Below are 58,139 nucleotides of genomic sequence, written 5' to 3' on the forward strand. Positions count from 1 at the left end.
TAAGACCTCAAGGCTGGATGTTTTCACCTGCTTTCGGTCTTAATGCTCCTAATCGTCTGCTGTCTCTAACTTCACATTTAACATACAGGCATGGCTGATTATGAGACAATAGGACCCGGGGCCCAGACTTGCAGAAGGCCCCACAACAGTGCCTACGTAGGAGCAAGACACACACTTTATAGTTGTTTAGCGTCTTTTTGTTTTTCTTACACATCTCTCTACAGTGTCTTTTTGTAGTTGCTTTGTGTCTTTTTGTGGTCCTCTGGAGTCTTTTTGCATTCATTTTGAGTGTCCTTGTAGTCATCTCTTGTCCCTTTGCAGTCATTATGTGTTTCCTAGTAGACATTTTGTGTCTCTTTGCAGTTGCTTTGCATCTCTTTGTGGTAATTTTGAGTCTCTTTGAAGTCATTTTCCAGCAATTTATTGTCTCTTTGTGGTTATTTTGAGTCTCCTTGCAGTCATTTTAGTCTCTTTGTGTTTATTTTGAGTGTCATTGTAAATATTTTGTGTCTCTTTGCAGTCAGTTTGAGTCTTTTTGGAGTTGCTGTGTGCTATCGTATTTATTTCAAGTCTCTTGTGCATCATTTTGTGTTTCTTTTTGTTCATTTTGAGTCTCTTTGTGTCAATTTGCAGCTGTTTTACATCTTTTTGAATGGTTTTGTGTCTCTTTGTGGTCAATTGGAGTCTCTTTGTTGTTGCTTTACATCTCTGTTGTCATTCTGTGTCTCTTTGTAGTCATTTTGTGTCTCTGTGGTTGCCTGGCATCTTTACAGACATTTGGTGTCTCTTTGCTGAAATTTCTGTCTTTTATTGTTGTCCTTTTTGTCTCTTTGTGGTCATTATGAGTTTCTTTGTAGTTGCTTTGTGTCTTTTTAGTCATTTTGCACCTCATTTTTGTTTTGTCCCTTTCTGTAGTCATTGTAAATCTCTCTGTGACTCTTTGCAGCTGTTTTGCATCTCTTTGTATTGTTTTGTGTCTTTTTATGTCATTTAGTCATTTTCTTGTTGTCCCCGTAGAGCCCCTTTGAAAAGTCACAAGATAAAGCTGAAGGGTTGTGACATAATTAATTGAAGAGAAAGAGGAAAAACAGATGTGAACTCTGCAGCACAAATTTGCATTAATTTTAATTTTATGGCTCCTTCTCTAATCTTTGTCCGTTTTTTTTGTTTTTTTTAATTAAATACGGGGTAATTTGACCTTGTGTGGCCTTAAGCAGTTACAGAAAAGAAACCACATCAGAAGTTTAGAAGGAAAATGTCTCGGAAGACCGGAAGACATGAAATGTGATAAGGGATGACTGCTTTTTCTGCCCCAAGCCAAATGTTGGTAAGCAATGGAAAAGTAAGTAGTGACTGTAGCTGTGAAATAAATGTAGTGCAGTGAAAAGTGCAATGCATCCCCCATAAAATGGAAATGGAAATGCTCAGGTATCTTAAAATTGTGCTTAAAAAAAGAATATTTAAGTACAGTATCTAACCCGTTGAAACCTGTATCAACATCATTTTTGTGGCGCAGCATTCAGATGCCTTCACAACTATTTAAACCTTCAAATCCTGGACAAATTGCTTAAAATTTGCTTTAAAAAAAAAAGAAGGGAAAAAGTCAATGAACAACTTGGCAAGAGGTGCTCAAAAAATTTAAGCCAGGGAAAATGTCAAAAAACCTATAATCAGTATTATCATATCAGAATTATATATTTAAATCTTTTTTACAGAATTATTATAATTTAAGGAACTCTTTAACTTTTGGGGTTTTTTTTACTTTTTTTTTTGGTTAATTTCTTCTTAAGTTACAAACTCTGTTATTCTCATATTTTGGAAAGAAAAAAAGCTAATTTGGTCTTGTTTCAAAGGGTTAAACCAATGTCTTAGTTACCTTCCAGCATTAAATTGTGAAACTATTCTCTTAGTGTCCTCACGGCTTATTATAGAAACAAAAGAAATAAAATTCAGTTGAGTGGTGTATAAAAGATTTTTATTTCCCTGCTTATAGCCTTTGGAAAGATACCAAATTATTGGTATTTTATGACAGCGTCTCCAAATGATGTTGCAACCTGAATTCAACCTATGACTCTGTTTGAGAAAGTTGTCAGGTCTTGCACAAAGTCCAAAACTCCAGACAGATGCCACCACTGGGAGATGGTGAGGAAACTTGTGTTGCTGGTGTTCTGCAGTGATTTCCCACACAGAAGTCTGAGTGAACAGCCTCAGGTCTCAGTAATGGATGAGTATCTCTATTCTGGTTCCTTTTCTTTCATGGAGTAATTGAATCGTCCCTTATATAAACAGATACAGAAGTGTGTCTTATTACAGAACCAACAACAGTTTATTTATCTTTAATCAACAGGCTGGTTGCAGAGCAAAGTCACGTTTCTGATGCAATTGAAACAAATATCTGAGCCTGGCGAGCTTTACAAATAAATATGCATTCAAACCGACAGCGTTATCAGTCCAGTTCAGACAAAGTTCAGGTGTGTGTCTTTATCCACGCCGTAGTTGCCTTTGTGCTCCTCAAACAGATTGCTGAGTTCATCCATGTACCGCTGGTGCAGGGCATCGAGTTCCTCGGCCGTTGGCTTCTGATTCCTCTCGACCCTAATCGGCCGTCCAACTGTAGAGAGGCGACAAGGTGAGGTCAGTGTACTTTACAGTTTACAATATGCCCAGTTTGATGCTATTTGAGGGCTGCTTATCTAAAACGTGATAGGCAGCATTTACATTACATGCCTTTGCCAAAATCAACTGCTGGTTGGGAAATACATTCGTATAGATGATATAGATCAGAGGTTTTTTCTGTCATACAAGTCTAATGCACTCCATCATTCATTTACAACCCAGTCACCAGAAAAACTGTTGGCACTGTACATTTCAGGCAGTGATTTGAGTCTCACCAAATGTTGTTTTTTTTTTTTTAAAATGTTTTGTTTTGGGAAATGTTAAATTTTTGAAATGTTATTTTGTTTTCTGAAATGTTGTAGTGTTTTGACCCTCGGGCCACTGTATATTTTGGCTCAAAACACCCACATTTGGTGTCACAAAAGCACGAAAAAAGCAGGCCGGGTCAGTGAAAACAAAAAAACGGTGGCTCAAATGCCAATATGAAATGCCAAAAAGGGTCGCCAAAAATGAACTGTTGTTGTTGTTTATTTGCACCTGAGCAGTGGTCTGCAGCTTGGCATCATACCGAGGTGGCGCACTATTCACATTTCTGTCCATACGCTGATGTCAAAATATGAAACATGAAAATTAAGTGTATCTGTGGACTGCAGAGACGTACGATGCAAACACAATATTGTCTAGTGGCTACAATGAAAAGATCATGTTTTGGCTTGAAATAACCACACATGGTGGCACAGAAGCACAGGCTGGAGAAAAACACCCAAAATTAAATGGCTCAGACTCCAATGGGAAAAGGCATGATGTACCTCAAAGACCATCCAGATTCAGTGCAACAAACATTTGATATAAACACAGCAAAGAGTCGCCAAAAGCAACCGGTGTTGTTGTTAATTGTTCTCAAACAGTGGTCTTCAGTTTGGCAGCCGTCTCACCTAGTTGTCCCCCATCCCCTCCCCGTCACGATGAAAAGTTAGCTTAAAGAAACCCTTCAGAGAAAAACTTTAACGACTTTTATTTTGGAAAATAATCACATTTCGTCTGATCCACTACCGATCAAACACATTCCTACACAATAAAGCACAGTCAAAAACTTTTATCAATCTGCATCTAAGTAGACTTCTTGTCGTCTTCCAGCACGACGTCATCCTTTGCCCTTTTGTCGTTCGTAAGCTGCTTTTCAGCACAATGGCTGTGGTACATAACTCAGCCTGCATTCTAACAGAATTAATATAAGTAATGCATATATATATATATATATATATATATATATATATATAACTGAAGTTTAGTCTATTGTTACACACCACTCAAAATATACAGAAACTGTAAAAACTTGAACATCAAAACCTATATTTTTCATGACATTAACATTTTTCCCAAGTACACATTATGTGATTAAGTGGCTCTTACACTGATAGATGAGAAAAATACTCACCAACTGTATTGATTGGTTTTCTGTAAGGCATGAGACCAAAGGAGTACTGGAAAACACCACGGGCATGAAACAGGCAGGGAGATACCCATGACGCTTTGGAGCCTCTCCTGTGTCCAGCGAAGCCAGGTTCCTCTTTGATTTTCCACTTGATCAAACACTTCATTTTCTCCAAAGGAGAAGACCGGCACCAGATGGGCACTAAAAAAAAGATTTCAGTGAAAATATTGTTTAATTGATTATTATTTGTCTGCATTTGAAATCCTCGTGTTTTATGTCTCATCCGAAATTGATCTCATAATGTGCTTTCCCTGGGATATTCCATGAATAAGTCTCTGTTTCAAAAGGCCACAGTCAAGCTCAAATAAACCTAAAATGAATAGATGGACACAATCCTTTTGCAAGCCACGAGACCTTGGAAAATTAGAGGTATTTAACAGAAAACTCCTCTCATTCCCCCGGGGCTCCCTGCTCTTACCCGTGCTCCAGCGCAATTTTGATGAAGCCTTTCTTCTGAGCCAGTAGCACATTGTAGGTACCGGGGTGGGCATCGAGGGCCTCTGGGGCCCCTCCAACTGCAATAACCACACAGCGTTACCGCCACCTTTTTTGGAGAGTACGTAGGTGGCGCTCTCTTTGTCGGAAGGAATTAGACCTGTAGTGTTGTAACACAAAATAAATACGTCAGATAAAACCTTTGATGGCATTAAATACAGCATATTTTGGCTGGTTTGTACCTGCACACATGATGTAGTCTCTGAAAAATGGGGCTCTGAACCAAAGGGGCAACATGAGCAGGTAGCTGGTGAGGCGGGAAACAGCTCTCTGAAGCCTGTAGCGTAGGTACAGAAGTTGGTAAAGGCTCCTGCCACCAGCACGCCATGAGGATGGAAGCCGAGGACGTAATTGTGCCTGGGATCGAGGTCAGCTGTCTTCACCAACTGGGAGACGAAAACAAAAGAATCTTTTGTATATTTATTTAATTTTGTATATATATTAATATTTTTATTTAATTTTAGATTTTAATTTAATATTTATATTTTTTCTATTTAATTATTATTATTATTATTACATTTTAAACAGTAATTAATTCATCGTATTGTTTTTTATTTATTTACACTTTGATAAATGTGCCTTAAAGTGACCTTATACACACTGTATATATATACATATTTATATATATATATATATATATATATATATATATATATATATATATATATATTCATGACATGATATATAGTATCTATTCTGTGCAGGTGAACTAATGTGGGGACGGGATCACAGGGATACTATATGCCATGTCATGAATGTATCTTGTCTGTTAATCCAGTCAATTTTTTACTTTTACTTTCTTGTTTATGAAAAATTGGTTCTTCAATATACTTTCACTATCTTGTAAAAAAATCTGTACATTTATTTAAAATCATGTAGGGTAACCTTGCTGAATATTACATTTATGCTGGGTCATCTGATTCTTCCTTAAACACTTGACGGTGCACTGTGTTGACTTATCTGGCTGCAACCCAAACATGTGCTTCTGCATCCCAGTGTCGACGCTCTACACCATCTCTCATCCCTCCTGCCTGCGTGCCAAAATGTAGCGAAGTACATCTACTCGAGCACTGCTTTTATAAGCAATTTTTAGGAACTTGGACATTTACTCATGTATTTCCATTTTCAGCGTCAAATACTGCCGCTTGGTCAGTGATTTCTGCTTTACACATGGACGAAAAAAACCATCCTTTTACAGCAGTAACGCCGTCGGAGTCCACAAAGGGCAGGAGGAAGGGGTGTTCGATGGGCCCGACAAACCCTGGACCTTCATGCGGGAGGTCGGTGTATGCTTCCCATATGAATGTTAAACCGAACAATGAAGTTTTTATCTAAACCTAACCATGTGCCTTTTGCTGCACAGGAAAATAAAGGTAAATACAAGCTGTTTTAGTGACGTTGTGCATTTATTTTGAAAAAGACTGTATGCATCTCATGAGCAGAATCTGTACATTTCCTGTGAAAACTGAAGTGCATTAAAAAAACACAGTGCATGTTAACAGGCATAAAATGAGAATAACAACTAAAGTTTTTTAAAACCTAATTACCAGCATTTTGTTGCTTAAACCCAACCATGTGCTTTTGCTGACATCCTGGTGTTGGTTGTGGCATCAGTAGACACAGGAGGATACCAAAACAAAGCAGCAATATGTGACGATTTGAGCTGCTAACCTACAGCATGCAAAACACTGACGATGGAGAAGTACCTTACAACCCCACTTCAGGATATCTGAGCTGTCTCTATGGTTGTTCTGTAGTATTCTGAGTGTTGATTGGACAGTTATTTGTTAACTTGTGGAGCTGATTAGACTCTGGGGCAGCTCTTCAAATCAATCTAAAAGTCAAAATCTGCTGACTCACGAATGCCTTGGAAAAGTGCCATTCTCGGGTTGTTTGTCAGAGGCAGAAAGTTCACAGAGATGCTTAAATGTTTACATTTAACTCGAGGATTTCTCTATTTGGCAGGCAGTGTTGGACAAGCTTTGAGTGTGTAATCAATCCTTGGAAATTGAGTGATATTTCTCTAAATTGTCAGAAATAATGGTTCTTCATTAACTGTAAACGACCAGATAAGATATCTCACCTGCAGAGTGTTTACGTGCCTCCACTATGGTCCAGAGCAGATGGGAGCAGATAGTGGGAGGCACCGAAGGTCACTGTCAAAAGTCGCTTGTCATGTGTTGTGGTTTGTTTTGCGGCACATGGCCAGCATTGTCCTCAAAACAAACCTGCTCTCCTCACTGTTTGTATTCGTGTGTGCAATTAGCATTTAAAGGCCCCACTCTTCTTACGGTAACATTTGAGCCATTATTTGGGAGCTCCGTTATCTTCTCTGGGACAAACAGGCAGATTTTATTTGTACTTTTTTCTTGATTTTTTTGTCCCTCTTTTCTGTTATCTACAGCAGTGGAAAGTCACTAAGTACATCTACTCAGGTATTTAATTTATGCATGAGTTTGAGGTACTTAGAGTATTTTCTTTTCATGCTAGTTTCAGGTGTTGTTTTCTATTTTTTAGGAAAGTTTAAGTTTTTGAGGGTTTTTTCTGGTTAGGGTTGGGGTTAGGGTTTGGGGGTGGTTTTTTTTCCATTTTTTAAATAAAGTTTTCATGTTTTTATTCTTTTATCTAAGGAAGTTTGAGTTTGGGGGTGTTTTTTTCTATCATTTGAAATAATTTGTTTTTGTTAGGTGGTGTTTTTTCTTTTTTCAAAAAGTAATTTTACATTTGTAGCTTGTGCTGTTTTTTGTTTTGTTTTTAAAATAACATTCTTCTACATTGCCTACTTTTACTTTTAATACAGTAAGTATTTTTTTTCCTGATTATACTTGCTTCACAGGATGGTAGTAGTACTTTAAGTAAATGTTCTGACTACTTCATCCACCTCTGACTATCTAATAAAAATACACATTTCCCCCAGCACTGATTCAGTACGAAGTGCTTTGGTCAAACATTTTCCTGTAGCCATTCGCTAAAAGACTAAACAGGTTTGTAGTGAAGTACTCGACAGCAGATCTTCACAAAGGTGGCGTGTTGTTTTGTTTCCACTCTGTTTGTATTGCAGGTAGCTGCTGCCGATGGCCCCGCGCTCACAAGGTTAATCATTATGGCCGCAGCTGTTTATAAACAAAAGAACTGTCAAAGTGACCAATCACAGAGCACATTAGACCAGATTACTGTCATGCACTTTTTGCTGGACTGAGAGTGGTCCAGCAGGGGTTAAATATAGTCGAGCTCACTCAGGAAGAAAGTATCAACTTTTTATTTTGTGTCATTGTTTGAATTGTACAGTTTTATTTATCTCTTTTTAAATATATATATATTTATGTCTACTCTCTGTCACAGAGAGTTGAGAGTAACGTAATTCCAATCCTCTGTTTGTCTTGTACATACTGCAGAATTGACAATAAAGCTGACTTTGACTTTGACTTTGACTTTGACTTTGACTCAACTAAAACCAAAAGGTTTAAATATTTCACTCCTATTTCAAGATTCCTTTAATGGTTCCCACTAAAACAGACAATTTATTTTAGAGCTCCTTCCTGCTTCGCTGACATGCTCACCGAGGACACATATTTTTTTCCCCAAGCATTTAGTTTACAGTGTGTGGTTAATGGATATTTTTAATACATTATATGCTCTCATTAAATGTGCTTTTGCCTATTTGTTTTTTTCTTTTTTAAGCACGTTGAGTCTACGCCTCTCATGTGAAATATGCTCTAAAATGAACCTGACTTGGCAAACATACTCCGTTTATCCTCATGTTGATGAGTACATTTTGTTTAAATCTGTTGTGTCATTCTCCAAAAGCAAGCGAGCGCACATCAGCTGCTGAGCTTTTGGTCTGAGCTGATGATGGTGTTATTAGAAACGGTGGGTAAAGACACACCAATGAGACTAATTAGGCTCTCTGCAGGACACTGCTCTTCTCTTCGCCCTCACATTGACTCCTTGTTTCAGGCTTAATGTGGCATACAGTCAGATGATGCTGGAGATGATTCACTTTGAGATGGATATGTGAGATCCGGGCAAAGTGGGGCATTTTATGAGTTCTTGGGAATTACTTAAAAGGTTAAGACAGCTTTCTTTTGTCTGATATACGTTTACACAAGATGTCAAATCAGAGACGGATTCAGTAGCCAATAACTTTCACTTTAGCTGCTATTATTATACAGACTCCGATTAATGACTTTATTTACTGCGTCATAAATCATGGGACTCTTTGCAAGTCACCCCTCTCGAAACGTGTTCTGTCAGCTGTCTAAATGAAGCAAAAATTATAAAAGCTCAGAATGATATTTTTTTTTGCAAAACTAATTTTAATTTAAGAGAAATATATAGGGAATGCATTTTATTTATTAGGAGTGGGATGTCAACAAATTATTATTATTTATTTTATGTTATCTTATTTAATTTTATGTTTTTTAACTTAATTCTTTTTTAAGTGAAACTACTAAAAACCAAATTAAAAGTAACCTATTAAAAATAATAATAATAAAACTAAACCAAAACAAATAAACTCACTCTGGAAACTAAACTGAATTGAGAACCACAATTAAAAACAAAAATAAAAAAATAATTAAAAAAATACAAAACTATTAACACTGGTCTGTATTATCTCTTAAATCATTTTTAAAAGACTTAATATTATATTGAATTATGTTTTAAGGCAGAATTAGGCTATCATTATTAATTTCGCACAGTTTATTGTTCCTGTTATTATAGGATTATCACTTCTGTACCTGTCTTCTCCTGACTTTTATTACTATATGGTGCTGTGTTTACAGTTCTCACTACTGTTATCACCTTATCATCCCTTGTCTTGGCTTTTATTATTCTGCTTTTATTTTTTGTTGTTGCTCATATACTGTATATTCCCTTTGTTGTCTTTTTTCCCCAATATTTTTCAAAATTTTTTAGAACTGTTTTTTTTTTTTTTTTTTTAAATCAGCAAGGTGTGTCTTTTAAGGTCTTTTTCTAAAATGTACTCTCTCCCATAGATGAACAGGATCTGTCTAGTTCACATAGTTCAACTTGACAGAACATTATGGATTACTGTGTGTTATTATTTATGGCTGCGAAGGCTGAACTGTGCAAACATAAAAGCGACCCAGTTAAAACTTGGAAATACAAAAAAAAGTTTGAATAAAATATGCAGTTGAACTTGTATTGATGTTGTTGTTGAGCTCTTGTCTTATCAGCACAGTCCAAAGTATAGTGTAAGTCACGGCTCAGGGCACGATGCAGACCTCTGCAAGGTGGTGGACGCTGTCAACACGGGTTCTGTTTTCAGTGAATTTCACAGAGGAGGTCATTATATTTCATGGTTAAAAAAATGAACACCCAACATCAAACACTGCAGTCAAAACTCATATTAGACTGAATGATCAAAAGTAGGAATGTACCTCATATCATGTGTATGCAGTGCTTGTGTGTGACCACAGGAGGGACACAACAGGCTGCAGGAAAGGACGGTGGTCAGGTCTCGGTGGAGTCAGGGTGACTTGAGAGTGTTTGTCATGTCACACAGTGTCTGACGCGGAGGTTTAATGTCTGTGGAGCCAGTAGTGACCAGCCTCCTTTCATGTTCATGTCATTTATGTGATTTATTTTCATTTTTCAGACAGTTTCAAGGCACGGCTGTTAGAGACTGGTCATCATTTTTGCAGAGTAATAACGGCCTTTTGTATTTAAACTATCAGCGCCTGTGAACACTGAAATGTCTTCGGTTTGCAGTAACGTCTGGTGAAGAAATATGTGAAAAATCATTAGAGGGGCACTTATTACGTAAAGTAATAGTTTGAATGAGTAGTTTGACATTTTGAGCGGAAAGCTAGATAATAATCTTACAGTTTAATTGATGTGTTTATTGTGCACATTTCTTAATTATTTATATTAATTATTTAAGCTCATAAAGTTATTAAAAACAGATTAAAAATTAAATAAATAAGGTACAGGTATTTTACCCTTTAAAAATCTAAGCAAATTGGCTTGATTTCTTTCACAAACCACAGACGGTGACAAGAAATGTAATAAGAAATTCCCCAAAAATTGACAAAAAAATTACAAAAAAATATACAGAAGATTAGAACCTTTTCTTTGTTCTTTAATGTAATTTTAAATATACTGTATGATTAAAAGATTTATAAATATAGTTTTTAAAGATACTTTTTTCCTCATTTTTTTTGTTAATTTAATTTTTGGTCAATGGTAAAAAAAAAAAATTCTATAAATTCACGTGTGAAATATGTGTAAAATGGTGTTAATGTTAACTGCTGTAGAGTGACTTAGATTAAATAGTTTCCGTGTTTTTCCCACTTTACAACCTAAAAGCACATGAACACAACAAAGTCGGAGGAACGACTTCCCAACTGGGAAACGATGACAGACTCATTACTGGGGAGCTCTAATGTCCTTCAGTATAGTATTTTACTACTCTAAAATTGGTCCAGTATTGACAGTGAAATTTCTCTCTAACTCTCGTCAAACACACATGCCCTGCAGTACACTCTGTGTTTAATCAGACCACAAAAAGGCTGACTTTTTTGGGTTTGTGTACATATACTGTACATGTCTGTAGGGGACCGGTGGGCCTCATCCATCAGCGGTTTATTTGCTGCCAAGGACGAAGATAACGGCGGCTGTTCGTATGTAGCTGAAGATCATTGATTAGATAAACTGAAGTGACAGAGCGAGATGTTCTGATGTCCTTTTCTCTGACCTGCTAAACGCCGCCACACCTCACAGGGACCGTCTGCTTAATGCTGTGCACATACAGTTTACACAGTGGCTGACATGTAGGCCTCGTACACAGTGGTGAAATGTGTCTGTACTTAAGTATGAGTTTGAGGTACTTATTCTTTGCTTGAGTATTTTTTCTTCATGTCACTTTATACTTTTTCTCCACTAAATACTGTACTTTTACTTCCCTACATTTATCTGACAGTTTTGGTTACTTTACAAATTAAGATATCTGCATAAAAACATAAGAATTTATAATAAAAAAAATGATGTTTTGTTATAAATTAAATTACCAAAGAGTTTATATAAGTACTGCTGCAACAATTTGATTAATCAGTTGATTTAGTTAAAATTTTTCTGATAAAAATTTAAGCATTTTTCTATTTTTTTTTTTTAATGATTTTGATTTTGATTTTGATTTTTTCTTCTCCTTTTTGTCATAACTTTGAGTTTGTTTTTTTTTTCTTTTTTGTAATTTTGAGTTTTGGGGTGGTTTTTTTTATTTTTTTTATAGATATATTTATTTATGAAGATTTGTTTTTTTCTATTTTAGATCATTTTGACTTTTTTTTTTGTTTAAATAATTTTGAGTGTTTTTTCAAATTCTGAGGGTTTTTTTATGTGTTCTATTTTTTGTTTTGCGTTTTTTTATTTTTCTGCATTGGTCACTGTAAGTTCATTTTCCTGATTTTACTTAAGTAACATTTTCAGTGCAGGACTTTTTCCTTGTAACAGTGTATTTACACAGAGTGGAAACAGTACTTTTACTGCTCATTTAACAACTATCTAAAAGCTTTCTCTCACCTTGATGGGGAAGTAATCCCGCATATAATCCCAAAGTTTGAGGCCACACAAAAAAGGCACCCTGCGGCCTCCACGTGCCGGCGTGTCATAGTCAAAGAACCACCAGACGGCGTACAGCACGCTGATGAGCCAGAAGCGAGTGAACAGCAGGTAGAAGAAGAGGAAGATGCACGTGGGCGCTGAGGAGAGAAGAGAGGAGAGTCATGAGTTTTTTAGCAACAAGAACAAACAGTGCAGTAAACAAGTGTATGAAATGTTCTGCTGATCTGTCATGACGCATAAACATACTGTGTGTTTACTAGGAGATCATGTGTTTGGCTCAATTAGACATTTTGTAAAAACCATCAGTTCTGCATCATCAGTATTGAGTTCACTCAGAGTGCATGCTGGAGGTTTGGTGGTCGTAGCAGATCCATGCTGTCGCATAATGTGCTCATATAATGTCAGTACACTTTAATATGATGTCATAGTTGTCATTTTTATTTTGGGTGTCACTAATTTTCCGGGTGCACACAGTCATCAGTGTTCAGTTGCTAAACTTTCTCTCAGAAACAACACCACACCTTTTTATTTAACCCTTTGAAACAAAGTGGCTTGGTTTATTTCAGAAACGTGAAAAGAAGACTTAAGAAATGACCCCAAATAAGAAAGAAACTGACAAAACAAACATCAGAATAATACCAAAGAAAATGCTTTATTCTGTGTTTTTTTTAACCAGTTTAAATCACTGAGTCCATTTGTTCTGGACAGGAACAAACCTCTGCAGATAATTCAGTTTCCATTAAAACCTCCTGACCAATAAACACTAAGGGGATTCTTACCTGGAAAAGTTTCAGCTGGTTGCAATCTACAGTCCTCGCTACTAAATATCCTTTAAATAACAGTTAAATATTATGAAGACAAATACTTGTGAAAATTTTTTTTAAGTATCTTTATTGTCACAACAATCAATAAACTACCAGCTATGACTAGCTGACAGCACAGGACACACCTCCCACTGCCTGGAGTCAATCGCAGCACCTGAACATCATCTGCTTGATCACTCCAAAAACCCCATTATCCACTTTTATATAGCTAATAAAGAGTGGCACGTTGGCACAGTGGTTAGCTCTGTCATCTCCCAGCAAAATGACTCCAGGTTCAAACCTGCAGGCCAGCTCAGGCCAGTCTGTGTGGAGTTTTTTTTAGGTTAATTGGGGACTCTAAATTTGCTGTAGGTGTAGATGTGTGTCTCTATGTGTCAACCCTTCAATAGTCTTACGACCTGTCCGGGGTCCACCCAAAAATCTCACCCAGTGTCATGTGGGAAAGGCTCCAGCCCCCCTGTGACCCTCAAGAGGATAATGGGTTTCTTATAATGAAAAAACAAAAGAAAGAATATAATTAATAATGTAAATTAGCAACAAGCTAAGAAGAACTTGCTTTGTTTTGTCACTGCTTTAAAAATAATAATTACCTAACTGTATAAGTTGGAAACTGAAATAAATAAACTGATAACATTCAGTTTTTGATCATTTTGCAACATGACAGGGCTGTAGAGATCTGTCAGACAAAAGAAACTGTCAATATGTGAGAGCTGTCTTCCAGAGCTAAACAAATCCAGGACACATGGATGGATTATGAGTCAATGGGCCCCAGGGCACAGATATGCAAAAGGCCCCACCATCTCTACTGAACAGGAGTAAGACACTTTGTGGTGTTTTTGCATCTCTGTGTAGTCCTTATGCATCTTTTCGTGGGTTTTGTGTCTCCTTGTGGTCATTTTTCGTCAATTTGACATCTGACGTTTTGCATTGAGGCCAGGAGCCCCAACAACAAGTATTAAGCAGACAAATAAAACTTTTAAAGATATATATACAGCTTAACTTGAGTCTGTTGAGAGGGCAACCTTGTGTGCAGACTGCACTCTGCTCATGTCATGAACTGCTTTTGGCTCCCTCATGTGGCCGTCCAACAGTTCATGTCTATTTTTACAGAAGTTTTCACTGACACTTCGCCTACAAGCTGTCAGGCCGACATGTTTGAACGCCTCCTGTTTAAAATCAAACTGTAGATTTGTGCTTCGTGAGGTGGTCTGCCATCCTATCGGCACATGGCATAAAAATTTAGAGCATGAGTATTTGTTCCCTCAATGAAAACATTGGAATAGTAGAGGACTTTTATTTTGACAGTCAGTAGTTGCAGTCTGCCATAAAATGAAAAAAAGATGAAGCAACTTACAGCAGGAAGTAGGCTGCATTTTCACATGAACTGATGCAGAAAATACCTAAACTTATGCATCAAAAATCAAAATAATGCAGAAAAATGATGTGTTTGGCACTCAAAATTTCCTTGGAAACCACTTTCTTATAATATGTCCCCCCCAAAATGCATAAAAATACCCTACTGCCTTGCCCATCAGTATCATTTTCAAATGTTTCCAGTAAACTCACACATGTGCACACTCACCCAGGCCGAGGAAGGAGTAGACCCACTGCAGCACCGTGGCCGTCTGCAGCCTCCGGTGCAGGGGAGTCTCCAACGGGGCAAACTCGATCTTCATGCTGTCCACTGAAGAAGAGAGACGAACCGAGGCGCTGCAGCCGGTGGCAAAGAAGAGGAGCGAGTGAAGTGGGTCCAAAGTTCTCGCCTCTCCACCATCACCTCACCTTATCTCGCAGACTCAATGAGGGGTTTGATTTGTCAATCACACATCTGACTTTTGACCCCGTGAGGAAAGAGCTGTGTGTGGAGAGAATCCACATGAACAACCACTATAATAAGTGTTAGAGGGGAAAGTCAAAGAGCTTTTTATGTTGCTCGGTTTCTTTTAACTTCCTGTGCTGCGTGAAACGCGGTCAGTGGTTAGTTAGCATGACTGATACATTGGTGTGGTTATAAACAGCCCCATCCGCTTAAGCAATCATGTAACTGAACGTCAGGGTCCAGAGGGAGATAAAGGTCCTTTGTAGAGGCACTTTTTTAAAAAATCACTATGAGTGCTGTTTGATTTATTATTTTTTTTTCCTTTAATGCTCTGCTCAAACGTTTGGTTGGGGACATTTTTGAGTCACTATAATTTCTATCTGAAAAACTCAAATCAACCTGACTGAGTTATATCTACCATTCAGTTTAGGTATGTTACGCTAAAAGAATCCACTAGATGTCGCTGTGTCTTTAAATAATCTGCCTTGTCAGTTCGCCTCCTACAGGAAGTCAGCAACAAAATTAAAAAAAATAAAATAAAATAAAATAAAAAGCATGATGGCTCTGTGTGGTTGGGTTTTCAAAGATAGGAATATTTTTTGACACGTTACAGTTTCACAGGTCTTGAAATACAAAAAAATTTAAATTGAATAAGAGTCAAATAATTTATCAAAAAAAACATGATCGAACAAATGTTGATTTGTCCATTTATGATTACGTTTTTGAAGCTAAAGTAAAGTAAATAAAATTGCTAAGAAATAGAAAAAAATCTCATGATCATTCCATTATATATTTATATTTATATTTATATTTATATTTATATTTATATAATGATTAGTAGGTAGTGATGCTAAGATAATACATTTACATTTTTTATTAAATAAAAAAGGATGAATATTCACTTGTTTTATAAATCCATTAATTTATTCCTTAACTGTATGTCCTGTTTCTTTGTTGTTCTATTTATTTTTTTTTAGGAAGCCTTGCGTAACTCCTTGGCTTCGGGACTACAGATGAAAAATAGCCCCCTGGCTTATTCCGGCATTTTTATACCTTATGCCTTTAATAATGTTCACTGTCCCTTCTTAAATGATGTACGCTAAACTATTACCATACATTTAATGTTATTAAAGATTGAAAAGATTATATCCATATGATTTATCAACATTTCTTAGGTGTTTTCAAAGTACTTTATTGGTGAATATCTAGAATAAATATGTGAAAATAATATTAGTACTGGTTATAGTGCTAATTCAATTGTAACAAATTGATGTATGTTGGTATACTAATATATTACAAGCATATTTTATCATCTTAACTGTGGCAGAGGCCTGTATTTAAAAAACTATGGGGTCTTTTAAACCAAACAAATTACTGATTATTGTTATTAGACCCCAAGGAAATAAAAAAAAATACAAAGAGAATAAATTTCTATTGATTTTTCTTTGTGAGGACATTAAAGAAGGAAATTAGTAGTTTTGTAAAGTTTGGGACTAAAAGGTTATTCAAGGTATTGATAAAGAAGGGAAAAAGCTGACAGGAGATAATGGAGGAGCCTCAGGCCTTGCTTCATAAATCGACACCAACAGATGCTCAGAGGAATTTAAAAACCTTACATGATCTCGATCTCTCTCTTTTTTCTTTTGTTTATGTTTCAATCTGTTCCCCTCATTAGCTTTTATCAGACTGACATTTGCCGGGACCAATAGCTATAACTGCCACTCCATTCAGTTTTGCCCTTTGATTGCATCTTCATAAATTATTGATTTATCCAGGGCTTATCTTAATCACCTCATTAACGCTGACCTCCAATGCTCACTCAGTCAGTTAATGTTTTACCTGCAAGCATGCACAAACAAATATAAATGCACTTACATTAAATGAAAACATAGTAATGGTAATTATTGCATCTTAAAAATGAGCTGCCAGCTTTCATTATTAAAACCTCTATTTTAGATAATGTGCTTGTCTGTCAGATGTCTTAAGAATTGTGGTCCAATGTGAAGCAGGCCCTCGGGGGGTGTAATGAGTCGGCATTATTCATGTGTTCTCTTTGCTGGCTCAGCCCGCCAACAACGTCTTTGTCACAAAGGAGAGTTTGCATGAATCAGTAGCAGTGGACATTTTTATGGCTTTAATAAGATGTATTTTGCATAATTGAAATAAGATTGCTACCATAATTCATACGTTTTTAAATTATTCATTAATTATATTAAGTCCAATAATGAATAGGAGTCCTTTTAACTAATTTATCTAGTAACACAATATTTAATTGTTCTTTGTAATAATTTTATTTTTCCTCCTGAAATATATTTCTTTCATGCTGTCTGTGTTTTTATACATCAGACATGAGCTTTTCTCATTTTTTTAGCCCTTTGAAGCTTGGAGCAACATCACGTTTCTTGTGCTGCTTTCAGACGCTTTTCACAATCATTTAAACCTTTGAACCCAGAGAAAATTGGTGTGAAAACAAAAGCATGGAAAAAAAAGGCATTGCCCAGCTTGGTAATACATTTTCTACAAACTGCAAGAAATCATTGAAAAAGAGACTGAGAGTAGAGTGATAAAATTATTATAGTGGGGAAAACAATCATTGCATATTTAAAATTATATTACAGAATTATTATAATTCAAAGAACTTTTTCTGAGTTATTATCCTAATGTTGTTTTTTACATTCTTTTTCTTGCTTGTTTTCTTGTTTTGTTTTGTTTTGTTGTTGTTGTTGTTGTTGTTGTTGTTGTTGTTTTATCTAATTGTCGTATAATTTTCCAAGACTTTTTAACTAATTTCTTGCTCATCATTGGATCCTTTCCTCATTCGTTGCTCTTTGCCTTTTTCCCATGTTTTTGACAGAAATCGAGCACATTTGCTTAGGCCTCAAAGGGTTAAACTCTATTTTAAAATACATTTAAATTCCAGTTTTAATATATTTTTACATGATGTACTTATTGGCATATATGATGTTTTTTAAATCCCATTTTAAGTTAACCATTGATTGATGGTGCAATGTTTCATTTGAATTTGTTTATATAATTCCTCTTTTTATTGCCCCTTAAAACGTCAAAAACTGAATTGCTATTGCTTCAGTACGATCTCTGTGATACTTGTGGTCCTGTATGACTGTTAAATTGTGATTTGTAATCAGATTTTGTCAAACGATGACAGACAGAAAACGATGACTGAAGGACTAAGCGTCGTTTCTGCTGTACCACTACGCAGCGTGCGTGTGCGTAAAAACGCATGTTTTACGTCAAGCACACCTTGTTTATCAGCCTTATAGGAAATTAATATCAACATTTCATAATAAAGGCAGCAAATTTAGGTGTTTATGGCTGCAGATACGCGACGTGAAGATAATTTACCTATAATATAACAGTATGTATGTATGTCTTTAGATTTGTTTTCGTTTATTTTGCCTCGTTTTTCAATACACGATTTCAAAATAAGCATCATCATGCATTTTACGCCGCATTTTAAGCCGGAAGTTCGTTGCTATCCGCTCTGACTTGACTCGTATTTTCCTCCTCGGTGACTCCAGCTCTGTCTCCGGGATGCTGAGCAGGCGGGCGGGGCTGTTTTTCGTTGCAGTGCGCTGCCGTGGAGTGATGTAGCAAGACGCACGGGACAGAGCGGACACAGAGGGAAGCAGAGGAGACATCTGCACGGTTGCTTTTTGAAAATAAAATAGTTCAAATCTGTTTATTTTAGAAGCAAAATGGATTTACCGAATAACCCAATCTAACGTCTACAACATCAGAGCCATCCGTGCAGCCTGACACACGGACATCTTGTTTTTCTCCTGTCAGGACTCCCGAGTGCAGAGACACATTTACCCCTTATTTTGGACAAATTGCATTGTAGTGGAGCTCTGTACAGGTCAGCATGGCGTGGCCCTGTATCAGCAGGGCGTGCTGCATGGCCCGCTTCTGGAACCAGCTGGACAAGGCTGACATTGCGGTGCCTTTGGTCTTCACCAAGTACACGGACGTCTCCGAGATGCAGCACATCCAGCTGCAGCCGCCGCTCCACCCTCCCCAGGCCCGGGTCGCCATAGAAACGCAGCCGTCTCGCGCAGACACCCGCACGGCGACGCGGCCGCCGCGGAGGTGCGTCTCCGAGGAGCGCGTGTGCAGCTCGGTGATGCGCGAGGACTTTAAGCACTGGAAGGTGCGACCCGAACCGAGCTGTAAACCCAAGAACGAGTACCACGGACCGGAAACACCGTTCAACAGCGAGACCCAGTACCAGAAGGACTACAAACCGTGGCCCATCCCGAAAAGGTACGACCACCCCTGGATACCCAAACAGCCCCCTGGTGAGGAGCGCGCCCCGGACAGGTCCAGGCACGCCAAACAGCTGGCGGATGCGGACAGTGGCGTGGAGAAGAGCGCTATCGCCGACAAGGTGCAGGAGAAAGACCTGCTGCAGGGCCACGAGAGGAAAAAGAAGTCCAGTAAGCAAGAGGGGCAGAAGAAAGTTGTCCTGAAGGTGGAGGGAGAGGGCAGAGGGAGGGCGGCGGCGGATGCCCTGAACAGGCAGATCAAACAGGAGATCACAGCCGACAGCTCCTACAAGTGAGTTTATACACTGTCATCACTGCTCACCACAGAGGCCTCAGGCCTCCACGAGGGGTCACAGGGGTCATCATACTGCAGATGTCATACTTTTATTTAAATTTATTTTATTTGATAGGGAGTAATTTTACATACAGTGCTACAGTACATATACCACAAAAGGCCTGTATTCATCACAACATTTACAACTATACGCATACTGCAATATGCATACCACAACACATATGTTAAAAAACACATTCCACAATATACCAATACACTAATACGTCTTGGAAATTTTGAGCTCAATTAGCTGAGAACGTTTAAAGCTTCGGTTTGCTTTTAGGCAGCACTTGACCTTTGTTATGAAGGAGCACCGAGTGTACTGTTGTCACTGATGAAGCAGAGGAGCACCAGGCGCAGTTAAAGTGAAACTTAACCATTTATTGTGCTGAATCTAAAAGTTTGCATTCACTCACTCTGCATTCTGTATGTAAGCACAGTTTGTATTAGTGCCACAAAAATGATGTTACTTCCTTAACGCACAGTTACGTCGTAGAGTTGTGGAAGTTTAAGCAAATAAAGTCACTGTGGTTAGGTTTAGAAAAAGAAACATGTAAAAGACCTATGATAAAATGACTCAAAGTTCACACAGTTTTGAACATGCATCTTTAGAGGAAATCTGGATTTTTGAGACCTTGTTTACTCCTGTTGGCACACTGGGGTATGTGAGAATTTGGGTACATTACTTTAAAAAATAAAAATAAATTTACAAACAGTTTGTAAGAACAGTCTGAACATAATGTTAAATAGATGAGGTAACAAACACTTGTCTTAAGGGCGAAAGTCCTGTGTTTGTTGACCCATCTAATACCCCAACCTTCTTCTTTATGTAACTTTTGCTCTTTATACTACTTCCTTCTTTATCCCTGTCAGCATAATTGTCACGTAATTGCAGCCTTCATGATTACATCGGTTAAAAAGGAATTACTGGTTGATGATTACACGCAAATTCTAGTGCATTACTTTTCATAGGTATACAGTACACGACAAACCTGTAAAATTATGACAAACTTAGCAAAATGTTGCATCTTGCTAACCAAATATTCCACTAATTATTTGCTCTTGTACCAAGAGTCGCCTGCCAGGGAGAAAATCTTAAAAAATGAGGGTCAACTTAAGACAAGAGCTTTGTTGTTTGTTACATCGCTGGCCTGAGAAATGTGAATTTGTCCACTATGTTGGACTTAATTGAGGGTGACTAATTTATCACTTGGTGAAACAGCTGTCCACAAACTAATTGAAAGTCTCTAGAAACAAGTAACTCAGAGCTCCACGCAGCATTTAAAAACATCATAGAGCTGTTATTTTCCACACAGAAGGTAATCAAATTAAACAGAAAGGGTCAAGGTGGAGTTGACTGTTGGTGTTTAGGTCCGCGGGGTTAATCTCTGTCTGATTATGCAATGTTCCAGAGGATGATAGGGACTGGTGGTGGATGGATGAGCATCAAGTCACGCATGTCGCAGTGACTGTACGCATGTCTCTTGAGGATATGCTTTGATGTTATCAGTTGCATTAATGTCCTGGGAAGGCTGTTGGTTGGGAGAGTGTGAGATGATGTGATATATGAGTCTTTATATTTGTGTTTGTTTGTATTTTGTTGCTGCTGCTGTAATCTGGCTTTTGGTGGATTTTTAGAGTTTTCACTGTCCATATCTCAGTATTTATATCGAATAGTGTAATCCAGGGATACTCGATTTACTTTACTTAGAGGCCACTTCTGCAAAATGAAAGGAGGGCAGGGGCCTGTCGCAGCAGCCCATACATGTCTCTAGGATTTTAGGACATTTCTATGATTTTCAGGACAATACTTGGATTGCGGGACGTTTCTCAGATTTTTGTATGTTTCTAAAATTTTAGGACGTTTCTGTGAACTTAGGATGTTTCTAGGATTTTCTTATGTTTCTAAAATTTTAGGACATTTCTCATAGTTAATCATGTTATGGGTTTTCAGCACATTTCTAGGATTTTAAGACATTTTTTGGATTTTAGGACATTAGGAGCTTAGATAGGACCTCTGTGGGGAATGCGGGGGGATCCCCCACGAGTATTTTTTTGATAAAAAAAAGATCTATTTTAATGTTTTGTTTTCAGCACTCTGGCACTTTATGTGTACTGAAAGTACAAAAACAACTCCCAGTGTGAATGTCTTTATTTTTATTTTGAATTCGAAAGTTGTTGGGGGCCACCTGGCACCAGATCAGAGACCAGATTTGGCCTGTGGGCCATAATTTGGGTATCACTGCTGTAATCTGTAAAATGTTTCATTTGATTCACAGATTTTCAAAAAGGATTCATATTAGTATATTTTGATTCTGTGCTGTAACAAAGTGGAGATTTGAGTGGGGAACGCCGGCTGAAGTTTGATTTGTGTGGCAGAGGTGAACAGTACTTTGTGAGGTCAGTGAGAGTCTTACAGCTGTTTGGTGCTGCTGTGTCTGTATTGTTGAGCAGTCAGCAGGGTATAGCCCAGAGCACTTTCCCCCCACACGGCATGAAATGGCTGCACCGTGACAAGCAGAAGCCCATTCGACTGTCTGTCTTGGTCTGCCAGCGGAGATTTAAAGCAGGTCAGCTGTGGGGTAATGCCATGTGTGCACACAGTTACATTGCACACACACACAGAAACTAACACATAACACATGCACTGAAAAGAAATGTTTGTAAAGGTATTTTTTGGCTTGCTTTCACTTTTTCGTTTTTATGCATAATCAGTCAGGGCCATTACTGAAACTCATTTTTATCTTTTGTGTCTGTGCAAGTTGCTCAGCATGAGGTTTAGGAGTGAGCCAAATCCCAAGTGCATTTATAAGATTTGACAATTTTAGTTGTATCAAGTGTATGAAAGGCAGGAAGATGCAAACAGGAATAAAAAACATTTTGTTAGCATTCAGAGATGTCTGAAGATATGTCTGATGTATACAAGATGGTGTCATCAGCATAAAAATGGACATTGTAAGTCAATGATAATATTAATAATATAGAGTGTAAATAGTGAAGGACCCAGCACAGAGCCTTGTGGTACCTTGTATTCATCCCAAGGGAGGTTGTTTCAAAACATCCAATGCAGATCTTCTGCAGCCTAGATGGCAGAAGAAAATGTTGTATTGTACATTTCTGCAAATCACAAATACGTTATAGTTGTGTGTTTCATACGTAGCATATCATTTTTTCTAAAGTGATGCAGTGTATGAGCAGAGTTTGTCATCAGGAGGTGAAGGAGAAGATGGATGGTATGATATTAAGGCTGCTAAGCTGCAGACCTCAGGAGATCGCTGTTTGAGACCAACAAACAGCAACACTGGTGGTTATTTTGCAATTTGGCATTTCCACCAGTGTTTATGGAACCAAATCTGAGAGTTTTTCACTGACACATTGTGCATTATTGAATTTTCCAATGCCAAAAATGTTAATGTTGTGGTCATTTTATTTCTGGTTTTATACCGTTAGTTTGTGGGGTTGGAGATGTGAGCGCATCTCAAATGAAATCAACCACACATTGTCTCTGCACCATCTCATCTGTAACGTTTAATTTACTCACTGTCATTCAGCATTTGTAGAAAATTTCTCCGACCTCTTGATTTTTATGCCAATTTCTTCTCTGCTTAAGAAACTCTCAGGCCTCTAAAAAGTCTTCCTCGATACTCCTAACAGTTTTTCACCTTAGGAGTTCTCTTGAGGGTTATGACGGTTTGGGAATGACTTTTACCTTAAGCAGGAACAAGTTTAAAAGAGGAAATTCTTAGAAAATATTATAGAACTCTTTATACTAGAAAGCTTTTTGAATATGGCCTATTGAGTTGCAAAATTTGCAATCACAAAAATTGCATTTTTCCTCAAATCATTCAGCCCTGGTTGTTTTTTTTTATAATGATATGTGCTTATACAAATAAAAAATATTGCCTGATATGCCAGATTTCTTAAATATCATCATCTTTAAAGATCCTGTTTCTGGTTGTAGCAATCAGTAACTCTATGTAGTCAGTGCATGTACAGACTTTGTAGCAGGAAGCAACTGTTAATAGGGAGCCACATTCACTGTTAATTCAAAGCCAGCCATCCATTGCTTTGTGTTGGTTTGCACCGGGCCAATTACACGTGAAGTCTAGTTCCCCTAAGCTCTATTTTCTGATGTTGTTACAAACTTTCAATCGTCCACAGAGAGCACAAAGGCTCTTTTTCTGCAGCACACCTCAGAAATGCTACAGGCAACTATAGCTCTTTTCTGCCAACCGCTGTGTTAACTATTTCTTTTCCTGCCTTAAGTGGTGCAGCATTTTCCACCAACAGCCTCCCAGTCACAAGCTCCACCCAGCCTTCATGTCGCCGCCAACTCGCTGCATTATGTTCAAAATGCCATTTTTTGCATGAGAATAAGTCGCACGCCTCAAACAGCTGCAGCTGGACTCTTTGTTAATGTTTTCTTTTGCTGTAAAAGACAAAAGCCATTCTTTATCTTGTCAGCGTTATTTGTTCCATCATGCGATGCAGCTAATAAAAGACACACAAAGAGCAGATTGCGTAAAGAATTGTTAGCAAAATTACAGAGTGACAAATGAGAGTTTCATCGCCGACAGTGTGGCAGGTAGTGCAGGTTGATTGAGTTCAAGAAGGAAGAGAGAGACTGAGGCATGAATCTTTCATTTAATTTGTGTCACGTATTGCAGCACAATCTCAAGAGCTTCTTCTTTTGATTCGGTGCTCTTGTGTTTCTCACCTGGGCACTTTAAATCCTCCCTCTGCCAGACGAGGATGCTCCATCAAGTGGAAACGACTTTGTCTTTTATGTCACGTTTACATAGCCCTCCTGGCACCAGACAGTGCACTGTAAAGAGGCCAGTGGATTCGGCTGGATTTAAAAATGATCCTCTTAGGGAGCCTGCAAAGCCTCATGTTTCTACAGACAAGCAGTGAATGCAGAAACATCCCATTCTGAAAAAACGGCATGTTGTTATCTCACAGGTCCCAAACTAACTCATTAGCAGTAAAACTACACTTTGAATGATCTGCTTCCTAAAAAAAAATACCCATTTTATTGTCAAAATGTGGTACTAAAATGTCAGCTGATATCCAGGATTCTTTTGCATCAGTGCAGAGTTCTGCCTGTTAAACCTGTCGGTCTTATGTAACCAATCTAATCGGATTCATCATATCTGACTACAGTTAATTTACAGGGAAACGTCTTTGGATTTGATTCTGGATATGAATGAATTATATAAGATGCCGTAACCCAGTTAAACCTGCAGCTCAAATGAAACTCTGATCATTATTAATAACTGAAAAGCTGAACTTTGTGGCCACAAATTTTTTTAAAGCATGCAACAAAAAATTATTTTTTTGTTGTTTTTGTGCTGCAGGAACAACATGTTCTAATCCCAAGTCTTCACATATAGCTGCTTTGTCAGTGGACTTTTGGATCTACATATTATGTTCAAGGTATCCTTCAATGTCTGCTGTTGCCGTTCCAGGATGCCACTAACGACACCGGGATGTCAACAAATACACATGGTTAAGTTTAGCCACAAAAGCACATAGCAACTAATGCCGAGACGTCATCAGAAGCTACAATAATATGGGAAGCTAACACCAGGGTTCTGGGTGAAAGTCCGGGATTTGTTGGGCCCCTCCTGCTTGCCGTGTAAGGACCTTCCAGCTTTAAATATAACCTGTTACCAGCTGCATTTGTGCCTGATGGCACCTTTCGTAGCATATAATGCTGATGTGAAAGGTGGTTTTTGGCATCGGTGTCTGAGATAAATGACACAGCGTCCAGCGGGGTATCATGATGCAGCGATAGTTTCTGTCTAGTTGTGTTATCAACGATGCCGTGTTACAAATTATGCCGCCGCGCGGCATATCATACCACTGCAAAAGGTTGCTTTTGGTGTCAGTATCTTACGCCAGACTTGGGTGTGAATTAACCCTTCCATTGCATCAAAATGTTATCAGGTTTTAGGGTTTCTGTGCAGTGGAAAAGAGGCTGCCAGAGGTGCCAGACACCACAGGACTACTCAAGGGATCCTGTGTCCATGTCTCAACAGTTCAGATCCAAGTCCGATCCACAGTGGGGTCTCTGAAGGCATCAACACTGGACATTTGGGGTATTGCCATGTACTGTGGATGTTTGATCAGTTTTTGGATCTAGGGGAACTGTGCGGCCAGGTCAATGCTTTGAGCTCTTCTGCACGATCCTTGGGCCATTCCTGAAACTGTTATTTATGGTTTGGCACGGCAATTTTCCTGCAAAGAATGCTTGGAAGATGTGTGTGGGAGCCACCATTTGTACCCACTGACAATCCCCTGTTGATATTGTATGTAGTGTTCTAGCTCTCAGTGTAGCTGTTTCCATTGAGCCACAATCTGAGAGGCTGTGAGTTAGAGATGAAGCCAACTGATCCCAGAGGAAGAGGGAGTATTGACCAGAAGCCAGGCTGTACACCCGCTGACACACCGAGAAACACTGTGAGGAAGTGAGGCTGCAGCACTGTGTGTGTGTGTGTGTGTGTGTGTGTGTGTGTGTGTGTGTGTGTGTGTGTGTGTGTGTGTGTGTGTGTGTGTGTGTGTGTGTGTGGGCAGATTGATTCGCTGGAATACTGTGAGAGAAGCAGACCAGTCCTTCAGTGTTTGTCCGGCCAGCACTGTTGAAGGATTAGAGCCAGAATCACTGCGGTCACCAGCAGTAATAACTGCACAGTCTCAGCAGTGTTTTGCGGATTTTGTCACACACATAACGTTATTAGGATTTAGCCTCAACAAAAATTTAAACGCAGCACTTTGTTTTTGCTCCCATTTTTCACAGGTTTAAGATTCAAGACCTTTTTGCAGCTCTCTCTTCTCTCAAATTTTGGTTGCAAATTTGACAAAGCGGTGTGAGCAGGTTTCCTTTTCCAAGATAATCCATTCACCTGACACGTGTGGTGAATGAAGACACTGATTGAGCAGCATAATTACTGCACAGGTGTGCCTCACAATTAAAGGCCACTAAAATGTGCAGTTTTATATTGAAAAGAAGAGGATTTCACATGACTACAGCCACAGAAATAACCTTTTGTGGTCACAGATACTCCAAAGAATCAGTCAGTATCTGCTTTGACCTCAATTTTTGGTTGAAAAAAGTTTTAGTCTTTAAACCTTTAATTTAAAAACTTCATGGATTGACCACCCACAGAAATAGCTGGGTCCCCAAAAAGGTTTAGTGAATGGGGCCTCCCCAAATCTGCTATATTCAAATCAACAGATGGACGTCCTTTAGATTCTGGTTTTTGTTCAGTAGATTTCTCAGGTTGTTCGGCTGGCTGGATTTTTTTTGTTTGATTGGATTTTTTTTAAATGGTTGCATAAAAAGAGAAGACTGATGCCATTTTCAGGAGCTTGGGTTTTCTTTATGAAACAGGCTTCATCTTACCAAAGCAACAATTTGATAATATTTTTGTTGTTTTAATGAGTAATGGTGAAAATTTTGTATCAAAATAAATTGTATTGCTTATTCTTAGGATGAACATGATTATTGCCGACATTTCTGATATTTAGTGAAATGCCTCAACAGCTATTGGCTGGATTACCATGAACTTCGGGACGGATATTCGTGTTTTTCTCAGGATGCAGTGTACTAAATATGGTAATGCAGCTCATTCAGACATGGACGCCAAAACCACATTTCACAGTGGTATGATGCACCATCAGGCGGTCTCAGTTTGTAACCTGATGCGGCCGTATGATACACCAATGGATGGCATCAGTTTGAAACGCTACCGGTAAGGACATAATGTAAGGAGCTGGAAGGTCCCTATAGAGCAGGAGGGAGGGAGGGGAGATGAATGGGTCCAGCAAACCCTGGTCTTTCACCTGTGACGCCAGTGTTCACTTCCCATATGAATGTTGAACCAAACAATGATATTTTCTTCTAATCTTAACCTTATGCTTTTGTTGAAAATCCAGCGTCGGCTGCGGTACCTCAAAACGTCAATAGCAGACACAGGAGGACGAAAAGAGTATAATATGTAGACACAAAAGTCTACTGACGAAGTGGCGACGGATGAGAGCGTGTTGGGTGATCCTTGAACTTTTCATTTAATTCTGAATTCTGACTTGTCCAGGACCTGAAAAGCTAGTGACGTTCTCTTCAGCCTAAATAGTGAATGTCAGCATCTTCCCAATAATGATCTTTAACTGGAGAAAATTAGATTTGGCTTTTTTATGCTGCCTACCACTAAACTGTCAACATACTGTTAGCTGTAACTGTGTGTCAAGAAAACTGTTTGATCCCACAGTGCAGAAATTTGCAGACTTTTGTCTTTATTCTTTTCTTTCCTCACTCTCTTTGGAGAGCGGTCCAGATTGTGCCATGTAAGAGCCGGGTCGCCTGGAGCTCAGCAGTGCTGTACCCTGGCGCCGTTCCACCCCTGTCAGTTGCCAGTGTTTGGTCGTAGTGACGAGGCCTCTCTCCGCACATCCCGTCCACCACAGCGGGTCAGCAGGGTCGGCCGTCCAAAGCAGCTTTAGTCACACAGCAAGAAATATCAGGCGGTATGATAGCATTGCCCGAGACGCAGTGACTCATCTTACGAAATAACAAAGCAGGAAACGACGCAGAAGTAAAAGATAGTAATACTAAGAGAAAAGAGAGGAGCCTATTTGAAATTTGTTGAGAGATTTTATTTTTAACAAAGAAAACTTGTCAAGCTGTGACTGCAGTGTGATGGCGTGACACAGCTGATGTTTTTTGATGCATCAAATACTTTTTTTAAGCATAAATCAGCGCTATTCAGAATTGTACCATCTGTCTAAGGACAGGTTTAAATTTTTAAAGCTCTGATGGTCTCAGTTGACCCCATATTAGATAAATGGCTGTGACAGACCCGGTCCAACCTGGTTGGCTGGAAATCTTGAACTGGAGGGGGACCAGACGCAGCTGCCAGAGCAAATAAAACCTGATTCTGCCGATTTATCTGGTTCCCAGGCTATACCAAGATTATATTTGCAGAAGAAAAAGCAATTCTTTTAGATTGTCTTGATTTGGAATCAAATGACAGAATTTGCACTTTTCAGGAGTTCCAGTTTAGCTGCTTTCTCTCATTTACTTAAATGATGTAATGTGCTTTTTATTTTACTGTTATAATTTTTTAATTTATCACTATTTATAAGTATCTCTGAAGTATTGTTTTACGAATCCGGGAGATGCTGTGCTCTTTCTTTATTTTATAACAATGACAATACAGAATTGACGTAACTTTTTGACTTTGATTCAAACAGCTCGTAGAAGGCAGCAGCTTAAGACTGTTTTCTGCACTTAACAGTATGAATGCAACAATTTTGTTTACATAGTGTTTTTTAGATTTAATGTAGGAGCTAAGCTTTAAATTCCAAGATTAACCAAAAATACACAATCTTGCCAAAATGTATGCAATATGCATGAACATAGCCAAAATCATCAAAAAATGAAGAATGAAAAGCGCGTAAAATGCGTCCCTAAGGGTTAACTACATCCCAAGATATTGAGCAGAGAGATAATATTTCCAGAGCTGAAGGGAACAGCAGCCTCATGTGAACGTCTCACTGTTACGTTTTCTCGCTCATGATATATCCAGTAGCTTTACGTAACAGATACGACTCTGTGACGTGACGCCCGCTGAACCGAGGAGGCTTTTTAAACACTTAAACAAGTACCAAGTACACGGTGACCTCAGAGACACAGGCGTTATTGTTGGTACACGGTCATATGTCCATGAATAGCACCAACTGCACAGTACAGACCGGTGTTTCACTGTCAAACCTGTCTGCACTCACAATCCGCCTCTGTCTTTTTCTCACACACACACACACACACACACACACACACACTGTAGTGTCATGTGAGTCTTCAGAGCCTTGGCCTTGGACTTTGTTGTATAACCTGTCTTTGCATTGTGGCTTCTTGGCCCAGTCGAGCATTAAAAATGGACTTCAGTCGAGTTATGTAATCGCTCTCTGTGTGATTTCCACGTCTCCTCTGTCGCCGTGTCACCGTCACCCGCCCCTTTATCATAAATACTTTACTTTTCATATTATGGCAAAATGACTTTTTACGCCTCAGTTTTGTTTAACACACGAACAGCTTAAATGTTAGCGCCTGATAGCTAATTAAAGTTTAGATTAATGGGATTTAACGTATAGTTAACTGAACATCTGTTTTAATTTATAAATGTCACTTATTTATATTCTGCTGACAGTTTCAGAAAGGTTAGATGAAATATCTGAGTAACCTTTATAAATTATCATTAAATTCACATTTTCAGCCATGCATGCAGTCCATGTGTTTATGGATTTTAATAACTTTTGTGAAACTTTTACTTCTCTTTATCATCATCAGAGCAACATCTTAATTTGTCTAATATGTTTATGAGACTCTGATCAGCCTCCGCTGTGTTGTGATTCTTAGTCTACGTTAGTTTAATTAGTCTTGTCCAGACCCAGGGAGGATGTTTTTCTGTATGCCAGCCTGAAAGCTAAAGTCGCCCTGGATCCTTTGTCAAAAAGCCTGTGAGATTTTTCCATTGTATGTTGGATCATTATAAGCTCTGCGGCAAACAAACATTTCGTACTTACATGTTTTGTTCAGCAAGATAATCTTCATTAAAGGACGCCACTTTAAGTGTCTTTAAAGCCTAAAAATAAACGATATAACATAGATATAACGTAATATGTGACATGTGATATGTATGATGTTCCTCAGTCTCATTTAGCCATTTGTGAGCAACAACGTGGTTTTTTGGAATCGCCTTAAATACCTCCTCTTGTGAGCGTAAAAACTTATTTGCAATAATTGGGGGTTTTTTACTAATTTGATGTGTTTCCGTCAGGCATGTTTTATATTCACAATTTCAATTTTTACAGTTTGAGAGTTAATGGAAACCCGCCTACTGACTATGGATAAGTACCTCATATAACCTCACTTCAAAAGATCTGAACTATCCCTGTGGGACAAAAATCACACAATAGTAATAATCCCCTGAGAAAAGTATGAGACTCAGAAGTCCTGATGTTTATCGTTTCACTTCCACACGCTGTCTCATGACAACCAACCACGAGGACATTTGAGGTCTGAGCCTGGCAGCATTGCCGTTACGTTTGTACAATCAGTACAGCCAAAAGTACCATAATGTAGCATAATTTGACCATTTTTTCTCATTTTTTTATTAATTTCCAGACATGATCAGTGTTTGTGACTATGATGGGAAAGATACTACCCTCCATGCAACATAGTGTAAGATAAGATTTATATTATTTGGAAGATAAGCTTATTCTATTCTCTGATTTATTTAGGCTAATAAGTTAATTTCAGTAATGGTAAATCCATACATTATATTGTATGCTCCCCTTTAAGTAAAAATTAGAAGCTACATAATGTGGTGCATCCTTCCCCTTAAAGGAAAAGGATGGTATAGTTCGCAGTGTGTGTGAGAGGTGTGTGTGGGTGTGTGTGTGTGTGTGTGTGTGTGTGTGTGTGTGTGTGTGTGTGTGTGTGTGCGTGTGCTGGGGTAGACAGATTATCGACCTTGTTGATTGTCAATATCAGCATTTTATTATAATGATCGCTGACAAAATTAATTAAATAAAAAGTGCAAATAAAGTGTCAGCATGGGAGGAACTTTTACTTTGTAAAACCTCAGGAAGCTATATTTATTTATTCATTTTTTATCAAAATTTTCAAATTTTCGAATTATCCCAAATTCTTAATACTGACAGAAGTATTTTAATTTTTAATGTAAATGCATATCGGTTCCAAATATCAGTTATCGGTCTCATTAACTACTAATAATCGTTATCGTTTCCAGAAAAACCAATATACTCCTGCTGTTCTTCTGTTGACATTAAAATGACGGAGAAAGTGAGAAGCCATCGCCACCGTGCTTTCATACCCTCAGCCCTTAAGTATTTCAACTTATATGCTCTTGATTTGCATACTATAATTTAAAGCCTCAAGTAGTTTAAAATTTCCATCTGGAAATGCTGGAGCCAAACGTTCACACTGCGATCCAAAGTCACACAGCTCACTCTCATCGCCCTCGTCTCAGCGTAATACATTAAAAGATGTTAAATCAATGTGCCTGTCGCTGAAACATACATTATAATAAACAGGATCACACGGTCTCCGAGGCTGTTTTCCACAGCTGCCAGTTATTGATTTGATGTCTCGGTAAGACTCGGGGTTACAGATTGTTCTAATGAGGCACGGGTACAGCCTCCTGGCCTTGTGTTTTCTTGCATGCGCTCTCCGTGGTGTTGCCCCAGGGATCTGTGACTTTTTCTCTGAACCTTGGCTACAACTGCGCTCGAGCTGAATTGTGCTGCGTCAGGGAAAGTTATTTGTTTGTGACTGTACTGGAGCCACAGGGGACAACAGATAGGTGTCATCTGACGGGCCTAAAACAGAGAACTGTCTGTTTTCCTTTGGCTTTACAGCATCACTGTATCCTGTGGCAGGAGAAGTAAGACATCATAACAATTATTTTAATGTTTTGAAGGGGTCAGGTTGAACTTGAGCCAAATTTGCTGATGTGCTTTTGCTGTGTTTTAACTGCTACTTGCTTGTTTCTGGCTGTAAAAACAGGAGTAAACAAAGAAATCTGAGGTTAATTTTGGCTCGCAATCAAACAGAAGCTTCCCCATGTGACAGTTTTCCTTTTTTATTCACCTGATGACCAACGAGCCCTTCAAACAGTAACTTTTATAGCAAAGGCAAGTTTAAAGTTATCTATTTTTCACAATGATAATGTTTTTCTGTTTCATTGTGTTTACAAAACTTTGTATTGTCTTTGTTGGGGAAAATTTTGGTGTTTTTTCCTTTTTCTGTCATTACGTGAACTAACGACCCTAACGATTAGGTCACACATTTATGGATATTTCACATTATATAACGTGCAGAACAATAACAATATAATCGATAAACTGCACAAATTAATCCAAAAAGTAAACTAAATGATTGCATAAATTTGTGTAAATGAGTGTTGATTTTTGAGCAGATAATTTTCTGTGAATGTCATCAGAGATGAGTTTTACTGATATTTTTAAGATCAGATAATCCTTTATTAGCCCCACAGTGCGGACATTTGCATTATTAGAGCAGCAGAGAGATATCAAAGTAAAATATGTGCAAGATAAAAAGAGCAAAAAGAACAATATAAATAGTAAAAAACAAAATGCAAAACTACAAATAGGAATTGAGCAACAAAAAATAGAAATAGAGCAAGAAGAATAGTGTAAATACTAAAAAAAGAAAAAAAACAAGAAACAGTGGAAAAAATATACACACCAATTGCACATGAAAAATAATTGCACATTGTGATAAATTGCACAGTAGTTGAGGTGCTGTTGGTGTGTGTGGTCTACTGGGAGCAGTACTGGTTCTCCAGTCTGACAGCAGCAGGAAGGGAGGACCTGCAGAATTGCTCCTTCACACACTTTGGGTGGAGCAGTCTGTCACTTTTTAACGAAAATATCTGTTTGTGCTGTTTCAGCAATTATACAATCTTTATAGGCATCTGTTTTTTTGACAAATTCAGTGTTGTTTTATCTCCTTAATGCCTGGACATTTTTCTGTTTGTGGGTTTGAGGACTTATATGCTGAAGATGGCAGGCAACAGGAACTCAGTTACTTTTTATTTCTAAGAAACAGCTACTGAACATCACACAATCGATCAATCAAACAAGACTGGACTGAAAAGCAGAACTCAAATACAAAGTAGTCTAACGAGTGGATGAAGTGCAGGTGGAGGAAAAGGGCAGAGAAGCTCGGGTGAGGGGAAAACGGTGAAGAGGCAGGAGAGCGGGCAGGGAGCCGAAACTGAGCAGCAGGAAGGACAAACGAGGCTGATGCGGGACAGGTGTGTAGATGAGTACATGGGGGGAGGGGAACAGTCAACTGACATCCAAAAACCAAGAAAACACCAAAAGACAGAGTAACAAATGAAGGCAACTTAAATGAGTCTTAAACAGACACTTAGTCCAGTCTTCCCAACAGTCCAAAGTAATCAGGACACAGCAGACTGTAACAGGGTGTTTTAACTGCATATTTTCTAATTTAGAACGAGGCCGTTTAGAGAGTGAAAGCTGTGCGCTTAAACATGTGTTCAGGTCTTCATCGTGAGATTATTTTGAGTTTTGAAATAATAATCTAAACTTTAAGAATTATAAGTGAAAAACAGAATCGACTACCGCACACTGAAGAACTTTACTGTGAATTTATTTAGGGGGAGCATGGGGTTTTTTGTTTGTTAACTTTTTGAAACCGCAACATTAGCATAGGGAAAAAAATAATAATAACAACATTTTTGAAAATATTTTACAGAATTATTATATTTTTCTTTTTAAACTAATTTTCATGTGATTTTCTTGTACTTTTTTTAAAAACTAATTTGATGATAATTTTTGGGTCATTTATAATTTGATGTTAATTTTTGGGTCTTTTTTTTTTTTTTTTTTTTTTTTTTTGCTCAATCCAATTTGCTCAGATATCAAAGGCTTAAATGAGAAAATAATCATCATATTAACCAATAATTAAAAAAAAGTTGCTGCCCTCATACAACAGAAATACTGCAGATTAACACAGTTTCTGTATCTGCAGTGTCAGTTTGCTTGAAATAAATGGATGCTGTGTGAAGCACACTGCAGAGAAAACTAAAAATGTGCAAAATATCAAGAGAGTGATGCAGTGTGATGTATTAAAGTAAATTAATATGCAGCTGGTATTAAGCTGCTGTGGTTGCACTCTGTGGCACACTTATCCATAGGCCTATAAATGTGGAGAGACTGATATAGAGCACATGCTGCAGGCCAGCCGGCTCTGTGTGAATACCACGCTGCTGACCTTCTTCAGAACTGCTGTGTGAGGACTACAGAGTATCACACCACTACGCTGCGGTGCAGACCTCCTCCCACCTGCAGCACCTCTGACATGCTCGGCTCTACAGGAGTAATGCACCACTTCATCTCTACACACAGATTACAAAGCTCATGTCATGCCGTCTAAAATATCTATTTTTGAAAAGGTTTTCTTTCATGATGCTCCAACAAAGAAGGTTTTTTTAGACAGTCGGCAACAAAATACAGACATATATACACGCCAGAGACAATGTAGAGGCTCAAAATAATCACTGATTTGCATAATTATACCACAGATATTAGCCACAAAACAAAAGAAAAGATTGCACACAAAATATTAAAAAGATATGATGAAGACGCACAAAAGCAACACATTCTCATCCCAACTCATGCATATCGCCACTGGGTTGTATGATGTTTTGTTGTTATTTTCTTTTCTTTTTTTTTGTTCTTTCCTTCTTTTTGGGGGATGGGTGGAGGTTTGATGTATCTATTGTAAATTGTTGCATAAATAAAGTGATTAAAGTCATTATGTATTTTCTCTCTCTCACACAGAACTGAGTACAAGGCGTACAGAGATGTGAAGCCGGCCAAGATGATCCGGGCCAGGTCCCAGTACCTGCCGCCAGACGAGAAGACGAGCCTAGAGACCAGCTACAGCGCCACCTTCAAGGGTCAAGCCCCGCTGCAGCCTGCTGACAACAAGGCGCTGGAGAGGAGGAGGATACGCAGCCTGTACAGCGAGCCTTACATAGACCCCACCAAACAGGTGAGGCCTAGTTTGTTTCTATGGTGACATCAAATTCTTGCCATTCTCATCTCATTGCACAACACAATTTTTAGAGTAAAGCTCAGGAGTCTCATTTCCGACATCCTTAGGTTGACAGGTGTAGTGTCCCTCGCTCTAAACCCAAAAAGTCTGGAGCCGCAGCAGCAGGCCAGGGCAAGCCAGCGAAGAAAGCCAAAGATAAGCAGAGCGCCGCGCTGAAGGGCTCCAAGAAGACGACCTCGGAGAACCAGCCCGAGAACCGGCCAGCGGTGGGGGACAAGGAGAAAAGTAAAGAGATGAACAACAAACTGGCTGAGGCAAAAGAGTAAAAATCATTTAGCACTACTTCTCCTTTCATTTCTTATGTTTTCGGGGGGAAAACAAACACAGAGGCTGCAAAATTAATTAAGGTTCTCATCTTTATTCTCACCTTCCTTCCCCCTCCAGTCTTCTTCTCTTCTCTGTTCAGTCTCTCCTTCTTCTTCTCTGTCCTCCTTCACTACCTCTTGGCTACAATAAGATAACGGGGCTTAGACATGACATGCCATTGCTCCTCCCACCTCACGCTATATAAGACCGCTATAGTGGGCGGGAGCGTCCTCCTCCTCCTCCGCCATTTGATGCCACCCACCACCCCCACTCTGCTTGCCTCCATCTCCAGGTTGCCATGGCTACGAGCTGCCTGGCTATGCAATGAATGGCTCTCGTTGCATGGGCCCACCGACAAGCAATCCTGAAGCTTTGATCGGCTGAGCAGATTGCTTTGTTGACTTTATCAAGGATTTGCTTTTTTCCCCACTTTTTTTTTTTTTTTGCAGAAAAGATAATCAAATTGGCACTTTGGATTTCTGCACAAATTAACAAAACATCTTGAAAATCTTTGATAAATGTCCCGCTTGATCCGTCTGATCCATGGCTTGTTTTGTACCTGCTCTGTCATCTCTGCTGCGGCTCTCTGTTCATGGAGGGCTCAGAGTCTGTCGGACAATATCACAACGCTTTTGTCAGTGTCTCATTTTTAACCCTGTATGTAGGCTACGCACAGTTGTTTTTAGTTCATCTAAAGAAAAACTAGTCTGGTGAGACCATCCGGATGATGTGAGCTCAGCAGTTCGTGTCGCTCTCTGAGAATGTGTGATTAACGACACAGTTCATTCATTTATATAGAAACAGAGCGCTCAGTGTCTTTGAACAGCTCTCTAATTTTATTGCAGTGCGTCAGATTAGATTTACAAATGCACCCTGTATCAGTCTGGACTCTCTGCTGCCCCAAACACTATGTTGTTTCGAGCTGCACTCATGGGGGGCTCCACCGTGCATCGAGAGATTTGGCGACATCTGCAAACCAGTGACCGAAAAATCGGATTTCACGTGGTTATTTGCTGTTCAGACTTCATTAAATCAATCTGGATACAATCTGGATGTGACAAAAATCGGATATGGGCTGGCAGTCTGAACAAAGCCAAAAGCACCAACACCAGAGGGACAAAAAAATGTCATTTCTCATGTGGAGACTACATCGGCTCGCCGAGTTTGGGTTTCTGTTTGGTAGTTATCACTATAGCAGCTTGTGTGCACTATTGAACCACAATTCCACATGCCAATTCTGCTGCTCATATTTCATACATTCAGCATCAAATAACCGCAGACCTCCACGTGCTAATGTGCATATCATAAGTCATTTGATGAATTATTCTACACAGTTTCTTTTGCACATCAACAGGCGTGTTAGAGACGCAATGCATAAGAATCAGTTCACACAGCTCCACAGAAAATTGTAAATCTCTTAAAATTTCTCCTTGTGCTAATGACTCTCTCATGTCTGGCTGTTCCTGTCAGTCTTTCACCTGGTGAATCCATCCTAAACACTGTTCGGTAACACAGGTAGATTGTTTGACTTTGATGAGCAACATGATGTGATAGAGACTGTTCGGGCTTTGAACCCAAACCCATCCAAAGTGTCTGACAACAACTGGTTTCCTCCAAAACAAAATTCTCTCCGGGTTTCCCAAACTGCCAGCGCTTCATGATGCAGAAAGCTTCATGAGGTTTTAATCCACTCGCCTACAATATCAGTTCTTTCTGATCCCACCTCATGTCCAGAACTACTAAAATTGTGTTTGGCACACTGCTGACACACTTGGCAGAGCACACCTGACTGCGACCTGGTCGCACCGCTTCGTCGATGATAATAGACCCTGTGATACCTTCTTGTACGCACAGAAAGTGCAGGAACAAAAAGTCTTGTCCCCCCTTTTCCTGCACCCACAGCCCTACTCCACAAATACATTGTTACGTTAGACAGTACATGTAAAAATTACAGTGTATTTATATCTACCATTTGTGTGTGGCGTGTACCTCACTGACAACAATAAGGTTTTTTAAGATACACTGGCAGCATGTTTTGCCATTTCTCATTCAGCAGCTAGCTGCCTCTGGTGAATACCAGATGGCAGCATCCTTATTGTCTGTCTGAAGCATTGTGAACACCGAGCTGCATGGCTGTGATACCCAGCTTTGCAGCCCCTCGCATTTAGTCCTCGATTAGTACAATCAGTGGCCAAACAACAGTGAACATGGGTTTGTACCCGGGAACATTTTCATCACCATCAGAGCCAATTAGCCAAATCCAGTTGGAAAAAGAGCAAAATAGTCTTTTCCTTCAAGGAACTCTGCAAGTGCGTCCTTTTCAGTTAGTGCTGGGTTTACTCTACTAACATTAGAGTTTGCGCTTGTTGCTTCAAGAGCCGAAATTAGTGTTTAGCAAGTCTGCATTTTACATCATCAACTACAACACCTTCCCTCATTGTCTGTTTACGCTGTCAGTTACGGTGCAGATTATTTCTGGAAACTGTTTGTGGTGGCAGGGAGTCCAGACACGTCATCAGGATGGTCTCACCAGGCTAAAAAATAAAATAAAATAACCACCTTGTTCTCCCATCCAGCATTTGCTCCTTTCACGTGAAGCCCATTCATACAGTTGTATTTTAGTCATTTCGTAACACCCAGTTCGCTGCCAGCGAACCATCTGGGTCACACTAAACTGATTATGCATTAAACACCAGTCATTTGCATAGCAGATGAGTATTCCCGCTAAACTGTCGTGCAGCCGTAATGACATTTAACATCAGAGTAACAACATTTCTCAGAATCAGAGAGGGAAGCGGAGCTGGAAAATGTTGTGTTGAGTGGTTCAGGTTGTATTCTGTCTGCCAAAGCACACAGCCTGCAGAGCTGTCAATCTCTATAGCCATAATTCACTGTAATCACCTCCAGGGTGGTCTTTATTTACAAGACTGATCTCTGCAAAGCTTCACAGCAGTTATGCAATTGCAGCACACAAACACACACCTCCTCGTGGCTTTTTTTTTTTAAAAAACGCACTCTGCCAAGGGTGACCGTAACCAATATGATTAGGCTGCCATGGGACGATAGCAGACAGACAGCTCATATTGCTGCTTAATAGCACTTTTCGCATAACCTTTTAAGACTGAGCTGTATGGATGAAGCACAGATTCCAAATAAATCCTGAACAATTCACTGCCGTTTCTGAAATATTTTTTGCAAGGATGAGAAGTTTTATGTCATTTTCTTTATATGCTGCATTTCGTATTCATCTTTTGTTGTTTTGCACCCCAATAAGGGCACAGTGATGTGATGATAAGTGTAACTGCTTCTGTTTTGGCTCCCAACATTCATTACTCTACGTTTCTGATTCCATGTTTTACTTGTTTTGCTCTAAGGATGAAAAGTATGTTGGTTTGATGAGGTGTAGTTTATTTTAAAACTGCTGATTGAACGCTGGAGTTACTTTTGCTCGAGTTAAACATGGTGGTGCTGTGTTTGTGTGTAGGAGGTATCTATAGCAAACCAAAATAAGCTGTAAAGCCACCCGTTTTTAAATTATGGCTTAAAGGGATAGTTTACCCCAAAATCAAAAATATGTCGTTTTTTTCCTATTGCCAATAGTGCTATTATCACTCTAGATTGTTTTAGTGTTAGTTGCAAAGTGTAGAGATATTGGCCTAATTAGTCAGTCTCTCCTAGATTTTGCAATGTTGCAATCTAAACAATTTACGCAAATATAGCCAATCTCCAGGAATTCTACTTTACTACGAATTAGACTTAGTTTAATGTACGGCGGCACACAGCATATTGATCCGCTCCGCCCCTTTCTTTCTCTCTGTTTATCATGGTACTACTGCTGTAACTGCTGTAACACTTACAGTAACTGTTAGTAGTGGTCTCTCTCTCACCTGACAGTGAAGCTGTGAAGTGCACGGTGTCTCTGTCTCACCTGATGCTGAAGCTGTTGGGGGTCAGGATCCCGGGCTGCCCCCCCCCAACAGTGAATCTGTGAAGTGCACGGTGGTCTCGCTCTAGTCTGTGTCTGCCTCGTCTGTTACGTAGCTTAACCTTTTCTTCCTGTCAATCTCTGTCTTTAATCCTTTAATCAGGTCAGCTCGTTTCATCTCAGTCGACCTCACCTTTTCTAAATCTTCCTGACTGGGTCTGATTCATATTGCAAAGAAAACTTTGAACGAGCTATTTTTAATATTTGTTTTATTTTATGCCAAAAAAATGCTTTGAAAATGCATCATATCATAATGTACAGCCTATGTTTATTGTAATTTTAAAAAACATGAGCTCTTATTGAAAAACACGTCTTAAAATATTGCAACTAGCATCACAATATTTTAGGAAAGGCTACCGCAAAACAGGCATTTCATTCCACAACAATCACAAAAACAGTCTGCAAAATCCTGGACGGACTGCTTAGATTTTATGCTAACTTCCTGTAACACAGTGCTTTCGGTCTGTCTGATATCTGCTGCAAAAGTTACATTTTGTCAACGTACTCAAGACAATTGTTACACAAAACAAACAGACACATTGGAAATTGACTTTTTGTTTCATACATACACAGAGATAAAAGGAAACAAGGCTTTAATGATATCATCCTGGTGGTGCTAGATGAGCCAGCAGTAGATGCAAGCTTCCCTCTGCGCGCTGATACAGCGGGCAGGGGGAGTTAGGTAGAAAGAAAATAGTTCCTACAGAAAACTGCATCGCTTTCGAGTTATTACAAGATGGGGTTTTTTTTTACCTCTTTGAGCACCACAAGCCGAGTGCCATCTAGTTCCATTATATTTGTAAAATATAATGGAACTAGACCAAAAGCAATCTAGATTGATAAAAAGCACTACAGGTAAGCAGTTTTGTTATGTTTATTTTGGGGTGAACTGTCCTTTTCAATCCAGATTTCCTTAGTGTGATGTGTTGAAGGGGACCATGAAGTAAGTTGTATTGTAATTGTTTATCTGTTAACACTAATTATAACCTCTGTTGTATATAAACATAGTATATTGTAGCGGGGCAACATGTTGACTGAGTCTGCACTCGGTCCAAAGCATCCAGCTACTTTTACTAGCATATATATAGATACATCATTTTTTCTTTGTTTTTTGGAATAGAAGAGCACTGTACAGTCTTGTCATGGGTCGACCCATCGTTGTGCTCCAGACACACACACAACCTCACTGTTCTCATTAGCTTCTCAGCATCCTCCATCCTGATTGGACGGCTGCACCATCTCTGTATTCTGTGGCGTCCGAGACCATCACCACAACCACCGTGTCTGTCCGAGCTGAGCACGTGCCCCATCAGGGATGAGGGCCTGTCTCGTTAGCATTTTGCAGCCTTTGGTTGGGGGATGCTTTGTCATGTAACACGAGGGAGGGGGCTTGTAGGGGCAGTAAATGTTGTTAGCACACCACACGCACCCTGTGCTATCTTTGTGATTATTAGGCAAATAAGGATAGAAAGTATGGTAAAGAAAGTTATGTCTTGGGCAAAAAAAAAGAAAAAAATTGACTGTGACGTGCTTGTGTTTCTATCTGCTTGCTCATATTTAATGAAACATTACAAATAAATGCAAAAAAGCAGAAAAAAGCAGTGTCTTCTTGCTTTTTTTCAAAAAGATTAGCAGTTGCAGGTATCTGTCCCAGTTTCTCCTGTCCCAGTCTGTCTTTGTGAGATAGACAACATTGAATAAATCCACATGGAAGAGAATTTTTTTGCTCTCACAACTTCTTTCTATGCTTATCCAGCCACGTTCTGGCATGAGCTCTGACATCCTCTCCAGGTCCTGCATGTTGCCGTCACGTGAGAACTGAAGAATATATTATTTTTGCATCGTGTCTCAAATATATTCCAAGAACTCATCCGACTTTTAGAGCAACATGCATGTCGAAGGATGTCCAGACACTCATTCCAGAACAAGATGTCATGTGCTTCTTAGGCTTCTAGTTAATGTACAAATGATGCTCTTTTATGCAAAAAAAAAAAAAATCCACCCACAAATGTGTGATATGATGCTGAGATCATATTGTTTTTTTCTCATGCTGTGTCCAATTTGTCGTGTGCTAATGAGTGACATTCTGATTCATTTGAAGGGTTGTGCTAAAACAGTACCACTACATACAACTCTGCCAGCCAATCCGAGATATTGGCTGGGTGCAGACTCTAAAGCAACACCTGTGGGGCTGTGCACTACCCAATCCCAGGTAATCGATCACGAGAGCAGTGAAAGGAAATAGACCACGAGCCACAAATGCCACTCATTCCCATTCATACATGCTCATAGAGTTTCCGTTTGTTTTCTATTACAGTGGCACAGTTTTGTTTCACCACATTATCTCTGGTCTACTCCTCAGGTCATAGCCGCTCTGTATATTTCTCTTCCATATGGACACTAGAGTTAGGGGAGGGTGAATGGGGCTGTCTGACTGCCTGCCGTCACATCCACATACATGTATGGTTCCTTAAGGTGCCATTTCTTAAGGAGGCCCCAGGTTTAGCCCAAACATCTCCAACCATCCTTGAGCCTCGGCCGCTGTATCGCACCCACTCTTCATGGTTACAACAAACTGCATGACTGTTGAATTATCCGCCCGGGCAAAAGAGTGGAGATTACATTCATTTATGAGGCAGATCACCCATGTAATCATGTTATAAACTGTAGCACTTTGCATCCAACCCAGTCCCCAGAGGAAAATTATGGCATTGTATGTTAATGCAAACATAAAAATATGTATCATTATAAAACTGGTTGTGATTTAGTCATTGCTGTTTTTCCAGTGGCTTTAAGACCCAAATGTGGGTGTTTTGTAGCAACCAGCCACTGTTTATTACGCAGCATTGAAGGCACCAAACAAGTTGTTTTGTAGTGACCCATTGTTGTTTTTTTCAGTAACTTTTTAGGGAGCAAACATGGGTGTTTTGTAGCAACCGACACTGTTTGTTTAGCGGTGTTTCATAGCGACCAGTCACTGTTTTCCAGACGACTTTTAGGCATCAAAATTTAGTGTTTTGTAGTGACAAATCCTTTTTTTTCTAGCTGATTTTTAGGCGCCCGGTGTGGGTTTATTGAAGTGACCAGTCACACTGTTAAGGCACCAAACAAATCGTTTTGCCATTGTACAAATTGATTTTTCCAGCACCAAACATGTTTTTTTTTTTTGTTTGTTGTTGTTGTTGTTTTGCAGCGCCCTTCACTGTTTTCCAGCAGCTTTTTATTGTGCTTAAACCTAATCATGTTATTGTTGAAATATACTAACAAATGCTAACATATAACACATCCATGATTTGCAAAAACGTGCAATGCCAAAAAAAAAAAAAAGTTCTGGTGATTGGGTTGCATCTCAGCTTGTTGTCATTGACAAAAAGTTTCAGATTATGTTTACATTATAATGTTTTTCTTTTTTTCCCAAATATGTCTTTTAATGCATGCTGCCACTGTTTTCTGTTGGACCTGCAATCTGATGTTGTGCTTAATGATTTGGTCTAGACTTTGAGTGTTAGCTTGGATATAAGATGAGGGGTAAGTATGAATGGAATGAGGGAAGCGGCTCTGCTTTGGAAACACACAGTTCAAAGGAAATTGTAAGTGCATGTTAATGATCTTCACTCTGATTTACTGCTATTTGATTTACACTGAAATTTGATTTGAATTTGAAGTGAACTGCATCCTGTAGCTGTTTTTTCACAGAACACCCCGAGACCCTCATTGCACCATTGGCACCCTGTAGTTCATAATGTCACTGTGACTAATTGAATGGGTCAAAGTATTGACTGAAACCAATAGCTTGTATTGATCCAAATGCAAAGCTGTCCAATGTGTTGTTAGAAATAGATTGAAAGCTACTTTATATGCGTTTTCCCATGACTCAATGGATTTTATGGTCTTTTTTCAGTATATGTTACATCACTAATAAGTCACTTGCTTTTATTAAGTTTGCCGTGAGGCATTTTTATGTAATACTAATACATAAGCAACTGATGTCGCAGTTTTCAGCCTTAAAACAGAGCTCTGATATTCTGATCTGAAATGAGCGGTCACAGGGTGCTCAGCCCAAATATACGCAATGACTTGTTCGCCTGAGAGAAATGCCTCATCCCGTGTCTCTTTCTGTCTCCTTCTTCTCTGGTATCATAATCATGTGCTGCCTCCTAGAGATGCTAAGGACGAGGTTCTCCGACCCAGTCATCATCATTCCCAGGGTGCTGCTGGAGGAGAACCACCACCACCACTGCTGGAGAGACCCGAGCCTCGGAGGAGCGGCGGAGTCGTACGCTTTGCCCTAGATGTGAACCAGACTGAGTAGTTCTGCCTGTCAGGATGAAGGCAGATACACCTCATACAGAGACTGCTGCTCTGTACTGTAAATATCTAGTATTTGCAACTAAGTTGGAGTAGGAAAAGAGGTGAATCCAATAAAAAGAAATCTGCTATTCACGAGGAGGCCCACACATTGGAAACACGCATGTTTGAAACAGCTTAAGCTCATAGCTGTTTGACCCATGGCATTATTGCAACGGTGCTACATCATTTTCTGGTTTCATGCAATTTCTTTTTAAAAGAATTATGTCAACATCGTTAGAAATACCACGCCATAAAGTGCTTATACAACAATTATTTAAAACATGTACTGTAAATTGATCAGTTTTAGTGTAAATAAAACAACCATAAATTGCAGATTGCCATAATGTATTGTAGTTTTTGTTGTATGGTCATTGTGTGGTGTGAAATAACAGCCCGTTCTCATTCCAAAGTCATCAAATACAGCAGGTTTTGCAGTGATTTCAGGGTAAGATCCCGACAACAAGAGCCACCTCTTGTGTCCACATGATTTACTGCTGGACAGCATCAGCTGAGAGTGTGGCCCAACAGAACCGTTTACGTTGTGCGGCTCAACATATGGATGGCACCTGCTGTGGCAGTATGATATGCAGACAAGCGGCATCAGGTTGAAATGCTGCCAGTAATGATGTAATATAAGGATCCAACAAGCCCCGGACTTTCATGCAGGAGTCCGTCATTTGCTTCCCACCCTAATGTGATTTTTCTTTTTCTTCACCTTACCATGTGCCTCTTTTGCCTAAAACTAAGCATTTATGCCTTTGTTGCCTAACCATGTGCTTTTGTTGACATCATCGTAGCGGCATCCTGCAATGTGAACAGCAGACGCAGAAGGATACAGAGAGCGTAACATGTAGACGTGGAAGTCCACTGCAAAGAGGCAATATGTGACGACTTGGGATGAGAACGTGTTGGATGTGATGAAGAGTACAGCATGTAGCCCTGGACTCCTACATTTGCAATGTGACACTGGGCTCATTAAGTTTATGTGTATAACAAAGGGGAGAAAAACATTAAAAATGATGATTAACTGAGAGTTTGGCATTTGAAAAAAATCAATAGTGCCAACTGTAAACCTGAGTTTTTTTGGTATCTATTCAAACTTATACTTTATTTTCAACTCAAACATGCTTTTCTACAAAACATTGATAAATTAACAGAAGAGAGCAACATTTTAAAACTTTAAAGCCCCCTCTGCTTGAAAAAAGGTATATTGCCTATTGTTACTTTAATTGGTTGTTTGGACAATCACCAGAAAAAATGCCAGCATTGTGTGTATTTGCAGGCCCCGGATATATTAATTTCGTACATTATTTTGTAGTAGATAGATTGCAACTTTCTCAACAACGCTGTGGTGGAAGTTTGTTGAAGATTAGTCACCAAAACTACGATGTTATGGTTCACAAAAAATCATGTTGGGAAATGCTGCACTATGTAAGAAAAAATGGGTAGTTTAAACTGTACATCATGAGTCTAACAATGTCATTTCCACAGTACTCTTTTAACTGAATTTCTGCTCTGGGATTAAAAAAAAAAAAAAAAAATGCTTTACACAAGCAGCCACAGAGGAATTTGGCCTGAACGAAATGGTCACAAATGTTCAGTATTTTGATTTAAATCTTTAACTATCTGATCAAATACTCGCAAACGAGATTATGAATCTGACCAAATAGCAATTTTCCTAACCATAATCACATGATATTTGTATGTAAACTTAACCAATTGCTAACCACATTGAAACGTTTCGACATATCCAGTATATGATAATTTACAAATATAATGTATCTTTGGTTTGCAGAAATGTACTCTACAATGATAATTGTGGATAGTGGCACGAAAAGCATTGTTTTTACCTGAGACATCACTGCTTTTCCAACTGGGTATTTTAAGCTAAAATATGATGTTTTTCTAACCACAACCAATTGGTATTTGTGCCTCAACCTAACCACTAGTTAACTACAACATTGAGTTTCCAGTAGTATATTATAGTTTATTATTATAGTATAGTTTAGTAAATTAGTTTAGTAAATTACAAATGTATGATATCCACGGTTTGCAGAAATGTTCTGTACAGCTCAAATATTTTATTCTGCTGTTGGCTGTAGCACTTCATTAAATTTTCATTGTATATTTTGTATCAAAAATTAGGTAAAATAACTACAGAGCTGCACCAGTGTCAAACAGCTCTGCTTGTTCAACCTGCTGCACAAAAACTAGAACAGAACCTGTTACCGTGCACGCCTGTCTGCACCCCGAAGTCAACAGCAGAAGTGTACGAGTAATGGTTTGCCTACTTTCCTTAAAAAGCACAAGATGCATTTTGGGAAGCAATTTTTGGCAAGGCTTTTTAGGCAGGTGCTCATATTTAATTTATGTCTTACAGCCCAGTGCGTAAAAGGAACGAGACATTAAAAAACAGGACATGAGACAAGATTGCGTAGCTGGTTTCAGGTTTGGGTGTAGAGAAGCTGCTTCCTTGTCAAAGTTCATTTGCTCGTTGTTCAGCCGGCTTTATTATCGCTGTTAGCTTCACAGCAAACTGCAAATGACAATTTATATGATTATACTCACAGCCCCAAACAGGCACAAAGATGCGCACACACAGAATATGAGCTTCAGATACGGCGTCTCGTCACAATCTGCATCGGTGCTGAAGATTTCTGGGTTCATGGAGAATCTGATGTCTTTAGCAAGCAAACAAGTCAGCCATCTTGATGTAATACTCACAAATAATTCAAACCCAAAGAGGACTCTACAAACACAGTGGACTCGTGATCCTGGGTTCTTGTCTCTAGTCTCTGTGGTATCTTGAGAACTTTGTTTTCTGGGTTTTCTGTTTTCCAGTCATGGTTTATCTTGTTTTAGTTTGTGCAGGGTGTACAGTTTACCGAAAAAGGGATTTTAGACGTTTTAAGACTTTTTTAATGTCACCAAGACTTTTATTGAATACCCATTTTACAGATGCAAAAACTGATAAAAATTTTTAAAAAAAAAGAAAAAAAATTTAAAAAGAAAAAACGATTGATTATTTAGGGATATATATTCTACACATCTACCGTAACTTAAAACATGTTTCGTTTTTTTCTTTTGGTGATGTTAATACAAAGGCATTTGGATTTTTAAAGTTACAGATTATTTCAAGATTTTACAGAGCAAAGTCAGAAAAAAAATATGAAATTATACTTCTCAGTCTGAGCATTTTTGGAAAATTGATTTAACCCTTTGAAACCTGGACTGCCATCAGTTTTCTTACACTTTGTTCAGTCTCCTTTCACAAACTATTTGATCCCTTGAAACTGAGGAAATCACTAATAAATAGTTATTAGAAAAATATCCCAAAAAACAAAAAATGTCCAGAAGTTTATTCTTGAAATAATAATAATTTACAATAATTTACATTTTTCAGCACTTTTAGGGTATTTCTTACTCATTTTATTTTCTTCTTTTCAGGTTATTTTCTTGTAATGTTTTCATTATTTTTTATTTATTTTATTTTTTTTTGCAATTTTTTGGGTCACGTCTTGTTCAGCTGTATGTTGCTTCCCCCCATGTTTTTGAATGAATTCAAACCAAGATGTTTAGGTTTCCAAGAGTTAAGACATTTTTATATCAGTGCCTTGTAAGACTTTTTGAGAATCTATGTGAACCCTGTTTGTATCTTCACTCCTCATGTGTCAAGTCTGGTTTTATTTCCCGCCTTTGTGTGTTTTCCCGCCTAAGTGATCGTCTGCCCGCTCTGATTTGTTTCAGCTGTTGCTCGTCAGCCGTGTGGTCACCTGTCCCCCGTTGTGACCCTGCACTCCTCCTGTATTTAGTCCTTGTCCTCCACTTGTCTGTTGCCTGTCTGTCTGAGTTGGTGTCTGTTGTTTTTGTCAGATTCTTTCTTTGTTTGTTCCTTGATTTTGTCCTTTTCATTTCTCTTCTTCCTGCTCCCTCAGTTTTGCAGCCTGCCCGTGTTTTAGTCTTTTATTTTAATCACCTTAATGCCATAAAAAACTCCACCTTAAAACGTGACAGCTACACTGTCACACTAGCAAGAGAAACATCTATTCCAAAAGCCCTAATTTCTGTCATTATTAATGCATTTTCCAGATGCATAAAGTGAAGTATGACCCATCAACCAAATTAATTTTTAGTTATACAACTTCAGATCTGACCTGCATCAACAGCAAATACATCTGCAGTAGAGGTCATATTAGTAAAAATAGCAAAACAACACTGTAAAAATACAAGTAAAAGTCTTCCATTTAAATGTGACCTAAAAGTATGCAAGTATTAACAAAAAATATTGTGTAAGAAGTAAGCTGTCAGCACAGTCCCATACCTTCCTGTAAAAAATGCCAATTATTAACAAAATACAAATAGCTGCCCACTGTCTACATATCATGTGCACTAAATTATTGCTGCTTGAGTAAATATCACACTCCACCACTGAAATACATTATTAAAACTGACATAGCAGATGACTGATTCATAACGGTCCCTGGGCAGCACGGTTACACTGCTCACTCTGGAGGATTAGTTAATTACACTGCCCATGCAGGTGCTGAGAGGAAGGTCCCGAGCTGCTCTATAAAAACACAATACAGATGTTTAATTAGTAATGACCTGTGTGAGTGAAAGCCTTTAGACATCCTGCGCACATACACACACAGACACACACACACACACAGCATAAAGCATGATGAATGAGTCTCAAGGCCGCCGTGACCTGGATGACCAGAGTGAGACGGATGTGAGGAAGAGAGGAGGGAGAGAGGAAGGACTGAGGAGACACGGATCATGTTGCAGCAATTACGTGGGATGCGGCTCTGCAGCTTTCCGGAATATATACGGACAAAGTGGAAAAAACTCATTTCTCCTCCAGAGCACCCGTCTAATCCCCGAGGCCTCATTTACTGTATGCATTTTAGTTTGCATTTTGGAATAACTCCCTAGACATTTGGGTTTTTGTGTATTTAACAATGTTGTATTGTTTTGACCTCTGTGTGTGTGAGATGGTTATGAATGATAAAACATCTGCACATTGCTATTTTTTAAAACCCAAAGACTTCAAAATAATATTGAAAAAGATGCTTTTTAGGCACCGGAAAACACTGTATCTCTGTTTTCCGGTGGCTTCTTGAAACGATACATCACTGTTTTTCCATCAGTGTTTTTTTATGCATCGAACACAAGGTTTATTTTGCACTCTGTTTCTGTTTTTCCAGCTGCTTTTTAGGCGCCAAACATGGGTATTTTGTTTTGCATTATCAACATGGATTTTTGTAGTGATCATCACTACATTACGTATTTTTCATTGGTTTTTTAGGACAGAAAATGGGTATTTTGTAGCTTTTTAGGCACCAAACATGGGTGATGTGAATGAACCTGTTGCTGTTTTTCCATCTGTGTTTTTTAGGCACCAAATGTGGGGCTTTTGCAGCGTTCACGCCCTTTATTTCCAGCTGCTTTTTTGACACAAAACGTGGGTGATGTGTAGCAACCTAACACTGCGTTTCCAGCAGCTTTTTAGGCACCAAATGTGGGTGTTTTGTAGCGATTCATTACACTGCTCGTGCAGGTGCTGAGCTGCTCTCTAAGAACATAATAGGGTTGTAAATGATCAAACAACTGCACAACTGCGATCCAAACAGTAGCAAAACTCTCATTAAAAGAGGATGTGGAAATTTTAAAGCTGAGGCCCAGAAATTTGCAAAATCTGAATTCAGTTTTGAATTAATAATAAAGGCACATTTCATCCAATTTCATGCTTTTAAACTACAATGATTCCCGGCTCTTTCTCTCCTCCCCTTTTGATCACTGTTGCTCTCCCTCCCTCACTGCACTGGGCTGTTGCCATAGAGACGGGTTGCCAGGTCTCAGACGGTGAAGCTGAATGGGTTAATGAGTAGGTGGAGCATTTGCAGCCCTCCAGATGGTAGTAAGGCCTCCTTCACAACACACCCCGAGGGACCTCCTCTCAAAGAGAAAGAAATCTCCTGTTTAGTATTCAGCCCCTCGCTGTCAACCCAGGAGCTGCGTTTATGACCCTGTAGTCAACAACGTGGAATTGTGGGATGTGCGTGTGTGTGTGTGTGTGTGTGAGGATCCTCCTCTTTAGCTCTTTTGACTGAAAAAGACTTACTCATGGTCTTTTCTTTTTTTTTTTAACTCTAATCTGATTAAAAGTGTAATATGAGACAATCCATCACATCTATTCAATCCAAAAAAGGCGAAAATTTTGGCTATGATGGCAACTTTCTCTTTTGTCATCTCACATCTCTTGTTGTCCTCTGTGAACAGTGTATACATATCATCTGGATGCATGCAAGAAGCCATCTTGCCTTGTTTTTCTGAGGCTGGAAAACTGTGACAGCAGCACCCCCAAGTGTCAACTTTCTTCCATTTTTTCTGTCCTTTTTTAAAATTTGTGCAAAACTAAGACATTGGCAATTTTTCATACAAAAACAAATGAACAAAAGCAACACACACACAAGGACAGAAAAAATAAAAAAGGCTGACGAACAGAACTTGACAAGGTGAATAAAAATAATTAAAATGAAAATTAATACATTTTTAAAAAAGCAGAAAATGGATAATTCTACTATTAACAATTTACAGTTACTTTCATTTAAATTAACTTAATTACAGATAAGACAAAATGAAGTTATTTATAGGTAGGTGTGATTAGTGAGTGATGAAGAGAGACAAAATAAATATATATGAATATATACATATAAACTATAAATATATATATTATATATATACTTAATTATTTACTTTTTAAATATAAATGTTAAAAATTAAATAGACATATTCAATTATTGTCTTTCCACTTCAGTAATATTGTCTTTTTAGCAAATGTCCACTTTCATACATGACATGTTTATTGTTAAATCACAGGAGGAGAGTTTGTAGAAGTGAGAATAAAATAAATATTTAACATGCGTCAACGTACAGCACAATACAAACGTGTTATTGTAGAAAAATAGCAGCTAAAACAAAATAAAGTGATAATTGTGCTTGACCTGTATTGCACACTGTACATTAGAAGCAGCATGATAATTTATATAAATATCTGCGATACAATCTAGTTTAGTGCATTACATTACAATTGTTAATGTGAAGTAAACGTGATGCAGTAAAATATTCTCTGTGCTTAGTGGGTATTTTCAATAATATCAGGTTACATTTTCTCTGCAGCTGTCTCATGCTTCTTTGTCTCAGCTGAAGGCAAAATGTAGCCATAACATTCAGTACCAATGTGACAATCCATACCAATCTGATCTATAAGATCCTGTGTGTGAGATTTAAGGGGATTTAGTGGCATCTAGCAGTGAGGTTTGCAGATTACAACCAGTTGAAATCTCTCCAGTGTGCCAGGTGTAAATTTTTGGTTGGGATACCTTTAGTGTTCATTGTTCAGGACGTTTTTATTGGGGAGCCGAATTATCCACAGTGGTTTCGTCCTCTCCGAAACAAACAGTCCAGGCGAATAAACTTTAAAAAACACAGAATCAAGCCATTTCATGTTAAAAATTAACGTTTCTCTTATGCTGTTTGGCTAGTTGCAGATTAAGTGTTAGCCCAAGCACCTTCTTTCTCTGATAACTTTCAGGAGGTTTTTATTGTCCACAGAGGTTTCATAGCCAGTCATTTAAACTAGTAAAAACATTAAATTAAGCAGTTTCACGTTTAAAAAAATCTAGGTTTATGCAGCGCTCTTGTCACGGAGGGGTTGTGAACTACGGTGGCCAACATAAAAACACAAACGCCCCAGTCTAGCGTCAGTGTTTTGACAGTAGAAACATGGTGGTGCAACATTACAATCTCACATGGACACCGACCCGCTCCCTATGTAGATATAAACGGCCCAGTCTAAGATTTTTAAAAGAGAAGATTCGTATTTTCAGGTGATTATACACAAAACATACTTAACATATTCTGTTCCCTTGCTGCCAATATTTTTGCCTAAATCTCACATACTGGACCTTTAAAAACTTTCAAGACTGCGACATTTAACTTCTCAAATGTGCAATAAATTATAACAATTTGTTCTTTAAACATTCAAGACACATTTGTAATCTCTATGTTTGACATTTCAGTGTGAAACTACGTTAATATCTTAAATATATGTCAAGGGAGTGGGTGAAATACAAATATAATCTGTCCTTCATGTGCAAAGATTTGCAGTGTTTAGAGAGAAGTAACGTGTGAGTTGTGCAGCAGTGCCACTCAGTGGTATCTGCACTGTAACAGCCAACTACATTTTATCTGCTGCTGCAAGGACTTATGTTCATGTATCCTTATGTGTGAAAGACAAGGTAGGTGAAGTTCTCCTGTTTGGGTTTGGTGTTGAAGTTGTAGTTTCCGATGCGGTTCCTTTGGTAGTAGAAAAGGCAGACGAAACCAACGATGAAGAAGAGCGACAGGCCGATTCCCAGACAGGAGAGTCCAACTATATGCAGAGTGGTGTATTCCTCCTCGAAAGAGTCTGCAAGAGTGTGTATCAATTAAAAAGTGAGAATTCGTATGAAGATGGCATTTAAAATTCACTGCTTTTAACCCTTAAAAAACTGAACGAATTGCCTTGATTTCAGCAACTGAACAAGAAATGGACCAAAAAGATGCAAGGAATCAGTAAAGAAAAAAAAAGTCAAAGAAAAAAAAAGAATGACCAAGAAAGTGCTAAAAAAACAAAAAAATATTTTAAAAAAATATTTAAGAGAATTATTAATATAGCTTTCTAGACATTTCCCCCTATTGTTTTAATAATATCTAATAGTCTATCCTAATTTTTTAGATAATTTTCTTGTCTCATTTTATTTATTTATTTATTTATTTGCAGTTTGCAAGACATTTCTTGCCAATATACTCATTATATTTTTACTATTTTTTTGTTTTTTTGTTTGCTTTGTTTTGTTTTGTAAGAAATCAAACCAATTTTCTCAGGTTTCAGAGCTTAAAATGCTTGTAAAAGGTGCCTTTATGCTGCACATGAAAACTAATTTTAAAAATAGTGCAGAGATTATTATAAATAATGTGAAGTACTGGCTCTTATTACAGCAAAAAAGGCTAAAATTTTCAATTCAACTCAGGAGTCCATCATGAAAATAAATTCACCTTCAGGCCTTTTGAAATGTGTGTTTTTCCATCAAGCTACTTAAACCTTCCTCTCCACCGGACAGATAACAGAGAGAGCAGCATCACTGCCATAATTCAGCAACTAGATGAGCTTTTCAAATTTTCAAATGAAGAGACTCTCAAGTTTAAAATGGATTCATAATCCTTCACAGCTGCTGTGCTTTTAAAGCTGGTCAGCTCGTCAGCAGCAGAGTAGAAGCTGAAGTGTCATCGTTGCTTCAGGTGGAGCTAAATCCCATTTCTGACTTTAAACACAGCAGAGGCCTGCAGCTGAAAAATGCAGAACCAGAGTTATTCTGCATAAAAGTACTCACCGTCATCTGACCGATGTAGAGGCCCGTAAGTACCGAAAGCTGTTCCAATTGTGTTTGAAGACCGAGATGTTCTTTGCTGACAGTCCTGCAAGAAAATTACAAAATAAAAATTTTAACAACTAAAGCGTAACTTTGTATTTTCCAACCTGGATCTGTTTGTTTCCAAGTACTGCACCATCACTTTACAACCATTAAAAAAGTACTTCAAGTTGTTTTAATAAGTGTCTGACTATTAAAGGATACATACAAAGATTTTGGTTTAAGATTAAGATCCTTTATGTTTAACCCTTTAATGTCTGGATTGGCAGGAGATTTCTTGTGCTGCATTCAGATTTAGATGCCTTTCACAGGCATTGAAACCTGTGAAAACTGGTTTGATTTGTTTTGAAAACATGGATGAAAATGCAATCAGCAACTTGGCAAGTAAATGTCAGAAATTGAAAAAAAAAAGTTAAAAGAAAATGGGGAGATTATTAGAAGTTATAAAAATACTAGGGTAAAATGTACAGAAAACAGTTTTTATAAATCTTGATAAATATATATCTAATTATTTATAAACTTAAACTATAAACTTTTTTGTTTTGTTTTGGGTTTTTTCTTTTATTCTTTCTTTTTTAGTACTTTCTCGCAGTCATTTTGTTTTTTGTTGCTCATTTAAAGGTAATTTTCTTGTACATTTTTATCAATTTCTTGCTATTTTTTTTGCCCATTGCTTTTTAAGTTGCCTGTTGCCTCCCCCACATACTGAAGAAACTGATGAAGAACTGATGAAGAACTGAAGCCAGTTTTCTCAGGTTTTAAAGGGATTTCCACAAACAGCCCTGAAGTTACTGTCGCCACCAAACTCCATATAAATATAAATATAAATATAAACAGTAATTTTATAATTACTAATTTAATGTCAACAGAAACAAAAAAAGTCACAAAAACTATCCTAGTTGATTTTTCCACTGTTCCAACAATCACCAATTCCAGTTTGGTTTAAATAAACCTTTAATTTACCCAGTCTGATCTAAAAGCATGCTGGCTCTATACACACTAAAAATACTGTTTATTTAAAGGGAATCTGGTGGGTTCGGCGATGGTGATTTCTATATTCTGATCCTGTCAGATGCGAAAATAAGCACCTGTAGTGGAGATGAATTGTGGTGTGCACATGCTCTGAGTGGTTACATTGCAGCCTGTTGTGCAGCTGCCAGCTGCAGCATTCTTACTCAATACTGGACCAGTTTAAAAAAACGTATTCTTATTAGGCATTTAGACACAAAACCATGGGAAAATGGGGACCAGATTGGGAAACACCTAATGTACGCTTGAATGCTTCAGTCAGAGTAATGGATTAGTTATTTTAGATTCATCCACACTATTGAAGCAACAAGTTGCATCTGATTTTTTTTTAATAGGATGTACTCACGGGCACACAGGTATCCACTCCAGTCTCCACGCAGATCTGGACCTGGCAGTGCAGATAGATCACATCCAGGTTGACGAAGGAGAATATCTGCACAGACACACGTGATGTGCTGGAGTTCCCGTTCATCAACACTTTGGTGTATTGGTTCAGGGAACAGCTGTGGAGACAGAGACAGGGAACTGCAGCAGTTACCTTTTTTAATCTTTGTCTACATCTGATATGGTTATAAACTGTTTCTAAACAGATTCTTAAATGTAAGGTCCATACACATTTTTACCAATACTTTTCCATGAGGCAAACTTTCAAGATCATACATTCTCTGCAACACCAGTCGATGCCTTGTCAGCCCTTATTTTGTTATATTTTTGGCTTTTTTTTTCTTAGAACTTTTGGGGCTTTTTAAAAAAAAAAAAAGATTTTTGGGGGCAAAAAAAAATGCAGGTTTATAAAGAAAAATATGTGATTTTTTTTCATTCCTGGCAATTGTTAAAGAAAAAATTGCCAATTTTATTATTTTTTTAATTTATGACAACTTTTAAAAACAGGCGAATAGTAGCTGAAATTAAAATGAGAGAGCACACATATTAGTAACAGTAGCCAGCTCAAATAGTAACACAAATAGAAATGCTGAAAGTGCTGCAGGTAGACGCAGACCTGTTGTCCAGGAAGGTGTAGCTGTTGGCGTCTGCAGGGTTTTGGGTGGGAGTGGCCCAGCATTTGTTGATGACCACTTTAACCTGCTCTGAGGAGGTGTTAAGGCTGACCTCCACCACCACGGCCTCATCAGAGGACATGCTGTAGTTGTGAGGTAGAGGCATTGAGCCATTCATCAGCTGCACTGTCACCTGGAACGACCCCGAGCCCATGATGAAATCTTGGATCATGTCGTATCTGAAAATGGGAGAGAAAATAACACATGCAGCAATAACTGCAACAGGAACACACTGCAAAAAATGTTAATTTACTGGTGAACAACTAGTGAGCTTCAATCAGATCCAGGTTAACCATTTCCCTTTTTCCCAGTCTTCATGCTAAGCTAAGATAACACTCTGTTGGCTCCAGTATCATATTTACCAAAAAAGAGTGGTATCAGTCGTATAATCTGACTTTGCAAGAAAGCAAATAAGTGGCAAATAAGCTCCTCTGTGAAGTATGCTGCAATAATTATAGCTGCTAAATTGTGGGCAACTGAACTTGTTTGAGTTTCTTGAAGACGTTTCATCTCTCACCTAAGAGGCTTCTTCAGATCTCACTGACTTGTGGCAGTCAAGGCTTTAAACCAGAGATATTTAACCTGCTTTGCTTGGGGGCCACAACATGACAGGAGACCAGCTGCAGCCACCCCATACATGTCTCTAGGATTTTTGGACATTTCTCAAATTTTAGGATGTGTCTAGGATTGTACATTACAGCACATTTCTTGGATTATACCAAGTTCCTAGGATTTCAATACTAAACTTGGATTTTTCTAGGATTTAAGGACAGTTCTTACATTTTAAGGTGTGTCGAGGATTTTAAAACATTTCCAGGATTATAGGACATTTTACCAAGTTTGCAGGATTTCAGGACATTTTTAGGATTTGGGGACATTTCTTTTTATAGGACTGAGAATTTTCACCAACATGCTGATAATTATGAGAGCAGATGAAGCGTACCCCATATTGCCAAAGTCAGCAGAGATGAGCATGCTCTTCATGTAGGAACACATGATGGGAATCTCCAGCCGTTTTCTGGGTACCTCCATTGTCCCATTGGGTGATGTGAATATTTCCATGGAGTTGAACAGGGTTACAGATGTTGTGTAGTAGGTTTCATTCTAAAGTACCAGATGTCGCAAGCAATTTGGGTTATTTTCAGATTTAACGCACTTACACTGGCAAACACAGCGTCTACAAAACATGCGAGAGCACAAGAAAATGCAAACGTTTCCCAAATGCAACAAAAACTCACATGCACAAGCCTAGTGCCGCACTCGTTCCAGGCCACCGTTAGCTGGGCGTGGGTGGCATTGCCTCCATTGACGCCACATTCGGGCAAGCCTAAATATAGGGTGCTCTCCCTGATCTTGTTGTTCAGAAGAAAATCCCTGGCAACTGACACAGTGGTGGCAGCAAGTCTGCACTGAACTGAGATGGCCGTGGTGACAGTTCTCAGGGCAATAGAAATGGTGGTAGGAACTGTGATGATGGTGGATGTGGGGTCCATATAGGTGGTTGTAGGGGCAGTAGTGATGGTTGCAACAGCAGTGGTGGTGATTGCAGGGGCAGCAACGGTGGTTGGAGAAGTGGTGGTGGTTGCAGGGGCAGTATTGGTGGTTGCAACGGTAGCAATAGTGGATGGGGCAGTGGTGGTGGTTGTGGGGCCAGTAGTGGGGATTGCAAGGGCAGTAGTGGTGGTTTTGGGGGCAGTGCTGGTTGCAGGGTGAGCAATGGTGGTTGGGGCACTGGTAATGGTTGGAGTGGTAGTAGTGAAGGTTGCAGGGGCAGTAGTGGTGATTGCTGGGACAGCAATGGTTGATGGGGCACTGGTAGTGATTGAAGTGGCAGTGGTGAAGGTTGCAACAGCAGTGGAGGGGGTTTCAGGGGCAGTGGTGGTGGTTGTAGGGGCAATAGTGATGATTGCAGGGGCAGCAGCAGTGGTTAGGGAAGTGGTGGTAGTTGCAGGGCCAATAGTGGTGCTGGCAACAGCAGTGGTGGTGGTTGAAGGGGCAATATTTGCGGTTGTGGGGGTAATAGTGGTGGTTGCAACAGCAGTGGTGGTGGTTGCAATGGCAGTGGTGGTGGTTGGGGCAGTAATGGTGGTTGCAACAGCAGTGATGGTGGTTGCAGGGGCAGTGGTGATAGTTGCAAGGGCAGCAATGGTGGTTGGGGCAGTAGTGGTGGTTGTTGGGGCAGTTGTGGCGATTGCAACAGCAGTGGTGGTGGTTGCAGGATCAGTGGTAGTGGTTGCAGGGGCAGCAATGGTGGTTGGGGCAGTAGTGGCGGTTGTTAGGGCAGTTTTGGTGATTGTAACGGCACTGGTGGTGGTTGCAGGGGCAGTGGTGATGGCTGTTGTACCCATGGTGGTGGTTGCAGGAGCAGTCGAAGTGGTTGCAGTGGCAGCAATGGTGGTTCGGGCAGCATTGGTGGTAGTTGGAGCAGTAGTGGTGGTTGTTGGGACCATAGTAGTGATAACAGGGGTAACAGTGGTGAATGAAGAGACACCAATGGTTGTTGTTTTGGCAGTCGTGGTTGTTGTGTTTGCTGCACAAAATAAAACACTCTGGTTACAATCTGCAAGTATATTCTTTCATTAGTTAGTACAATCTATTTAATAATAATCTTTCCCACTACCACACTGCACTGTACCTTGACAGGCTCGTCCAGGCCTGTTTGGGTTGTTGTCTTTAAATCCATCCAGACAAACACATGTGTAGGAGGCCCAGGTGTTTGTACAAGTAGCCCACTGTGAACAGTCATTTTCCCCTGAAGCACATTCATTAAAATCTACAAAAAGCAAAAATATTG

General features: G+C 38.9%; 3 protein-coding genes across 3 annotated transcripts in view; 1 reads left to right on the forward strand and 2 right to left on the reverse strand.

The window, feature by feature from the left end:
- Positions 1-1,985: 1,985 nt before the first annotated feature.
- Positions 1,986-14,846, reverse strand: mogat2 (monoacylglycerol O-acyltransferase 2). The gene is given in 9 exon segments (XM_042499787.1): positions 1,986-2,611; positions 4,055-4,125; positions 4,127-4,252; positions 4,530-4,639; positions 4,642-4,706; positions 4,789-4,863; positions 4,866-4,992; positions 12,149-12,327; positions 14,597-14,846. Coding segments are annotated over 9 exon segments (1,002 nt in total). The 5' UTR covers positions 14,691-14,846; the 3' UTR covers positions 1,986-2,456.
- A 3,575-nt stretch (positions 14,847-18,421) lies between these two features.
- On the forward strand, positions 18,422-44,095 carry map6a (microtubule-associated protein 6a). The gene is made up of 5 exons (XM_042499905.1): positions 18,422-19,408; positions 34,865-35,078; positions 35,189-35,403; positions 41,534-41,644; positions 43,594-44,095. The coding sequence occupies exons 1-5, from the start codon at positions 18,717-18,719 to the stop codon at positions 43,742-43,744; spliced, it is 1,383 nt and encodes a 460-aa protein (XP_042355839.1). The 5' UTR covers positions 18,422-18,716; the 3' UTR covers positions 43,745-44,095.
- Positions 44,096-51,902: 7,807 nt separating this feature from the next.
- The window catches only part of umodl1 (uromodulin-like 1), a 15,870-nt gene continuing 9,633 nt past the window's right edge, over positions 51,903-58,139 (reverse strand). Inside the window, exons 11-17 of the mRNA XM_042499642.1 lie at positions 57,981-58,118; positions 56,584-57,875; positions 56,289-56,449; positions 55,288-55,524; positions 54,634-54,790; positions 53,220-53,304; positions 51,903-52,255 (exon numbers count right to left, since the gene is read on the reverse strand). Of these exons, the coding sequence (XP_042355576.1) occupies positions 52,068-52,255; positions 53,220-53,304; positions 54,634-54,790; positions 55,288-55,524; positions 56,289-56,449; positions 56,584-57,875; positions 57,981-58,118 (2,258 nt within the window). The 3' untranslated portion in view covers positions 51,903-52,067. The remainder of the gene's footprint in view (positions 52,256-53,219; positions 53,305-54,633; positions 54,791-55,287; positions 55,525-56,288; positions 56,450-56,583; positions 57,876-57,980; positions 58,119-58,139) is intronic.

The sequence above is a fragment of the Plectropomus leopardus genome, chromosome 13, assembly GCF_008729295.1.
Source record: "Plectropomus leopardus isolate mb chromosome 13, YSFRI_Pleo_2.0, whole genome shotgun sequence".
NCBI classification, from domain to species: domain Eukaryota; kingdom Metazoa; phylum Chordata; class Actinopteri; order Perciformes; family Serranidae; genus Plectropomus; species Plectropomus leopardus.

What these genes read in the sequence shown, in the direction of transcription:
- map6a (XM_042499905.1), top strand. Translation starts at nt 18,717, where the DNA reads ATGGCGTGGCCCTGTATCAGCAGGGCGTGCTGCATGGCCCGCTTCTGG. An exon ending in ACATAGACCCCACCAAACAG is followed by an intron (nt 35,079 to 35,188) that starts GTGAGGCCTAGT and finishes CGACATCCTTAG; the next exon opens with GTTGACAGGTGTAGTGTCCC. An exon ending in AAACTGGCTGAGGCAAAAGA is followed by an intron (nt 35,404 to 41,533) that starts GTAAAAATCATT and finishes ATTCATTTGAAG; the next exon opens with GGTTGTGCTAAAACAGTACC.